The sequence below is a fragment of the Patiria miniata genome, unplaced genomic scaffold (assembly GCF_015706575.1).
Source record: "Patiria miniata isolate m_02_andy unplaced genomic scaffold, ASM1570657v1 HiC_scaffold_4, whole genome shotgun sequence".
Lineage (NCBI taxonomy): Eukaryota > Metazoa > Echinodermata > Asteroidea > Valvatida > Asterinidae > Patiria > Patiria miniata.
This window is the reverse complement of record NW_024037071.1, coordinates 478,725-550,813: the sequence shown is the minus strand read 5'-3', so window position 1 is coordinate 550,813 and position 72,089 is coordinate 478,725. Positions and strand designations below refer to the sequence as shown.

General features: G+C 42.1%; 2 protein-coding genes across 2 annotated transcripts; both read left to right on the top strand.

The window, feature by feature from the left end:
* Positions 1–44,030: 44,030 nt before the first annotated feature.
* On the top strand, positions 44,031–52,687 carry LOC119739882 (cubilin-like). The gene is made up of 11 exons (XM_038215004.1): positions 44,031–44,558; positions 45,323–45,550; positions 46,328–46,440; positions 46,926–47,020; positions 47,534–47,686; positions 47,979–48,076; positions 49,069–49,187; positions 49,769–49,911; positions 50,578–50,681; positions 51,326–51,441; positions 52,050–52,687. The coding sequence occupies exons 1-11, from the start codon at positions 44,112–44,114 to the stop codon at positions 52,171–52,173; spliced, it is 1,740 nt and encodes a 579-aa protein (XP_038070932.1). The 5' UTR covers positions 44,031–44,111; the 3' UTR covers positions 52,174–52,687.
* Positions 52,688–58,623: 5,936 nt separating this feature from the next.
* On the top strand, positions 58,624–71,784 carry LOC119739888. Its single transcript, XM_038215010.1, has 12 exons — positions 58,624–58,758; positions 59,399–59,689; positions 59,834–60,565; positions 60,701–60,878; positions 61,424–61,680; positions 62,248–62,376; positions 62,886–62,956; positions 64,900–65,058; positions 65,775–65,923; positions 66,197–66,696; positions 67,280–67,889; positions 68,460–71,784. The coding sequence occupies exons 1-12, from the start codon at positions 58,632–58,634 to the stop codon at positions 69,877–69,879; spliced, it is 4,623 nt and encodes a 1,540-aa protein (XP_038070938.1). The 5' UTR covers positions 58,624–58,631; the 3' UTR covers positions 69,880–71,784.
* The last annotated feature ends 305 nt before the right edge of the window (positions 71,785–72,089 follow it).

Here is a 72,089-nt window from a genome sequence, read left to right as displayed (position 1 = left end):
GACTAATCAACTATAAAAACCCATGGGTAAAATAAACATCGTAAAAAAAGTCATTATATTATGAGTTTATGTCTGACACCAGGTAACAGTCGTGAAGTACCTATTGTTCGAAGCGTTTGGACACACATGGTGTGGCGAAAACCATAACTTTATTCTCGAAAAAAATTGTCCATGTCAATGGTGAGACGTTTATTGGAAATACATGCTGAATCAGACTAATTTAGCTGGCTTCTTTGCTGTTGATGATTTCCAATTCAATGAATAAATTAAGGAAAGCTTTTCGAAAGAACTCTCTAGGTTTTGCCCCCCAAATAATAAACTATAAATAAATAAATACACAAATAAATAAATAAATACATGAATAAATAAATAAATAAATAAATAAAGAATAAAAAAAATTGTAAATAAATAAATAAAACACAAATAAAAAATATATAAAGTAAATGCATGTAAACATCTATTCAGTGTTCATCACACAAATTTAATGCTGGGCATGTATTTTGTATAAACCACTGCATTTAATTAGTTAATCTAATGCCAATAACTGCATTCAACCGTTAATAATAAGAGGTTAGAAATGTCCTTCATCCACTACGTCGTCAAATCGGATTAAGTGAATTTTTCTTCGTTGGGGCAATTTAAAACAACCCAGGCTATCTGTTTGGCTAAGTGAATTCCATGGACATAAAAGAGAAATGGATATTGTCTGATTTCAAAAGACTGCATGTTTGTTTAATAATGAGCTCTGATGAAAAGCAACCGTCTGCCTTTTGTAACATGAATGTTTGTAAATATACCAGGAACAGCTGAAGCATTTTAATTAATGGGCTGCGACCCTATAAATCATGCATGCAGTTAACAAATGCACAACCAATAAGAAACTACTTTCATAAGTTTGCGCACAGTTTAAAAGAATTCTGAAAAGAATACATGTGCTTCGAAATTTCTGATATAATTAGAACAGAACAATTATCCTTACCGTAAACATATCGAGCATGAGGATATGAAGGTGGGCGGAATGAGAGACGTAGTTTCGGATAGGATATATATGTATATAGCTAGATATGTGCAGGTGGCAGTTATCCAAAGGTAAATTTACGAAGAGAGATTAATTCACGCGAAGGTTAAAAAAAAAACATATATAAACTGAAGTATTTTCTCTTTTTCATTTCCTGGTCACCTCAAGCCGCATCATTGAACGGTTTATGTACAGATGGAGGCAATCGTGACTTTTATTTAAAGGAGCTTTAGAATGGTAAAAACCAAGAAGTCGAAATATTACGGATTTTTTTTTGAGCAGAGCCATAGAGGATTAATTTAGTTGCTCGATCACGCACGCTGAAAACAGCAGCTGTAGGTGAGAAATTAATGTTCTTCTTGCATGTTAGGTTAGAATTGTTCTCGAATTTTAACCAACCTGGTCAGTTTCCCTTTGTGGTTTAGCTAATTCTTCAATATTTTGTGTAAAAATAATTCACATACAGCTCGAATGATTGCAATATCATTTGTTATAAACTCAAAGGTATGTTATGAAAGGCGTGAACAACAGGAAATTCTTTGTTTCTCGAGTACGTTTGCCTTTAAAACATTACGTGTGGATTACCAAACGAAAACTGGTTTCTTTTGCGTTTTGAAAATATCGACATGCGAATTAATTTGTCTTAAGCCTGTCTGTATGGCGCGCGTGATCGTCGGCCAATGAATTACGCAGCTGTGCGTGTAATAATCGCCAGTTTTCGGCGCCAATTCCTCCGAATGACCACAAGGCATGGATAGCTATATACGTGTATCGATACTAATGCAATGCTTCGTCTTAAAGAAACCACTGCTAATGCCCTGCCGAACACAAGCTCCTTAAGACAAACCTCGCCTCGCGTGTCTGTTTTTTTTTTTTGCCGCGATCTCCCTCCTCATTTCTCTCGATTATCTGTTCATTAAATCATGTAAAGCGCATCGGCCCTCCAGCCCCAATTCACATCTCCGAGAGAACATGCCGCGTCTTCGTTTTTGTGTGCGTCCCCCAGCTGTGATTTTGTGGGGATGGGCGGGCAAAAGTGCAGGTTTGAAGTGGAAATATTGATGTTCCCCTTGAAAAAAATACTGCGCGATAGGAAGAACTTGAACTCTATAGGCGTAATTTAAAGCCGGCAAGTCTAACTCGCCGTGGGAGAATTGTCCTATGAATGGGTTGGCTGAATCCATATAATTAACAACTCCCGTGCAAGTCTTTTGAGCTTGGCTGCTTCCCGATAATTTTTAATATCCGCAATTTGGAAGAAGAATTGGACGTTTATTTTGGACATAGTTGTGTGTTTGTTTTGGTGTGTTTTTTCTTGGAGAAGAATATCAGGTTTCTTAATTCAGATTCTTTATAATAGCAATACACTTGGTATTCAATAATCTAACTTATATTGTGGACTCAAAAGTAAGGTTACAAGCATTTTTTATATTTCGTTTTCATTTCGAAAACAACTTTTTTTCATTTTCATTTCGAAAAACACTATTTGCTGTTCATGGCAAAATGAGGTCATTTCAAAACCTTATACATGCATTTTCTTTTCATGGAAAAATGAATAAAAGGTACAACAAAAGGAAAGGAAAAGGCTAAAGAGGTCCGAAAACCTATAAAAAAAAAAAAAAAAAAAAAAGGAGTTGTATGTGGTTTGTTTTTACAGAGGATGAATATGAATTTAATTTGTGTGCCACAAACGCACCGATTTCGAGAACCTTTATCAGTAATGTTAAATTTGATTAATTTTCTCGTGATTCGACAATATAATATGTCGCATTCGCTCGGCTTAACACTTTACTTTATTCACGAGTCAGCCATATTAAAGGTAAACTTCTCGTTTTGTAAATTGCGAGTTAAAATGCAAGCAGAGAATTAAAACTTCATTACAAATTAATAGTAGTCTGCTCTGATAAATAATTTAAAATTTGTGATTAAACATGCTCTTATGTTCTAAGCCACATTGGAAAAAAAATCTGAGCCCTGCAGGCACGAGATTGTTATCAAAATGCACATAAAATATGACCGCATCTGTACATTATATTGCCCGACTAGACGTAATTGGCCTACATCATAACTTGTGCTCGCCAAGATTGTGTTAAAATCGTCAGTATGCAGTTTTGAGGCGAGATTTAGCCCGACGCCGATTTGATTTTTTCCCTCGTGTTATTAGTGGCGCGTGCCCGCAGCAAATTTGCCTGTGTGAGAGGATCATTTGAATGCATTAACCGGATTAATTTGGATAGAAAGTCAGATTTGGTTTCGTGTGCACGATGCTGGCGTGGAGATCGTCAATCACAGTCACAAATAAACAGACCTGCGCGAGCCATCAGTCAAGCGGAAAGGCCGCATTAAGGAAATGTCTCCTTGGCTTTCTCTGTACTCAAAACAAAACAACAAAAAGTTGTGATTGCATTTTACCATTTTAAACTAGGCAGCAGATGTACACTCAAAATGTTTGTTTTCAGACCAGATCAGTATTTATTCCAGACCACCAGACCTATATACCAATGAAGTGCGCGATGTCATGCGAAATGTCGTGCGAGATAATTTGGTATTAAATCCGATTATCATTATCTGATCTTATAATTAATAGGTTCTTGTTCGTTTTTGCATTTGAGTATTTATGTGTTTCGAATCAACCAGATCGTTGCCCTTCTTTGCAGTTTCCAAGACAAAGACTATGTTAGCTGTGACGTCACGCTGACAGGCAAGCGACAGGCAAAACAATCTCCTGGCATCCTTTTCAAGAGATACACGCAGAGAAGCATTTTATAGGTCCATCATTTTAAATTGGAAACTTTTAAAGTAAATATTTTGTTTCATCATGTGTACATTAATCGTTGAAAGATACTATGTTTTTAGATAAGATGAGATTTTACACCAATTTTAAATGGGATAAGGACATGTTGTTTGTGATTGATGTAAGTTTGATGTATTTATATTTTGTACACTAATTTACTAAGTGTCTTTAATGAGCTGTCCAACCATATGTAATTGCCTTTTTAAGGATTAATAAAGTATTTTGAATTGAATTGAATTGAATTGAAAAAGAACATTTTCGACTTCATCGATTTGTACCATACGTACCATACGTCACATGGTACGCTGAGGCCTTTCTTTTAATGGAAACTACAACATTCCTCACTTAATCAAAGAAAAAATAACATTCTCCGAAATAGATTCTGGACAACTCAACAGACTAACGTGAAGACTGCAATTTCAAATTCGTTTCTGAACTCAAAAGATACAGGTGCCCATTATTATTCCTGTCTACTGTCGTCACATAAAGGAACAAGCAACAGTCATCACTGTTTAACATTAATATGGACGCTCACGCATACCGCACACAGGTACCAAGTCGTAATTAAAGGGAAGGGTTTCTCACAAACATGCTCCGTGTGCATGTATATTCAAGCGTCGGGCACACTGCGGAATCCAGGAAACGAAGCAAGAGTGAGCAAATACGAACATTTTACACAAATGTCGCTGTTATTGGCTTTTTCTTGAATGTGCCTGCAACCCCCCTCCCCCACCACTCTCTCCGCCAGAGTTACGGTTCGGGAGGGAACGCTGTGAATACATTCTCCCATACCCACGCCATCATCAAATTTTTAGAAAATGAAGAACTCTGAAGTTAACAAAATTTTCATAATATCGTTTCCAATCATGCAAAACCTGTAAGATATTAATCATCCACCAATCGTGTAAAGTAAATATATGCCTCACTGCGGGAAAGGACATAAAACGTGCGGGTACAATCCAATATGTTTATATCTATGCATACATGTAAACGTATGTACATGTAGCGTAGGTCCGCTTAAATGATAAGATTTAGGACGCCAAGGCATTGAAGGCAAACAGTATAAAACGGGAGTCAAAATGTACTTAAACTTGTCATTTTACAAAGATTTTACAATATTTCTAGCTTTTGACATAAATCTCCCAATTCTTAATTCAAATTCCAATTGCCAAGTTCTATAAGTCTTATAGATACAGTTCCGAGTAGTCTAAGCTCCACCTGCTATAATTAAAGTTCCTATAATAAAGTTCTGCTATGAAGGTGTTTTAAGTACTCTAATGGTTAAAGTAAGTGTTCCCATAAAGTTTCAAATAACCAAATTTCGTAAAGTAAAGCTAAGTGAAGCTCTTATAAAGATTCAAATACTCAAGATATTAAGTACTCTAATAGTTAAAGGTCAAGTTCCCCTAACGCCAAGTCAAGGTACGACTGTGTGGACTCCGCCTTCCAGATTAAACCTGATAAAGTACAGTATTTGAGGCAAAGATCGAACGCAATTGTAAAACATACAACAGTCGACACATAAACCGAACATAAAACAGTTGCCGAGCAATACATGAGATTTGCACCTATATACATGAGATTTGCACGTGAAACTTTTCGGAATAAGATGGTACAAATTCACCTCAAAATCACTCCCTTTGGTGACGTACTACAAACTAAAACTTCGACCAGTTGTGGCAGGGATAGTGACACAATGAATTGAGAATGTACAACAATTACAAATCTGGTCTTACAAAGTGAAATGGTTGGTTTTAGAGCTCAAATCGATCTATACGTTACTCGCACTTTGGTGTGCAGACTGAAAAGGGCGATTTCGCGCGTACCCCGCCGCACTGTACTGACTAGACTGCAGCCGTTTGTAATACATTCATAAAAGAAGTTGGGCAGTGTTCCAATATACGGTGCCTCCTAAAAGACGCTTCCCTACATACATATTTGGGGGTTTGAACAGGCGTCAACCAACCTCCCCCTCTTTAAGATATTGCCCGGCCCCTCCCACAATCTTGACATCATATCCTCGTTTCAGGCTAAGGGATAGCATAGCATACCGGGATGGCATTGCTCGAATGACATGGTATGCTATTGGACCAATAACCTATATATTTCCATTAAGAACAACCGAAATCATAAAATAAAAAAATGGGTGAGGCTATAATACGTAACACTTTTCATGAAATGTCAGTTTTTAAGTGGCAACACGAGAGCAAAATATTGGGGTTTATATTTCTTTAAGAGGAGCCCCTCAAGCACCCGTCTCATGCTTGGAAAACTCCTTTTTATTTTTGACGTTTATAAGCATCCTCGTCGGACGCTGGCTAATTAAGAAATGAACCAATATAATCATGTGCACGCACTGAATTGTGTCAGCGGAACAACCTATACATAGCCCACAAAATGAATTTCGAATCAAACATATTTTGTGCTTTGCTTAGTACATATTATTATTATTTATTTATTGAAATGCAACCAAAGATTCATCAAAAGGCACTGCAGCTGGCAAGCCTGAAGAAAAATGTGGAGAGGAGACAATGAGAAGAAATTACAGTTTTAGAGATGGGAGGAAAACCCAAAAGCATATTCTGGGGAACATCCACGGAATCAGGTACGGGACTGAAAACCCAATCCCTATGTGGACCAGCTCGGACAGGAATCGAACCCGGGACACATCGGTGGAGGGCGAGGACAGTAAACCACTACGCCAACCTGACACCCATATCCATAGCTCTTAATTGCTCTCTTATTCTAAGAAAAGCATTCCGAAACTGGCCTAGCCGTTGCTGATACAGGGGGCGCTGTTGAAGTGATGTCATCCCATCAATGATGATGCAGTTTAAACCATCTGCCCCCAAAAAACATATTGACCCCGGAATTCAACTTAATGGCAATTTTATTGCACAGTGAAAAAGAGGGTTTTTATAGTCGTCCATAACTATTATCCTCCTACTCTTGTGGGGTCATGAGGACAATAAAGAAAGCACCACTGTTTGACAGGCGCAATTTAACATAAAAAAACGTCGGCGTTGTTTAACTGACGAGACGCGCACTCTTGTTTTACTACACTCTCGAGGACAATGCTTTGTGTTTCCCTTTGACTCTGTAATATAACACTCTCCCATAGACTAAGCACACAAACTTAATAAAGAGGACCGTTTCCAACAAAAGACCTGACTCCCGAGGACTGAAATGATCTGTCGTTCTCCTTTTGTGTGTCGGTCCTCGGGGGTAATGTAGAACACGTACAAGAAAAACATATACTCTAACTGGAAGAGTGTGTTGCGGCTAATTAAATAGGTGAAACATACCTGACATGATGGAAATACAATCAATTTATCTGATATTGTCGGTGATCGTGCATTTTATGAATCCTAACAAGCTCCACATTCTAGTCCTGACAAACAATGCACGGTGCAAACATAAAAAGGCAAGCTGTGTCGGCAAGGCAACGAATGGGAATAAATTTACTCTTTTTAATCAAACTTGGCATGTGTTAATGTACCAAATACACGCATAAGGCCAGATCGAAAAGCATATATCACTGTAAATCAATACGCAGAGTTATTTTCAAGGACGCGCTGCTTTTATTTGACAGCACATTAATAATCATTTCTTAATGTAGGCTTAATCTAATATGGCCCCCCAAAAAGTCTCCGGTTTCTGGTATGGAGCTTGCCCAAAAAGTGGTGCAGTCCGCGGTTGTTTTTTTTTTTACCTGTTTTTTTTGCTTCAAATGTCGGCTGATGACTGCAAATGGTGCCCGACTAAACTTAGTGCAACTATATGGGAGTCCAGAGAGGCCACATAAAGCTTATTCTCGATCATAACCCCATCTAAAAACACGTTAAAATTGTGCAGCAGCAGGATTCCAGTCAAACTAGTGAGTTTGGCGGTTTTGAGACATCATCTTTTATTGAAAAACGTTTTCATTTTGCCGACGCGCATGGCTACGTCGACGCAGGCGTATACCAGAAACCGGAGACTTTTTTTTTTGGCCTAAGTGCCGAGTGTTTTTTTTTAATCTAACGTCATTTTGCCAATGTCGTACGTGATATGGCGTAAAATCTGTCTGCGAGATTATTGTGCGTTGACACAATAAGTGAGACCTTATTCATGAGGAAGCCATTTTCGATCGTGTTCCCTGGATCTATTTTACAATTTGTAAACTGTTGAATGGGACGGTGCCAGACTTTTTTATGATTGGAGTGCGTGCCAAGCCTCACTTTCGGGGTTTTTTTTTAAATGTGGCTTAAAATATTAGAGTGTGTTTAATCACAAATTTTCAAATTATTCATCAGAGCAGACTTGTATTAATTTGCAATGAACTTTTATTTCATTGCTTTCATTTCTACTCGCAAGTTTTAAAAATGAACAGTTGACCTGGCTTTCAATTCAAAATGACCATTCGTGAGTAAAGTCTATTTTCGAGCTTCAACTCAAACATTACGCGCATTCATAGACTTCTTACACACACAGAATCTTGACACACAAACTATGTCGTCGCGGAGACATTCCACAAATACCATGCACATACAACATAAATCAACTAACCTTCCATTGTTTAGACGGCATATTTGAACAAACATGAAATATGTACAAGAGGACACGTTACACTGTAAACAATACCTAGTTAAATTTGACTGGAAAAATTCAAACTTGCAACCAGCTGTTACTCCCGAGTAGTTTGTGCCTTTTTCTCACAATCACTCGGGACAACACTATAAGTATATGGCCTACAGTATTTATAAAAAAAAAATACGTCGGTGAAGATCAAAACCCAATATTGAATTCACCTGATTACAGCTAGGGTGCAAGTTGGGCTGTTTTCTAGTTACATCTGCGGATGATCTGCCTGGAGTGTTTTCAGAGGGTATGCCCTTATAGAGCTTCCAAAAATGTATTGGTTGTGATGCGCTGTCACAATCGTATCTTTCCTTAAGCCTTATTGGCTTAAATGTGCGTGGGTAAATATTTAAATTAGTTGACCCCGTGTCACTGTCTCTTTAGAGGATGTGTTCGGACTACCTATCCATTTCGTTTCCATTAAAGATTCAGCCTCTCAGTGAGCAGATATTGAGGTATCATTCTACAGCAGGACACGAACAAAACAACACCTCACCTAGATGAACAATGTATACACTTAAAGTTTCGGGATCAGTTCTTGAACAGCACATACCTAACAACATTTTATTCACTTCCCGAGGTGTGAAATGGAAACACCATGCCTTCGAAAAAGTAGGTGCCGAAAGCATTTTGCCGTCATGGCACATGCTGTGATACAAGAAGTAGTTTGGGGAGCCATCTTCGCCTTGTTTATGATGATGTACACAGTGTTTATTATTCATCTCCAGACTCGGGAGCCAAAACTTGACGTTCTCATTTATTGGGACAAAAACTCGGGATTCATTAAGATAATGATCCCACACGACAAGCTGTACAGGGATTACAGATAAATCTGCACAACCACCATCAAAGGTTACCATCTATGGCCCGAATATGGAACCGTCTTGTTGCCCAAGCAGGTCAGCTTCAGTAGGGAGGTGAATCGCTATCTGCATGCGCGACAAGCGTCAGCAGTCTCTATAGTCAATAATGTTTGTTGCTGCTGAGGTCATTATTGCCTTGCACAAAAAATGAGCCAATGCAAGGCTTAAGCAAGTCTATTTCACAAATGAAAGTGAATCAGTCAGTCAGTCAGTCAGTCAGTGAGAAAGGTTTATTTTTACGTTTATTCCAGTAGAACGTCAATGTTGAAAAACGGCCTTGTCCACCGGGGCATTGACTTTTGGAACAGGCTGAGTGATTCAGTTAAATCATCGTTAACTTTATCTACATTCACCAAAAAAATGAAAACTCAATTGCTTAACTCTTATAATGTCTGATGAATAATTATTTTTACTCCTGTTTGTTTTGTTATGTTCCTGTTTTGTCCCTGCGTTTTTGTCCCCATTCGTAACTTATATGGTAATAGTAGGTATTTGTCCAAAGGTTGGGGTACAAAAGCTATGCTTCACCCTATACCTAACGTTGTTCCAGTATGTATGTTGTTGATTTATGATAAATGTTGGTTTGAATTCAATTTATATCCAGTTATAATAATGGAATTATAACATTAATTTTGTGTATTAATGAACAACGTTGAATAAATGTCTAGCAAATTGAAAATTGAAAAAGGTTCCTCTCAGTCCTACAAAAGTGAAATCTGTCGTGCTGTAGGGCCTATGAGAGCCACCACGCGGAGTCTCGCAATCTGACATGCATATGCACGCCCCAAAGAATTGAGCCGAAATAATCTCGCTATTGCAACTCCATCATTGGATCAGAAATTGATGAAAGAGGGAAAGAGGGAGAGGGGGATGCCTGTCCAGTCACGTCAACTGTTAATAGTTGGCGGGGAGGCAAATTGAATTGGGCAGTCTCTCCAGTGGCGGGAAAGCCGTCGTAGAGCGCCGGAGTCACGCGGGCGACCTCTCGGTATTTTCACTCGTGTTGACCACTCGTGAAATCAGGCTTATACACACAACCTAATACAGCTGCCACGCGTTTGTATTCTATTTGCACTGCCTCGGGTGATCCATTCTCGTTATGGTTAAACAAAACTGCCGAAGATTCAACCCTTTGAACCCTTATTTTGTACGTTTTATTTAATGTAAAACTGTGGAAACTTTTGCGGGGTTGTGCTTGCTGCCAAGACAAAGCACATCTGCACGTGATCAAAGATGTACATCGTCCGGAATTCGTCGAAATGTTTATGTTTGAGGTGGTTTACTTATCTATTTCAAAGGTCTGATTGAAAGAAAAATAACCTAATGTCGCACCATTCCTGAGAAAAGACGAGGAAACCCCGGTATTTCTGACGCGGAGGACATTTTGTGGCATACGCATACGTATTTCCAGCCGTAAATAAGTCTCCTTCTTTGACGAGGAATTTGCCGCCAGCTTCTGTGTCCATACGTCAGACGATTCAATGTACGGTGCACGTCGTGTGTGTACACATAATATACAGCACACGTAAGTACACATGTTGTTTCCTGCACGTCCGCAGCATGCGATGCACGGGGTGGAACGTATGCGAATAGAATCACGACTAGCACCCGGACACGAAAAAAAAGACCATGCGAGTGGCAGGCTCGTTGGCTCCGTGCGCCGTCATCAGGGGAGTAATTCCCGGGGTGGGGTGGGGTGGGGGTATATACCCCACACTTTTTGACCGCGGGGATGGGCTATTGAATCATCCCCCACTTTTTTGTGATGCGAAAAAAATGAGGATTTTGTGGTATTTTCCCAACGTCCCAGCAACTAAAATGTATTCAATCGCACTGGAAAGTGGAGAAACAAGTAGCTTTTAAAAATGTAAGCGTGAGTATACATAATTGACCTATCGCCGTTTGTGAGTTAGCCACGCCCCTTAGACAGCCCTATGGAGTTTTGTACACTTAGTTTTGTTTGTCTCAGATTTTACGCGTTCCGCGTCCATTCGAATATCATACAATTGAACAATATTTCACAAGCTGCGTTGACGCGATTCTACCGCGATTCTACCGCGATAGGTCAATTGATAAAGAGCGTCCCAGTATAATGTGGTGTCCAGCCCCCCCCCCCCGCCCCTTTTCGAATGTCCACGGCCGGGCAATTCGGGCGTTTCATGTGCCGCCATGAGTTTGCCACGGAGAGTTCATTTTTCCCAGTGCATTGTGGGAGATGGTCGACAAATTCGCAGCGCGGGACATTTGAATTTTTTTTTCCGGTCAGTAGTTTCGTAAGCGTATGATTCGAGTATAAATTTGCCTTTTTCTTTTCCTTGTATCAATATGGTGTTTTTAGTAAGGCGGCAGAACGCTCATACCCGAATTTATAACCACTTAGCTAATGTTGTTTAATGACACTCATTCAAATGGGCCTTGTTTTGTCGACCGTAATTTGAAAAACTGACTCTCCATGGCAAACTCTTGGTGGCGCACTGCATTGTGAATGGCCCGAATTTTATGATCTTGGTCATCCCCCATCCCCCCCCCCCCCCTCCACTCGCCAGCACAGATTTACGCCACTGGCCGTCATTGCAAGATGAATTTTCCCAAGCTAGCTAAAGGAGGTGAATTAGAATCAGACAAAGAAAATTCCCTCGTAAAAATTTGCAAACGGGTCAGTAGTTTGATATGAATATATTGAGGTAGAGGAAACTTGCTAGAATTTCTCTCAATCATAGCGACATGTCAGTGCCGGCCGAAAGACGCGCGACGTGAAACAATAATTGATGAGACAGAATAAGGACGAGCTTGGTAAGGTTAATTGCTCGTAGTGACTCTGAATAGTCAACTGCTCGGTACATAAGAATGATTGTAGAAAAGAGTTACATAACAGCATTCATGTGTATAGCGCGATGCTGATGCAGCTTTCGTGCAGCTATGAAACGCAAAGTAACTCTCCCACTGCGGCAATAACGATTATGTTTTAAATGCAAAGAGAAAAGCACCTACTGAAACAGCCCAGTTGTTAAGCTGTCTGACTGCGGACCAAGGGTTAGGGGTTCGAACCCGCTTGGTGCCATCTTTTGGTTTTCGATGCCCGCGGTTCTGTCATTTAAGAGTATTAATTTCCCGTCATCATTTACCAACAGCAGTTAGCTCGGTCGGTCGGTAAGCTGACTCACAAGTTGGGACTGTCTGCGAAGTCCAGGTTGGCGTCTGCGTATAGGTACGGGGTTCTTTTGCTGACTCGGCAGCAAGGCTTAGGGTGCCACCTCGTTTCCTCCCTTTATGGTGCCTGACTTTCAAGTTACATGGATGGACAGGGAAGGAGGTGTGGTGGGCCGGGTACCGAGTCCCAGAAGAGTTCTATATGGAAGTCGGTAAGGGGCTCATTGAGTTAGGGTCATAAGTCCGACTCCTGAAGACTTGGTCATCGCCACATAACTTTTTGTTTTATTTTCTTTCTTTTCTATCGCCGGTAGGACAATTGCAAGAACGATTAATTTGTTATATTGAGAGCTTATACTGTAATCGTTCGAAATCGTTTAAAATTACTCGAAAATACAAAATTAAATCCAGCTATAATGTTTTTATTTCACTGTCGCAAACTGCATGTACATGCTCAGTACCTTTGCGCATAAGTTGTTCAGGCCTGTTCCCTGATCCCAGACTGCAGGGGGGGGGTCTTTAAATCCTATAGTGGATTTTTTTTATATTTTTATATTTTTTTATATGCACAGCTGTAGCTGTCAACCCTCTTATATGAAGCGACTTTGCGCGGCAGCTTGTGCCGACATGACAGAATGTACAATCTTTTGACATGGGTTTCAGAACCGGATTTTAGCTTGGCGAAGTTTTGAGCAGCGGTGTTTATTATTTACATTCTCCACTTTGTTCTTATCCCTCTTCCGTTCTCCTTCCTTTTCTATTCTTCGGAATACTGGTGCCTAGGGCCTACGAAACACTTAATCCGGGCCTGCAGAAACCGTTGAGGTATTTGAATGCAACTGTGGATCTGCATTGATCATACGAAAGAGAGAAAAGAGAGTTTGTTTGAGGAGCGATCTCAACAATAAATCGGTCATATTATGTGAGTAGATATCTGAGGTGTTTCATTCAAGCAACAAAGTCAAATCCCAAGCTTTAAAATGGTATAAAAATAATGACGGTACGTGTTTCTACGCCGACGCTAAAGCCTCGCAAAAATAAAGTTGCGGGTACTTTGGGATGCACTGTACATGGACGGTACGGGTATTCACAAAGCTGCATTCAAAAGGAGGCCGGGTCTGCATTATGTTTTATTGTGTGTGTGTTTTTTTTATAAACAAACAAAAAATGTTCTCTGCAGACAGGTCGTCTCGATGAGCGGGTTAAACCAACCTTCACCTCTTGCCAACATCTCGGCAAGAGAGGTTTGTCCGATCCCCGACCCATACAGAACGGGTTTATCTTTAATGTGACCCAACCTCTTCACGTATATAGTTACCCTTGCAAATGGTTTTCTCGTCCACGGGTAATTCGTATTACTCAAGATCCGGTCCCCGCGTACGGCACTTTGACCACGGACCACCGCACGCCCAGTGCTCTCCTGGCGTGTTTTGTTAGCGGGACAAGAGGTTCCTTCCGCCTGGAGTGGGGCGAGATCCAACGTTGATGGACTACGGAAGCAATGTTTACAGTCAAACAGAGCGAGCAGTCGTCCCCGCTCGCCGCCTTACTTCAAAGTGACGTGGAGTGGTGTGCTGGCTCGCTCCACCTGTCAGACGCTCATGAAATATGCGCGGCGTGTGGAGTAGTTCACTTTCAAGTCACGGACTCTTTCTCTGTCCTTTTTTTTGGTTTGATTCCTCATTGACGGAGTTGTCCTGCGTCTGGCCTTTTTTGGCACCATTTCAGAATTCTGATTCCGTCTGAACCGACCGCCGGACGTATACAGAACGAGTGCGTACATAAATTGATTTGAAAGTGCCTCATAGTCTTGAGGATGCTATATCCTTATGGACGAGGAGTTTCAGACCAAGTAAAACGACTCGGGACGTTACCTGTCTGTGGCTCTGCACGTTTGCATGCAGTAACCCAGAATTAAGGGTATCTATCCAATTTGATGGTCAGAATGTTCAAATTGATGCTACACACCATATCGACATCGCTGGCGATAAAATTACACTTAATCCAATTAAGTCACATTCCAAATAAAACAATCATGTTTTTCATCTTCATTATCGTTTACGTGTTCGATATGTTTTACGTGTTTGTTATATTAAAATGATATTATTTTAAACTGGCATGTTTACCAGTAAAAACACACTAGCGTACTGTAGGGTGGTTCCCGCCGACATTGCGGGAGGAACGGTTTCAAAATGCTAAATCAAACAAGCTCCAACTCTATTTTTCTTTCAAAGGTGCAAAGGGCAAAAGCTCTTTACATCATACATTTCATTGTAAGTAGTTGGCTTCCTTTAAGACTTTTCGCCGATGCTACAATTACTTTCCCCTAGTATAAACATTAATAGCCTCAAAATATACAAAATTCACCTTATGAGTACATAAATACACATACATGTAGTAACATGCATAGACCCTATCTATTTTTTTTCTTCAAAACGTTCCTCCATTGTAGTGAACATCGTTTGCATGCTCGTCGCCGTGAGCTGCTTTTGACTCGGTAAAGTCCCATCAAAAACGCTTAGTACCCGCCCTAGATATTAAGTCAACGGGTTCCTCGGACAAAAATCATGAAATGTGCACCGGTCGTGTATACGACGCTCATTATCGCACACCGCCTGGAAATCAGACTCCAAATGATGGCGTGTTAGCGTCATCCGCTTGATGTCTCCCCGACGTTGACAGTCAAGAATCCGAGACGCCCGGCCCTGATTGAAATCGATTGCAGAGTAAACACTTCCTTTCTCCTTTCCTTTTACATAATAGTACGGTACATCCAACCCCATCGTCCGTCGTAATGAAAGGTGCGGTAAATAGACCGAGATGACGCGAACAGAATCCCCATAACACTTCCGCGTGCACTGTCCGGCTTAAACTAGGTGTGTACGGTATATTGATTTGGTAAAAACGTCTCAACGGTTGAAGCTGTCAGTTCTGCTATTAAAGATATGGGGCGTTTGGAAGCGTTGGGCGGTGCTGTCGTGGCGTCCCTACAGCGTTAATTACCCTTTTAAGCGGACCGGACGTCCGGCCGACGACAGTGATTGGAGACAATTATGCCATGATGCGTTTATTGAATTTTTTTGACAACGACTTTATTTTCGAGGCAATTTCCGCTAACAAAAAACTGTGTCACACTTAAGTCGATACCATAAATCCAAAAACATTTCGTTGTAAAACCTATTAGTTAGACTGCTGACAATGTAACCAGCTTTTTCCGTTTCCCGTTCCTTATTATTTTCCCAACAGGTTGGCGTCGGGATCCATCGATTATCGAAGACAAAACCGCACGATAACTGTAGACTCGGGAGAGTAAAAGTATTAGTATACCTTTGTAACCATGGAGGACTGTGCATTGATTTTAGAATGTATTTCACTGTGAATCAAACGATCGGATACTTTTCATATTTCATTCTTGACAACTTTAGCGTCCATCAACAACTCTTTTTTCCCCTGAAAGACATAATAGAATCGTTTGAAGGGCGCTCACGTTATCTGTTGACCGTTTAAATATTGACTTTCCCTCGGCTGGTCAATTTAGCCACTTCACGCTTGGCATGTCCGAAGTTGGACTGGCAAACTAGAAAGCTGGCGCAAAGAGCCCCAAGAAACCCAATTGAGCACGAACCGGGAGGAGCACTTTCAAGAACCTCAACCGGCCTTACTTATCCCGTGGCAAAAACGACGTGACGCACCAAAATCGCTCCCTACGGTCACCACATTAATTGCTGACAGGAAGGCACGCCGCCATATTTGCCCCATAACAAGTGTGTGTGATACAACGGTCACCCGTGAAGTGCTGGGAATGAAGAAGCCCCAATTTTACGGTCCTTAAAAGTGTCACTTGTAGAGGGCGGACTTAGCTTTTTTCCAGCAGGTTTGAAGTGCGTGCTTGCACGGTCAACTAGTCGCGGTCAATTCATTGGCGGCTTTGGAAAAGTGACCAAATCAGGGAACGTGTCACTGTGACCGTAAACAGGACTTATCCACACACAAAAATCTGGGCTGTTGCTCCCCGCAAGGTGAATTGATTCCGCAGAGAATATTTCTGTCGAATGTGTGCATGAATGGGCACTCTGCCATCGGTTACCGCTCGATAGTCTGAAGGTTTGTCAGTCCAAAAGTTCGTTAGCCCGAAGGTTCAATATTCCGAAGATTCGTTATGAACTTTGGGACAATCGCACCAAATGTTCGGATTAATGAACTTTATTTCATTTTCGGACTAATGAAACCCCGGGTATAGGTATATAGGTATAGTGTGTTCTGACTATCGAACCTTCGGATTAATGAACCTTCGGAGTATCGAACCTTCGTAAGTATCGCACCTTCAGACTATCGAGCGGACCCCTCTGATACATGACGCAATGGCAGACTTACCAAACTTGCCAGTTTGGGTTGTTGGCTACTTATTTTCAGGCTCACCTACCAAGTATACCAGTGCTGATCTTAAGTGGCCACCCAACCTTTTTATTGGGGGCGGGGGTATTCAGTTTCCCAAAAAGGTGTTATTTTCGTGAAATAAAAAGGGTAAATTGATACCCCGAATGCAGGGAAATGTTCATTGAGTCACATTCAAAATTAGGGGAAAAGTTGCCGGCTCGTCAGATGTTCTCGCGGCATACATAGGACATGTTGGCATGTATGCAATGGTAATGAAAGTGTTATGGCTGAATTACATGTGCTGAAGGGTGCGAACCAGTAAATATAGGTCCGAAATTGCCTACGCCCGCCAAAATCACGATTTGCATGCGATTTCCCTTAAATTCTCCGATATTAGAGCATTTTGAGGGCCGTGAACTTGAGGATTTGTAAGAAGAAAAAAAAGAAGGATGGAAGCCTTGCAGAATAGTGTGAAATGTGGATGAAATTAGGCCCTGAAATGAAATTTTGCAACGGAGCGCAGGCGTCCATTTTCAAAATGGCGATGGGCTTCAGGACTGCTTTTAGGGGTGATCATCTTTAGTAGGAATTTTCTCCCAAAAGTAATTGAACAACCCCTCAAAATTGAACGGAAAATGAAAGATGATGAAATAAGTTTTACTTTGATGTGCGCGTAATTATCACTGAGGTCTATGGCAGTCTATAATATTTACTGGTCTGTAACCTTTGATCGATGGGTAAAGTCTGCATAGATACCTTGTGTCTTTACTTCAAGCAGTCCTAAAAAATAAAAAATTTAAAAAATGAAATGGTATGGTTGGCCTGGAAACACATACACATTTCAATTAAAATGACGAAAGTCATGAAGCGCAGAAACCAAACGTCCTGTCGGGAAGATTGGTAGAGTGAAATAGAGCACCGTGTTACGAAGTATACAATGTACAAGGCGCCGCGGTGATTGAAGACACGCAGCCGATGAAATTTCGTTATTTATCCCGGGTTGAAAGCCCCGAAATTGCGGCCGCCCCGCTATCGATATTGTGTAATAACGAGTTGGGTGACACGGCGTGTCATTTCCTGACACCAACCTTGATAATGGCCAGCCGGCAAAGCCTGATCCTCGCCTTGACATCCGACACTTGCCGGCAAGTGCGGATATCTATTGAGCGGATTTCCCTATCGATGTAATCTACGAGCGCTGGCCTAGAATGGAAAGCTTGATTCGGGGACGCAATATAGTGTCGGAAGTATAACTTTCCAATCCAGCAAGTCTTTTCATCGAGGGTGCTTAGGTCGAAGCGAGATGGCCGGCCGCTGGTATACGCGCGCCGTAATAAGGCCTCGACACATTACACCATCATCACTCACGTTACGCTCCCTACTGAAGGAGCGAGATATCAGCCACGTCTATTGACATCTTCAAGAAAAGGCTCGAGGCCAGAAATGAGGCCAGCGGAGTACAATAAAAACACGCCTCGCTGTCCGCTGCCATTTGTTGGTTGACATTTTAAGGCAATATCAGTGACGCGCGAGGCGATACAGCAGGCAACATCACACTGATCAGGTACGGTAAGAAAACACATTGACCTAAATTGGCTTCGCTACAACCGCGGTTTCTTGACACATCATAATAGCGGTGTTGTGCCGCGGATTTCTAAGGAAAGTTACAGCGTAGAGTTGAAAAGGAGCTGGGGAAGTTGACTTATTGAACTGAAAGCAAAGAAACTCATGAGCCAAAGGGAACATTTAGAGGTACTGAGCTGTACAGAACATAAATAGGGTTGAGGTTAACACTTAGATACATGTGTATTCAGAAATTATGAATCTTGTCAGTTTGATAGCCTTCGGAAAAGCAGTCCAACCAATACAATTATTGCACCTAGGACGACATTGACAATACTGACCGATGCTTCTTTTAATAAACCATCTTCGACAGATTAATAAAACATACACGGATCAATCGATATTACTTCTTCTCAGTAGCCACATTTCTTGAAAGGACAGTGTTTTTTGCGAGAGCTCTACCTTTTGTGTCACTTTATCCGTTTCCATCTTCCGGTGTTTGGCTGGATTCGCAGTCGACCCAACGGCATTTAATAAAAAAAAGACTCGCCGGACGACATACAGCAAAATGTGTAAACAGGGCTCTTGTTTACATACTAACCTGTTATTTTCAACATAATCGTTAGCTTCCAGGTAAATGTTAATACAAGGCATCATCTACTGCGGCTCATGGCATGTGCCAAGGCTGTTAAGCCCCTGTGACAAGCTCCTACAGCTCATCTAGCGCCGATCTAGCGGGTACAGCGCTGCGCAAACGAGTATCCGATGACTGATTCTCAAGATCCAGCGAGAAGATGAGTTCGTCTGGCTGACAGGGACAAGTGCATCGACCCTCAGCCTCTTAACAGCATTGAGGAACCTCTACGGGGCACTCACAGGCCCCCTCTGACACAGATCTCTTGGTAAGATCGAGAGGGATAACGGCCCGTTGATGCACTGAGAAGCTCTCCGATAACTGTGTTACTAGGTTAGTTTAGAGCCGGCGTGGGCTTGATCTGCAAAAGTTCGATACTGCTTCCGATACAGCTGTACACAGAGCTACGCTTTGTCTGAAACTGAAGGCAAGACGAAACTCGATACTTCGCACACGTTGCCAATGAATGGTAACGTCCTTCGAGAGGGGAGTTGGATTCCGTTTCCACTCGGAATGAATGCATTTGTCCCAACGCCAAAGGGAAATAACATTGTGTGAAATGCCAGATTTTAAAAATACTGTAGAATATCTCCGCGACTTCGTTTTGACAAAATTGCTCAGGAAATTGTAAACATGATGTCGATGTTTGAAACTGTTAAGATTTTTTAAACATAATTGTTTGGTAATTGCCATTAGGCCTATCAATCCAACTGATTTCTTTCGTGTTAAGCTTGTTAAGCTTGTTAATTGTTCTGTATGTTTCAAAACATGCATTCATTTCGATAAATTACTGGAACGTCAGCAAGTCACACTTGTTATGCACCCTTCTTAATAAGATTTTGGGCAATTAATTTGCTTCAAATGAAAAAAAAAATTCACAAAAACCAAATGATCGTATATACCTTTAATCTACGCGTATAGGTAATTTAGAGAGCAATAGTGCGACTTGACAAGCGTATCATCAAGCTGTAACGTCCACAACCTTGAATAGTCATGCGTTTAAAATATCTCATTTCGGTGTACACAGAAAAAGATTTACATTTATTTTTCGACTAACATTAACATAGGTACGAAAGCCCTGTAGTGCCATCAAGTATATACTTCGCCAAGTTCGTTTTTATGAGTTATATATTTCGCCAAGTTCGTTTTTATGAGTTATATATTTGGCCAAGTTCGTTTTTATGAGTTATATATTTGGCAAGGTTCGTTTTTATGAGTTATATATTTCGCAAGGTTCGTTTTTATGAGTTATATATTTGGCCAAGTTCGTTTTTATGAGTTATATATTTCGCCAAGTTCGTTTTTATGAGTTATATATTTCGCCAAGTTCGTTTTTATGAGTTATATATTTCGCAAGGTTCGTTTTTATGAGTTATATATTTGGCCAAGTTCGTTTTTATGAGTTATATATTTGGCCAAGTTCGTTTTTATGAGTTATATATTTGGCCAAGTTCGTTTTTATGAGTTATATATTTGGCCAAGTTCGTTTTTATGAGTTATATATTTGGCCAAGTTCGTTTTTATGAGTTATATATTTGGCCAAGTTCGTTTTTATGAGTTATATATTTGGCCAAGTTCGTTTTTATGAGTTATATATTTCGCAAGGTTCGTTTTTATGAGTTATATATTTCGCCAAGTTCGTTTTTATGAGTTATATATTTCGCAAGGTTCGTTTTTATGAGTTATATATTTCGCCAAGTTCATTTTTATGAGTTATATATTGGCCAAGTTCGTTTTTATGAGTTATATATTTCGCCAAGTTCGTTTTTATGAGTTATATATTTGGCCAAGTTCGTTTTTATGAGTTAAATATTTCGCAAGGTTCGTTTTTATGAGTTATATATTTCGCCAAGTTCGTTTTTATGAGTTATATATTTCGCAAGGTTCGTTTTTATGAGTTATATATTTCGCCAAGTTCATTTTTATGAGTTATATATTTCGCCAAGTTCATTTTTATGAGTTATATATTGGCCAAGTTCGTTTCTATGAGATATATTTTACGGAATTACGGAGTTTTATGAAGTTACGGAGCCCCTAAAGGGACATCCAAAATTATTTTTTTATCTCGTGCGCACGACATAATATCTCGTGCGCACGAGATAATTATCACTGGCGCACGACATATATCACGTGCGCACGACATAATATCTCGTGCGCACGAGATAATTATCACGTGCGCACGACATATATCTCGTGCGCACGACATATATCTCATGCGCACGACATATATCTCGTGCGCACGAGATAATTATAAGCATTAACGGAGCTTGCGCATGTCGTGCGCACGAGATATATGTCGTGCGCACGTGATAATTATCTCGTGCGCACGAGATATATGTCGTGCGCACGAGATATTATGTCGTGCGCACGTCATATATGTCGTGCGCCTGTGATAATTATCTCGTGCGCACGAGATATTATGTCGTGCGCACGAGATAAGAAAATAATTTTGGATGTCCCTTTAAGGGCTCCGTAACTTCATAAAACTCCGTAACTCCGTAAAATATATCTCATAAAAACGAACTTCGACAAAATGTATCTCATAAAAACGAACTTCGAGAAAATGTAACTCATAAAAACGAACTGCGAGAAAATGTAACTCATAAAAACGAACTTCGAGAAAATGTATCTCATAAAAACGAACTTCGACAAAATGTATCTCATAAAAACGAACTTGGCCAAATATATAACTCATAAAAACGAACTTGACCAAATATATAACTCATAAAAACGAACTTGGCCAAATATATAACTCATAAAAACGAACTTGGCGAAATATATACTTGATGGCACTACAGGGCTTTCGTACATAGGCCTACACAGTATACGGAAATACTTAGAGCGCACGTATAACGTGCTGAAAATTGTTTTTAAAAACTAATCGGTTTTGTGCCCTCGGATTCCCTAACGCAGGAATGTGAATCACGCCGCGTGATAAGGTCCTAGACGAAGGTTAATTAACACCTATGGAATTGTCCTTCCTCTGAATGACAAATGTCTTGATTAGTGGTTCAATTATAAGATATGCCAAGGAAAAGTTTATAGAAATGGTGAACTATGAGCTTTCATATCATAGACGTACGGGAAATCACTCATATACCTAAAAAAAAAAAAAATAATAAATAAATAATAGGATAATAATACTTTTAAGAAAAGAACCTCAACTTATTCTCAACGCTGAGGTCGAATTTTAGTATTCGATTTTACCCCACACCGACGTATAATTTAAAGTCACCGTGGCTTTAGGTACCAGAAACCGCAGTCTTGTCTAATAAACACGTGTAAGTTGAATCAAACGATTGCCTGCGTAAAGTTTGTGCAATAATTTGCACGGCTTGCGCTTTCAAGCTCAACGCTATTGGTCCAGGCAGAAAAGTGTATGGACCCAGAGTGGGAAGACTTGAAGGCGTTGTGTGGGCTATCTCTGTATTAAAAAGCAGTCCAAATCGTTCCATTGCACGCCCTTTAAGTCGAAATAGCTCAACAATTAAGTTTGATCAACACCCCAAACCATTGCCCACATCTGATACAGTTTGGCCTCGCGGGGACACAACATCCTCTAAATTCAATTCTGACTTTATTCTATCAGGGTCTTATTTGACGTTATACGGAGGGACATGCATGGTAACGAGCTTCGAAGTAACCGGTTAGCGGACGAAGAATTTTAATTGGAATTTCTTGCCGCTAGCTCGCCCAAGCATAGCTCGGGCGACAAATGTTGCCTCGATCTGCTGCATTTCGGTGGTTAGCACGTGCTCGATGCACTTGGGATCTTGTTAAGCTGAAGTTCCCGCGTTGGTTTGTGGGTCGTCGCACGTGCCGCTCATGTGTGACCGCGCATCAAAGCGACTAGAAACGGTTCAAACTATGGCGGGCAAATGACCTAATTCATCGCCGAAGGGAAATCATTTTTTTCAACATTATTGGTTGTTTTGGCAAGGTTGGGCATGAAAATACGTTGATTGATAGCACAATGCAGCAATTCGCAAAGAAATCAGGAGGAAGATTAGTAATCTGCGCGTCGTAACCTTTTCTTTCCAAATGCGAACGTTTGAACGTGCTTCATAAAGTCACAAAAGCATTTAACTAGCTAGGTCCCACATTTAACATGGTACATACACAGACAAGTTTAGATTCCTACTCTTAGACCAGCCCGAACAAATTGTAATGTTGGGTGTCTTCTAGTCAGTGCAATGATCTCGTAAAACCCTTGGGCCAATGTTAATATACGGTATAGGATTGTTCACATCAAAGTTACTTAAATGTCACCGGTTGACTGCAGTAGACCAAGGTGTTCTAATGATCAGAAAGCGTGCATTGGGTTTTCAGTCCCTACCTGATTTCCTAGGTTTTCTTCGGAAGATTATTCTGGCGTTTATCTCCCACCTCTAAAACTGTTATATATCTTCTCTCTTCAGGTTTCTTTAGGCTTGCGGGCTACTGTACTCAGGAGCTTTTGAGGCATCATTGGTTTCATGACCACAAATATATAATGATAAGAAGAAGAAGTATAACAAAATGTTTCAATTCGATTTTAATGTAATACTGATATTTATGCTGCACACAATCATGCTCGAAGGAAAACCTCGTAACAAAAGCTATACATTAAACAACTTAAGACATGAAAGGTATCAAGATTTCATGTGTTTGACAGCAATATGTGGATGAACCGGTGTTATTTATACAGCAGTGTAAACATTAATCTATACATGTACATTTTGCCACTTGACGCAGCAGCAAATTTATAGAAAATTAAAATTTGTCCAACACCTCCTTTATCATTTAATGTTGTCCTAACTGATGTATTAATAAGTGTCAGGCGTAAAGAACTTTTACGGGATTCCCAGATAAGCTGTGTCATCAATTAAAACCGACACGAGGTAAATAGATTTTTAATGAAAATGCCTTGGTTGCGGGACATATCATTAATCATAATTTCATATCGTGGGCTTCGACTGATTATGATCTTAGACTGTATGGACACCGTCATATCGAGATGTATTGCACTTGAAAAGTACAGTAGTGTAATACAAAAAAAAACATTATACACAAATGTTCAATTCATCATCACGATGCACTTTAAGTGCGTCACTATTATGTTCGTTATGTCCTGGGCACGCGCAATGAATACTTGGGCAAAGCACTATTGAACGGTGTGGAGTCTGTGACTACTAGCTATAAAACCTCATCAATAAACCTACAAATACAAAACATCATCGTTTTTGAGAGAAAAAGTACTCGGAATCAGTTTCTTCACTTTATGGTCGGATTGGTGTATCATAGGCACATGTGCTTAACTATAGGCGTGATACTGTTGAATGTGGGAATTATGTGCCTGTCCGGTTTTATATAACAAGTACGTTTAAAATCGGCTACGGGCCTGGACGCTCATGTTTTGTGAAAACACCCCTCTGGCCATGTCTTTATGGTATGTAACTCGCGTTGTGCTAACGTCCTTTTATGGAGATTGGTACGGCGCGTACTGCGCAATGTCGCGCAGAACGCAGCGGTGCAGGAATAAGGTGTTTAAAACCAGCCGCGTGTTTTATCAGCGGTTTGAAACCACCCGCGCGACGGGCTCTCGACCTCTCTGAAATATCAAGACTTCCTTTTAAAAATCCTTGAGTATCTCGCAAGTTTAATCGGTTTGCATCTATGAAAAACATGGACTGCTCAGAAAAGTGTAGAGTACCAAATACAAAGAGCATATTGCAATTAAAAATTTCGTCATAATGAACACTTCATTCTTTCTCTGTGTTTAACGATCGCTTCATTTTTTTGCATAACTCATGTATCAAAAAGACGGGAGGACGTTTAAAAGACGTTTATACCACATTCATAGCTCAGTTTTTAGTCTCAAATACCCTTTCAATGCTTTTGATATCATTACATTCATAACCTTATATTTGAGCAAGACTCTGATAGACCATGGAGCTATTAATAGCTCCATGGATAGACTTACAACACCTTTTTTGTTGTTGTAAAATCCCTACATGATACGATTTGCTCATCCTAAATGGTGACGTTTTGTTGAACGACAAGAACGTAAAACTGAATGAGGCCTTGGTATCCAACTTTACGTTTTGACCTCTGCATTTGAATTCTTGATATATGGTAATTCTCTTGAAATCAAGAATTTATGGTCACTGGAAAAATTTGCAGGGAATAGTTACGGATTGTCCACACGTACTTGTTGACAATACATTTAGTCGATTCTCTAAAAAATATCTTCCGAAATAGGGCACTCGTTACTCTCTTTCTAAAAATAAGTAAATATATTCAATCAATTTCCCGTAATTCCTCAATCAGCCGAATCATGTACGCTTGATCTTGCGGATACACGCTGCAGCTGAGGGCGGCCGACCTAGATTTGGCCACTGAATCCGAAGCACCTGCATGCGAGTCCAAGAGTGTCTCCCTTCCGCTCAACCCGTATCCCCTAATCTACAGCTTTCCGCCGCGCCCGCCCGGGCATCTTAACTCTCAGCTTTGCAAAATCCTCCCCATCTGGTCACGGGAGCAAGTGGCAATTTTCCCGGCTCCTCATCCGCGTAATGGCGTTAACTTGTGATCCGTTTATTTATGGCGACTCGCTGGTTGCATATACAGGTATATATACATTCCGGGTATATATACAGTTCGCATGACCAGACGGTTTAAACACGCGAAAGGTGAAGACAGGATTCGCAAAAGGATGATTAAGAAGAAGAAGAAAATAAAGGAAAACCGATTGCACACGCCAACGAGCAGGAAAATGAGGCGATGTAAACATGTCCGGTTTTTCCCCCGAGGTGAGGAAGACTGTCAGCGCTTTGCTTTTTACAGCTCTGGGACGTAGTTAATCAGGATAATTGCTAATGGTGAAAACAACTTGCACATCCGGAGCGTAGTACCAGCGTCTGTAGGGATTTCTGTCTCGGTGGATTCAAAACATTTTTTTTTGAGGGAACAACAGACGTCTTAGTATATCTTAATTCTATTAAAATTCGAGTTTGAAATAAGATTTTTTTATGCATGGGGAAGATTAATTTACTGCACCATTACCTATTAAAGTGACTACCACATACATTCGTAAAATGTGTCACATTGCCCAACACAACTCTACATTAGGTAAGATTTTCCGATATAAAAACAATTTTAGCTCTAGACCAAACACTTTAACCATTTTGCGGTTACGTTTTTTACGCCCTTACCACGACCATTTGTGGGGTACCCGTCCTTTGTTCGAGGTACCCCACAAATCAAATCTTTAGAAAAAAGGTCACTCTGCAGAAATAGGGACAAAGGGGAAACAATGGAGGTACCTAGGAAGTCCATCTGGCTGGGATGTCCGTTCTGACCATACCACCCTTGTGGGGTGATGTTCCTTTCAGGACACATCACCCCACTTTTTTCACAATAGAAAAACATCACCCCAGAAGGGAATCTTTAGAAAAAGGGATAATGGGAACACAATGCTATCACCCCACAATTCCGTCTGGCTGGAACGTCCGTACACGTTCTTGGACGCAAATAGTAACAACCTTTTCGTACAGATGTTTTCGTTGAGCATATATGAACAACCGCCCACAGAAATAGCCCGCCCACAGCGTCAGAAGGACTGAAATGAAACGACTTTGGAAAAACGAATTCCAATCAAATACGATAAGTTTCCGTTTAAAGGGCAGGAGTATTTAATTTCGTTTTCGAAATCAGATAAAAGAATAATTCTGTTCCGATATGTAGCGTCTGTACAAAAAAAAAGAATATCGGTTTTAAAGCACACTTATCTTTCATGTATACAGGTGCACGTGCAAGGATTGTGCTGGGCCCGGTTTTTTTTAATCAGTTGCATTTTGGCGAGTTGGTTCCAAGTGTATTTTGCGCGGTTTAACAACCATAAGCCAACCGGGGAACCCGGCTCACATTAATAACGGTCGGTAATTTCACTCACGACACCGGCTCTTGAAGACCCGATATCGATCAGTGAGTGGCGCGTCCGGGTCGCGTCCCAGCTGCGATTTTCTAGATTCTTGCACTCGCGTCGAGTGGCGGTGAACTCCGCGAGGTGAACTTCTGCCAGGAGAGTGAACCTTCCTGGCATTAAGTGTGTTACACTGTGTCTAATTGTGTTACATTGTGTTTGGTTGTGTCCCACTGTGTAACATTGTATTTTACATTGTGTTAAATTGCGTAATCAATGAGTTGTAACTTTGTGCTACATTGTGTTACACTGTGTCTTCAATATTTTTTTTTTCATCTTGAACGAATAGGAGGTGTTTTCTCAGGTGAAAGCAAAGACATATCTTCGGCAAGTCTTCAAGACTTTGTATTCTCAGAAAATCACTTATGGTTTCTGTATGGCAAAAGTATGCTCTGCGGAAAGTCTATTCACAAGAGTGCACCATACGCCGATTTAACTTCAACTACTATTAATACATCGTTTTATGTGAAGGATCTAGCCTACCTTTTATTTCCCAATGGACCTGGAGTGTTTTCACTGTAGTTTTTTCCAGTCATGCTGACGCTTTGCTGTCGATGGCTGGGGAAAAAAACGTTTAGCAGAGAGACGTCGGACGTTGAACTTACCCCGCAATTAAGCCGAAAATCATCCTCGTCACTGTTTAATATCCTGACCCTGGCACCAATCATGTAACACTAGGTCATCCCGAGCCTGAAAAAGAGTGTAATGTAGACATCTTTTGTCGAGATGAATATGAAACAAAACGCAATGCGAAATCCTCCATCGTTCCTCCCATTCGCTTGAGATCCGACATGAGCTCGATGAGTGACATTTCAGAGAGGAGTTTCCCTTTCAGAGCAGACCAATTTCTCGAACTTCCCAGCAGTAATTATGTTCTTCAATTTCACTTTCTGATGAGAAGTATCGTGAGTGCCAGCCAAATTGAAAATTACGTTTTTGTGATAACATGTTTAAATATGAATACTAAAAAAAGCAGCTTTATAAATGTGTAATCTTCCTCATACGTATGACCACACTTGTATTTGTCACCAAACATTGAGTCCGAGTCATCTCTCCCGAGTCCGAGTCCCGAATCACGCTACTCGATTCTGAGTCCGCAGGGTCGAGTCCGAGTCATAAAAACAACAATGGTTAACATAACCAATCATTGGTTGAAATAACCAACAACTGGTTAATATGTGTCCAATCCAACCAATCGATTGGTTGGACAGTGGACATATATTCTCCAATTGTTGGTTATTTCAACCAATGATTGGTTATGTTAACCAATCTGTTTTTAGACTGATAATTGTGACTTGAGTCCGAGTCCGAGTCACAGAAATTTGGACTCGAGTCGGACTCGAGTCGGACTCGAGTCCGCGTCCGAGTCATGAGTCATACAGCTCATGACTTAATGTTTGGGTTGCAAATATCTACAAAAACAATATCATTACAGTCATAATACTGCCACCACAACTTCCTCTATAGACCTATATAACTATCAAATAAGACGCCGACTTTCGCTAAACAAGATGCTAAAAGTGGCATTTTGAAATAAAATCTACTGGGGCTGTAGTATTTTTTAGATGTAGCATTATTTTGTTCATGTTCCATTGCTATAGTTAGAGCGCTGTATCGTTGTCTAACGCTACAAAAGCCCACGCCGTACTAATGATGTTTTGGGATAATGCATCGACATTCACGATGCAAGTTCAAGATCTTTTCAAAGTTCAGTCTACTCTGTGAGAAATCACGTGGCGATGGTGAAGCATGGACGCCATATTAAAGTGGAGAAATGAAAGGAAGCGCTAAAAGCATTTTACACAGACGTATTAACGCCAAAAGTGCGATACAAGAAAGCTTGAAGAGGCCTTGCATTTGTGCCATTCTACTGATCAAACACCTCTCTTTTGATCCTACTTGGAATGCACAGTGCTCAAGACGAAACAAAAATATCCAGTAAAACATGTTCAAATATTTGTTTTTTACTTCGAGCAAAAAGGTTTTTGGAAAACTACTGGGCACTGCGTCGCAGCCGAAACTCTGAAGACAAAAGTGAGGCAACATCTTATAAACGAACCTTTGAGGTTATTGCCCCTTAAAAGGAGGCACATTTAAATCGAGTTTAGCTCAACAAATTAGGTATGCATTGACGCCATCGGTGATCGTTTACTGCCAGTACTTTTTCTTTCAAACAAACTGTAAGGTTTCACTCTTCCAATTTATCATGTCAGCTGACGTATCAGGTGAACTTTCAAAATATGTGGGTGACGACGTTACACTAATTCTTTTTCCCCAAAGCACCACTCTGAACAATTCAGTGTCTTGATCCTGCTGAACCGTTGTTGGCCATTTACGAGGAAAAGGGTATATAGCACGTGCCGTGAAATGGCTTCCCCCAACGGGTAAACCTAAGCTAAATATTTCAGCACTATGTCCCGTCCTATTATCGATCTATCAAAGTGCATCTGAGAAAACACGCCTTGGGACGCACCACTTCGTGAGGAGGAGTGCACACATTGCCGAACACTCCCACCTCTTTAGGAGCCCGGAGCCATACAATTTAACAACTTCTGCTAAAAAGCTTCCCGCAAGCTGACAACACCATGCCCTCGCTTTAACAACTCCGCATCAGCCCTGGCTATATCCGGTTTTTTCCTTTCATACACGATTCACAGTATATATAGATGGAACGTATCGATGATTCTACGGAGCCCGGGGGCTTCTGGCTGATATGGAACATAATTGCAAATACTTTGTGGAAATTATTGATTTAGGTATCCCCATATAGACTCTTGGAGCCGTATACGTAAATTAAAGCAAACCATCAACCATAGAATATATAAAAGTATCATTCACCCGTAATATTTCAACAGCTCTAACGATACCGGTTTTTATCATTTTCCTATGTTCATTTGTAGTCGTGCCACAAGCAAAAACGATTTTTCTACAAAACACTTCACGAGAACCATGCATGATCAAAATGTTGTTTTTTGTAATCATTTGGTATGAGTTTCACTTTCGTTTCGTATTGTCAGGCCGTCAGTTACATGGGTAAAAAAAATCCACACATTGAGAGTACCCCGTCTCGTAAACCTTTAACATATCCAGAAGCGATATATCAATATTAAAACGCTTCAAAGGGCGTATGACGTCAATTCTAGGCAGCAATATATACAAAAAAAGCATAATGGTCTTCATAAGGTTGTCAACCAAGGACTTATATTTCACATCTCCTTTCACCCTTGTTGTTAGTGAGTTGTCTGCGCCGTTGGATATTGTATTTGGAACGGGGAACAAAGGAAGTTGCATATCTTCTTTCTCTGTCGACTTTTCCCACCGCCTTTTTGTGAAACGACAAGCGCGCAGGTTCGAATTTCATTGAAAATCGAAAATGGCGGCAAACTGCACTGGGGACAAGTGAGGCTGTCGGTTTCAGATAAATGAGTGTTTTCGATTATTATGACGTCCTTAAGCTATGGGATTCAATACGCCAATGTGGTATTGGTTTCAGCATTCAAGAAAGCACAAAACCCGGTTTTGGCGGGACCGGGCCGTGTCTTCAGGTGTTTGCTTTGGTACTGCGGTCGCGTTGAAATCAGAGAAGCACAGCAGACAGCGTGTTTGCATTGAAACAATACGCTGCCATCGCAGAGCCACGCCAGAATGGCAGAGTGTGGTGGCGTGGCTGGTTGGAGACGTGATCACGGTCTAAAAGACGGCACGCGCGGACGTCCCGTGGTGCCAGTCGGCTCTGCAAGTCAATCAATGAGTTCAGCCGCTTATTTTGTAAGGAGGTTTGCTCCCTTCACACTTCGGTTGTGTTGCAAATCCATTCTTTGCCAACAGATGAAACCTTAAAATATCATATCTTATTTTGCGTTTGACCCATGTGCATCATGCTGAATATCTTGAAAGTGGTCCAAGACTGGCCTATTTAAGCAAGCGAGAATTGAAATACCAAAATGTTGTGACAAGAACATTAATCTACATATTTACCCGAAAATGAAGATTAGGTTTCTAATAAAGACATTCTCATTGAAAGGGATCGGAGTTGGAAGAAACATAGTGGTGAAGACCATGCTATATACCGATTAATCGTCGTTCACATCAGTCGTAAACAATGCACGGTACCAACCAACCCTTGCCCAACTTCACAAAAAATAACCAGTCGTGCACTCCGCATCGGAACTGGGCCAAAATTGGACGAGACGGTTCATTAGTGTCCAATGTTCAAGGCAACGTTCAGTGACTTCTCCCATCGGATATCAAATGTCGCGACCAATTTGCATGACGGCTTCACGTAAATTGCGCCCACTGTCTACTGATGCATTCGAATTTTTTTTTTTTAATCTTCGAATGAAGACGAGGCAGTGTGTCATGACTTAGGCCTATCGTCACTCTGGCTCCACATGTCAATGCCAGCTTCCTCCTGAGAAATCAACTAAATGCCACTGACATTAGACCGACTGCATGGTTTGATAGGGTGCATATACATATGTTCCCCAATACCCATGTTTCCCAACCTTAACCCTAACCATCTAACCATAACACTAACCCTAACTCTAAGGATTTTGGGGAACATAGGTATTGGGGAACATCGGGTAGACCCCGTTTGATGGATGGATACAATGAGTAACCAAAGTTACCTCTCGTAAGCGATAATGACAATGGAAACTCAACAGTTTTGAAAAACATTCAAACTGATTTAAACCTGTGCCATTTTCCCCCCCAAATATTTCGTCCATTTTAGTTTCTTATTTTTTGATATTATGCGATGATGCACATATTTTAAAAGTGGTTTGGATTCTGTTTTTCTTGTATATAACTTGATATGCGCGTACATGCGTGTTTCGCCCGGGGGTAAACTGAGAACGAGGCAGTCTCAGACCGCAATAATGGGCTCCCCGGTTGCTTAACGCCAATGCCACAATCCCTGCCATGGGACCAACATAAGTGCTTTCGTAGCTTACAGCACATTCGCTTCAGCTCCTTTACCAAAGTGTTCTCGAACTGTGTCTACTTAAGATGACCCCCATGAGTAATTATTGTGGATTAAAAAATGCTTGGGTTGCAAAAGGGGAATGAACGCGGCATATTTCGTGTTATGTGTAATTCCAGTTCGACCATGGTTTCGAGACGGCGATGGCACAGTGTTGGGTCGACGGCTCTTTCATGATGTAATAGGCCTGAGGACAACAAACTATTTAAGTTTGTTCCCCTCTTTTATAATATAATCAAGATATCGCCTCATAGCTCAGTGCCTTGCAGCTTGCTTTATCGCTTTTGTATTAAAAAAGTAGCAACCCAGGCCCTTCACTAGGTAAGAAACAGTACTGTGCTCTCTAGAGAATTATTCACTTATGATCTTTGCTAGTAGGTCTATTTTATAATCGATGAGAGTAAACGTGCATCGTATCCGCATGCATGATTTTAGAAGACCATCTGATCTGAACTGCGCCGACTCGTCGTACAAACTTTTCAAGAGGGGCGTTGACCGCTCTGCCAGCGAAACCGTGTCACGCACGCTGGTAGCCGGCGGTGGAGTTCGTCCGACTACAAAATCCGATTGCTGCGAGGATGTCCGTCTGTTTACACGAGGCTGCTTCTGGATTAAGCTCCCCACCTCATACCAAAACAGAGACACCTCAATGAAATTAGCGTCAGAAGATTAATCCGTAATGATATAAACCGGGGGACAGCCCCTGGCAACAACACATGGGGAGGGGGAAAAATGTCAATCATTTCAAAGCTGGCGTCCCCGTTGAGTCTTCGCGATGGGACTGCCGCGCATGATTGACGTTGGAATGACGACTTCATCAAGCCCCGAGAGCTTGAGCAGGTGAGGCGATTCCAGTTGTTTGCAGAGACTACTCCGGAAGTTTGGGACGCCGAGGCGTAGATCAAGGCCAATTAAGATAAAGATTGTTCTCAAAACAAATGTTTATTTGCTGGTACAAATGGCATGAAAATGCGATTGGAGTCAATCACATTAAACATGCCTGGAATGATGTCGTGTGGAATTTGGACCGCAGGAAACACAGACATGTAGACTGTATTGCGCATGTCGCTGTAAACGTAGACATTTTAAGTCGACGGAAAAGGAAGCTTAAAGGTATATTTCATACAAAATATGACCCAAAATACATGCAAACACAAAAAAAGCCCTGCGACAACCCATTTAGTTAGAAGTATCAAGTTTCAAGTTTATTTTATACTTTAAAAAGGTAAAAGATCCAATACTAGTAAACATAACGGAACTTTAGTACGGGGCTCAGGCAATAAGCCGAAGCTTTTACTGATTGTGAAAGGGAGTGTGGCCATAGAGGGTATATGTTTAAGACTTATCATCGGAGGGGTCACATGTTTGATTAGGCTGACTGTATGTTCTCAGGCAAGACATTTGCCCCTACTTCCCCTAGGCCTACTTCCCCTTCCTCACCGGAGTATGATAATGGGTACCAGTATTAACTGGGATAACTTGAGATGGAATGGCATCTCATCTAGCAAAAATAGGAGTATTCTCAGTCGTTTCATGCCAGGGAAACCTAAGAGAAACACCGGCCTGATAAGCCATTTCACTGAACAAGGTTTAACATATCCGTATTCAATGTTCAATGTACCTACTCAACATGGGTCCCGGTTACCGCTCGATAGTACGAAGTTCGATAGTCCGAAGGTTCGTTTATCCGAAGGTTTGTTAGCCCGAAGGTTGGTTAGTCCGAAGGTTCAATAGACCGTTCACTAGTCCGAAAATAGAGTAATGTTAAATTATCCGAAGGTCAATAGTCCGAAGAGACGACGACGTTCGGCAGACTGAATCGACAATTAGGTTCAACAGTCTGAATTGACAGCATCGAACATCATTGTCAAATTGGACTATTAAACCTTGTTTGCTGTTGGATTAATCAATGAACCTTCGGACTATTGAACCTAACTGATTTCATTAAATTCTAATTTCAGACCCTCGAACCTTCGGACGATCGCATGAAATGCTCGGATTAACGAACCTTATTTTTTTTTTCGGACACAATTCATGAAACCCCGGGTAAGGGAAATTGCTGTGTTCGGACTATCAAACCTTCGGATCAATAAACCTTCGGACCCCTGCCTGCCAGGCACTTACACATGCAATCCCGTGATCCCATCCAATATCGGGGCCTGGGGAACTGAACCACCAAAATCCTGAGAGTCGGCCAAATCTTATAATGATGAGTTAAATTTCCTTGACTGCACCGGTCATCTCATTTCCAAAACACTTCGTTTATTCATTCATCAAATTGCATTTCTCGATTAACCGTATAATAATGGTTCGGGGTATTCGTTAATGAGACAAAATGGATTCGATGATTGTTTCTGAGGGTCTCTCTCTAATGCCACGTGGTTATTAATTGATCAATCCGTGCACTGACCTGCAATTCTCCGTTTACTTCCGTGATTGAGAAAGGTACAGTTAACTGTTAATGGATATTAAGTAACTTTAGCTGTTTACGTCGGTATACGTGGCACACGTCTTTATTACTGATGTAGGAAAGGACTGAAGACGGACGCTTTTAATTAGCAAATGCATCAGCAGTCGCCACTGCGGAATTGCTTCCTGGGCATCGAACTGGTAAGTGAGAAGCACTATTAACCTCTTCCGAAATGTTTTAACGCAATATGAATCAATTACCAATTAAGTCTTCACTTTGTCTGATATCTCAAAGTAGGGTGCATAGCAACTAAGCCAAGTGGCTAAAGAGAATACAGAGAAAACATATGCACTATGTCTGTTAGCCTGTTAGGTCTCGTAACTGCTAGCGAACGTAAAAAGCGCGCCCTCTGGCACAAGCACCCGGCGTCACGGCATTTGAAAGCCCAGGGGCAACATTGTTTATTGTTATTTATGCTACGAACATTATACATTAGATACGAATCATAAAGTAAAGATTTAATAGAAAACCACCTTCGTTGATTGTTTTCTTGCGAACGATACCATTTTAGGTACATTACATAATGCACAGACTGTTTGGTACCAGTCCACTACACTTTGATCAAGGCCTTCATTAAAAGGTATGGGTTCGTTTCTGGGTAATTACCAATACTCTGCTATACTGACTCTCCTGTCTGACTCTGTTGGAGAACCCCAATTATACTTACCATTGAAAATAAACAGTCAATCTTAAACTTCAGGAGTGTGTTTCGATTTTCAATCCGCGTTGCGAGGCGCCAATCTGATGAGCACTCAACAGTTACGGAGAGAAAAGTGAGTGAGACGAAATCATTGGTCAGAAGTCGACCTACGTAATCCCGTTATCCGATGTCATCCGTGCATGCTTATAGACATTCTTGCCTATATGCATCACAAAACACTATGTTGGAGTATCGAAATGATATACAATGCCTGATATGTAAAGGGATACTGCTGAAGTCCGAGCATTTTCATTATCGTTTGACGATCAACTGTCCTACCTATACATCCACTATTGCAAGCATCCAATAACACTTCTTTTAAAATAATATATATTCCACAGCTTATTTGGAACAAATATTCAGCTTAGAATGTTGTATGAATCGTCTAGACAATCTCCTTAATTAGTGGCTACCAATGATTTTAACACTCCCATCGCATTACCAAACACGATTGTGATCGCAATTTCACTTTTAGGAAGACATCTTTTAGTTAGAGCCTACTTGGCGCCCAACGACCAAAATTAGCCACATTGCTTACACGAGCTGACTTTACAATATGTTCCACGCGGTAGAACGCACTCTGTTTTCTTAGAAAAAATTCAATTTGGCAGAGAAGGGTCGGGGAGAATCGAGTGTCTCATGAATCCGAAATGGGTAGTTCATACGCCCAAGTGATTCCGCTGCACACTGCTGATCGTGAGCAGGAAATAGATGACTTGAATTTTGGAGCGTAATGCAGCGACATTGCCCGGCCGTGCATTGGGTAATATTAACGGGCCCGCCACAAACTCGCTGGAACACTAGCGCCATAACAACTTGCAAATTGCATCTTGGATTTCCAAGTGTAGGTGCGTGCCACTTAAAATCAACCAGTGCATGGCGATGTCATGCAACTGGGTCGAGTATCGTAGCGCCTGATGCGAGTGATTTGGCGCTCTGGAAAATACTACACAACTCCTCGCATGCGTTCACAAGAAAGAAAAAAAAACTGTGATCGAGGATGATTTTATCACAAGATACATTTTATTAAACCTTTTTGATATTCGCAATGCATCTTGGGTATAAATGACAAACAAATCAGGTAATTTGTGCACAAACCAATAGGGCTGTGATCCAGTTATGCCTACAACTGTCATTTGATTCCTCCTCAGTGTATGTCAAGAATAATAAATGATCATCTTTTCACACACAGTTGCATTTGTGATTATTATTTGAAATATTATTATTTTCAAGTGTGGCTGGAATACATGTTTCGATACATTGATTTTCGAAATCCATATACATTTCGATTTTCGAAATCCATATACAAGCCAGCGGCGCGCTGGAGGCACGCAGTACTTAGATGCGTTTCGTCTGCACCGTAGAGACTGTATCACTTGCTCAGGAGAGGATCTTCTTCAAAATAATTTGTGATTATATTGTTGAAAAAAAAAGGTGATTTTTCGTAAGTTTGGTTGAGTCCCGAGTCACGCAGGTCGAGTCCGAGTCCGCAGGGTCGAGTCCGAGTCCGAGTCATCAGTCATCGCGCGAGTCACAGAAATGGGACTCGAGTCAGACTCGAGTCCGGGTCCAAGGCACGAGTCATACAAGTCTGTGGAAATTTACTACAGCACTGCGTTATACACACCTGGTTTTAACAGGGGAACACTAGGGAACTAATAATAACATACTCACGATAAACTCTGCAAAGAAGAGGTGGGGTTGGTGTTCCGATTTCGTAAATTAATGTGGTCACGCATAAGACTGATAACCGAACTGGGCTCCCCTGGCAGCGACAGAAAGCTTCGACCATAAGGTAGGGAAGAGAAATACAGATGAGACACCACCACGCCCAGTTTTGAAGTCGACTATATACCTTGTTAGCCACATACCAATTGAATATTATTGAGCTGCCCTGGAATGACCATGTACAAGGAATTTCGAGTGGAACAATAAAGATCAATGCACTTTCACGGTATCTTAGTATTAACAGTTACATAACTAAGCATGATGGGACAAGGAACTTTGTCGAGTACACTGCGTGAGCAGATAACAAAGGCTACTTATTGGCATCTGGTTAATCACAATTCATCAATCCGTTTTTGAAATGACGGCTACGCTTTTGTCTTGCCATAATGAGCGATACAATTTTGCGCTGTGTAATGCTGCAATTTTAGACAAAATTGCAGCATTTACACGGCGCCAAATTGTGCCTTACCGGAGCAAGAAAGTGTTCATTGGGCGGGTAACTGATAAATTGGAATTGTACGGCCTAAACAAGACCGTAGTAGGTTGTGCCTCATGGTTTGTCGAAAGTGGGCGTTTTTAGTTGGGTTGAACCGACTCCGGCATCACTGTAGCCTACGCCACTGATAACATGATTTCTGTGTTTGGTGTATTAGTAGTAATTATATTAAATCACGTTCCCCACATCTAATGTTATTAAAGACGCACACGTCAGGTGATTCCAAAACAACTAATAATGTGTTGATGTTTGTTCACTGTCTCCAGTCTCTGGGAATCAACTCTCTGGGTATGTATCCCAATAGGGAAGGTCATCAAAATATATAAAAATATCAAATTACGCTCCGCACGGCAAGCGCATTTTGTACAGTATTCCACAAGGACGCTCGCGGATGGCGAAAACAAAATATATTTTTTACAATATAGTGACAACACGATTTTGATGCATTTTCGATTTTTTTTTCCTCCCGAATAAAAGCGTCAAGTACGCCTACATCTTGCCGTGAAAAAGCGTGGACACAAACACGCAAGTATTGCAAATAATAGAACCTATACATCTGTCTCAAGTACTATACTACTGGTTATTACAACGTTTCCGGAGGTGACAGTTAAGTTAGACAAGTGATTTTTGTTTCTCTCTACAAAACAAATTGAGTGAGCTGGGCAAGAGTCGGACCCGTCAAAGTCCCATATCCCCTCAAGCAACTTCACGTTTTTCACATAATTACTCTCACAGCTGTTTTGTTGTTGTGAAGATGTGGGACACCGTTTTCTTGAATTCAATAAATATGGGCATAAAAAGAGTCACACGAGGCTACTTGGAAACTAACTTAAAATACGCAGTCTTGAATTATTCAAACAACACGTGCGTCTTAAATTATTAAGCACACGTGGTAGGCATACCTGCGCGTAAGCATGGGCTTACCTTGATAGGTATCCTCATGCCGTCTGAACAGTCACAAACAGTCAACAAAATCAATCATCTTCCCCTGCCAATTTACATAGGCTAGTCCCAACAGTCAGAACACACTTCAACCATGCACTGTGATTAGTCAAATTAACAGACAAAAGCAGGCAAGTGGCTTATGCATCTACAGTCAAAGCATAGCTGTATCAATTTTTTTTTTATTTTTTTTTCTTTCTGGTAATGAAACCAAGGATTCCTCAAAAGTGCCCTAAGCACTGTAGCTCGAAAGCCTGAAGAAGCCTGCAGAGAGAAGACAATGAGAAGCAATTACAGTTTTAGAGGTGGGAGGAAAAGCCCAGAGGAATATTCTGAGGAAAACCCACGGAATCAGGTAGGGACTGAAAACCCAATCCACATATTGGCCCGGGCGGGTAACAGTCACAACCGGTCAATCCTGCTTTATGTAGTTGGGAGCTTTTAACAGTTAAAACAGTCACTTGATTGATTTGGACTGAAAGGACAACTGTGGACAGAATGTATGTTTGCACATGAGGGTTGTCGATTACCAAATTGGTCAGTCGGACAGGATGAAATTTGTGATCCAACAAGTTTCCGCCAAGCTTTCTAGCTCTCTATGAAGAAGAGACTTCAGGGCAGGGGCGTGTATAAAAACCCTGACGCTAGATCAGCCTTGTGGCGCCCTCTATTGATGAACGTGTAGCCCCACCTTTCCCGTGCACATAATCCCGGCCATAGGCATGTTGGGGTGACGTAAGCATGACGCATCAATCGAACGCTTTGCCGGCGCGAGATCCAGCTCCAGGGAACGGATAAGTGGCTTCTGTCTGAATGAGGAGATTACGGTATTCGCTAGGAATGCCCGAAGTGACATTCAAAATTGAGGATAAGATTCAGCATGGCACGTTTCATAGTGTACCTCTTAATCATATTAAATGTTACTGCGCACCAACATTAAAATACAGGAATATTTTCTGAGACCTCAAAATAGCTATTGCATCTTTCTCGGTAATAACTATCTTTCTTGGTATATTAAGTATCGATCTCAATTCGTTTTACACAAGTATGAATTATTAAATCTTCAACTTTCAAGGAACCACTCCAGACTTTTTTAGGTTATCAGTCTAAAGTGGAATTTTATTCTACTTACAGCAGTGAGGTTCGAATGCTGATTCGTTGACACAAAAGAGCTGCATCATTGCTTTAACTGAGTCAGACTTAATTCTACAGTCATGTAATGCAATCCGGGAGGTATATTAGGTCGTGTACATTGTTCGTGCGGATATCACTCATCCGCTGAATGGCATCTGACACGAAGACGGCTTTCAAGCGCACGATATCCAATATTTACTCTTTTGGGAGGGGATTTCAGTTACCATTCGTGAATTGAACTCGCATGAACAATTTCAGTTTTGTACTCGCACTTTTATGTTTGCCGGAGCTTGGCTGTACACACTGAACGCACATGCTTTGTGGGTTGGGTTTCAAACTCGACCAGACATACTTCGTGGCTTCTAGAATGCTCCACACAATTTGTGATACAAATTCAACAAACAAATTGGAAACATAATCCAGCATCCGCTTTGTGTCACAAGAATACAATGACACACACAACAACGCACCCAGCCTTACCTTGCACACCTACTGTGGACATTCCTTTGTGTTCGTGTAGTTAAGAAAAACCCGGAGAAAAAAAACTCGCTTACTCGCACTGTGAACTCTTTCAACCCAATTTTTTTATCACGATTTGTTTGAGTGTTCCTCTTCATTTTGCGACGGATAAACCTAACCCCAAAATGCCTCTAAACCTGTTTCCCCGAGAAAGGGAACCTAAAGTGTGGACGTATGCAAGTCCACATAGGCTTCCTGCATCCTGTGGACCTGTTTTGTTCACAGGTCCACAAAGAGTATGTAAGGTTTGAGCACAATTCGTATGTGGGGCTGGACGATGATTCAGAAGACTTCTGTATCAATTTTCTGTCTGTGAGTGGCTACTCATTTTGCTCCGGGGTCCATGTCTATTTGATGGCTAGATAATCGCCCAGACGCCACCACACCACGGAATATTACCGGGATCAATCGCCCTCCCACACGCGCAAAGAAAGACAAGCTTGGCAAGTCCAAGCCCATTCCAGTTGCGATTGCTTCAAGTCTTTTCCCCGCCACTTGCCATACCCTCACTGAGTGTGTGCTCGGATCGCGATGTCGGAGACCAGACTACAATTCAGTTTTCTCTCCAACAGTTTGAAATTGTCACAGTCAGAATGAACGACTGTCGATTTATTTAGTAACAATTGGTAAGTAGGGTTGAAATTGGGAAGGATAATATTTTGGTCAAGTGAGCATCGTGTATCGCGTAAAGCCTTTCTTTATTTGGCAAACATCCATGCGATTGTGAAGACCTTTATCATGCTGCCACCATTGTTCCCTGTATCCAATAACAGTACTGAACGATAATGGTTTTTGTTACGTTGATTTGAATGGGGACAAATCACGATGGCCGCAACATGATAATGGTCTATTGTCTGGGTTTTTTAGGGTTTGTTGAGGTACCATATCATTTGTTAATTGTTTATCAGCTGGTAAAAACATAAGAGTGCAGTATATTTGGTATTCAGTTTTATGTGAGCAGAAATATACTTACTTTTCAACAAGCACTCGGCCACAAGCAAATGGTAAGACTAAGAAACCTGATGACAGATGAAACACCACAACTTGAAGTTCTTTTAACGCAACAACGGATCTGTAAAAAATACAGATGACGTACTACTGTGAATGCACTGAACGTATATCTAAACCCCAAGTGCAAGGAAAAGATCGATAGTCCTTCTTTTGAGAGAGTACTACGAGTTGGCCGCAAGAAACTTAATCTTGGGGAAAGTGGGTGTGGATTACAAACTTTATGACGTCAACAACATTCACTCGGTAAATTCCCAAGTGAAACATAGGTGAACATTACGTTGGGTATAGTGCGATAAAACGTTCGCCATCCTTGCCATACCAAACAGGACCTTAATCCATAGTGTGCGATTTGATGTTCTGAATGTAAAATGTTACAGTCTATGATAGTAGACTATACCTGCTATTAAAGTGGCATCGTTCCAAGTTTACAATTCGTGACCGTCTATGCATGACTTTTAATTAGCGGATTATTAGACACCGTGAGTCTGAGGATATATTATACGAGCGAAAGGTATGACTTTTAGTCCTTTCGGGTGCACAGGATTAGCACTTCGTGACTCCATTCATATGTACTTCATTTTGTCGGTTTTTCAGTCTAAATTACCTCAGCTGTCGCCAAACGATTAAACATCCTGTTCATTGTGATTTGTACTATTTCAATTTACATTTTGTTTATTTCAGTGTCCATTTTTAATTCCGAGAGTGTATATAATGATTGCCCGCTTTCTGTGAACAATTGGGAATTGAAAAGGCGACGCACCATATTTTACCTGCGATAAACAAGAATGTTCCAAAGGTGACGGGCTACACCATTCTGTATCGCGTGGAATACCCTATAGGCTTAGCAATCCGTCTGTGTGGGTGACAGAATGTATCAAATATTTATACGCGGACCGCCTGAATTGTTCGGCTGCTTCAGTTGATTGATTGGGTTTATTAGTCAGACCCGTTGGGGGAATGCAGAGGTGAGAAACGCAGCTTCTCAGTCTGGTCAGATCTCGCCCCTTATAGCCGCTACCCTGAGCCCGACGTCAACACATCTCCGATTCTTGTTCAGGTTGTTGATAGAGGCATAATTCTTCAGTCTGTAACATTTACCGGGCAGAAACGGCTCGGTTCAATCGCAATGCGTGATGAGAAATTGATTGAAAACGCATGCATGTGGGACTTCGGAGGTGAGTTTGACGCCAGCAAGCGCGCGCTTGTCATATAATTTAATGTTCTTTCGCTGATTGATTTTCAGCGTGATAAAACAAAAGCACGAACAGTGGACCCAGCATTGACCAAAATGCTGCAATGTTCTTGTATGCTATGCAGTTGCAGAGCTGTCTTTACACGGCTCTGGTAGTCGTGGGGTGTGACGCCCTCTACTGGCGTAGACACCTCTACACGTGAATGGGACTTATTATGTACGGACGATGGAAGTGTTCGACATCAGATCACTAGAGCAATTACTTCCATAAAACTTGAAGATTGAAACTAAAGTGTTTTTCCTCCTCAAATGGGAAATTAATTCTGCTCTCGGTATCACATCGTTGCAGCTAAAAATTGGTAGGCCTCCAAAGAATAATAGAGAGCATTAAACAGCAATATCAGTATTGTTTTTGACAAACAAACAAAACTGTGTCCGTCTGGGGAAAAACTCAAGGCCGGCCTATTATGATCAGCGTGGTCATTGCATAACAGAAATCACCTATTTGTGGAAAACTATCACTCAGGTAAGATGTCTGACGTTGATGAGAGATCCTTGCCGATGGCATTACAAGACGGGAACACCTGAGGGGCATCTTGAGTGAACCTTACCTGCCAGGGAAGTCATTAGCGCCTCCCAAGGCCTCCCTGTTTTTCAATTTAATGACCTATTGACGGCTAGGCCTACCCAAGGACAGTAATTTTCATCGGGAGGCTGTTCAGGAGGCTGTTAGGCTTATAGACCTTAATAACTAGGAAGCCATTTTCGATCGTGTTCCCCTAAATCTATTCTACAAATTGAAAACTGTTGAATGGGATGGCGCCAGATTACTTCATAATTGGAGAGCTTTCCACGACTCGATCACTTTCATTTTTCCAAATGTGGCTTAAAACATTAGGGTATGTTTAATCACAAATTTTAAATTATTCACCAGAGCAGACTGGTATTAGTTTGTAATGAACTTTTATTTCATTGCTTTCATTTCCACTCGCAAGTTCAAAAATTGAAGAGGTTACCTCGCTTTCAGTTTAATATGGCTGATGACTCGGGAATAAAGTGCATTCGCCGGGAACGGCTAGCAACTATTTTGTTTTTGCAATTACTGTAGTCGCTCACTATAATGCCGATACGTCAGTTGTCAACGAAACTGTTCTCAGAATGTATTTGCAAATAAAACCACTAAGGCCTAATGACGTCACGCTTTGTTTACAAGTGCGCTTTCCTATGAGAGCCAGGTGGGACTGGCTCACATAGGAAAGCGCACATGTAAACAAAGCGTGACGTCATTAGGTATGAGATCTATTAACTGGCCAGCGTGTATTTTAGAAAGGCAAACAAATAACAGGCTTGGATTACCACGTGAGGGCGCACTGCAAAATCACGTAGGGGATGTTATTGACTGTGCAGTTGATAAGCTGGGTTTTGCAGAATAGAAACAGACAATTTTGATACCTAGCGACACATTTGGCTTGTGTCTTTTATGAATACCACTGAGACTATCACGCTTCGTTTACATGGGAGCTTGGTGAAGGCGACTATAACAATTAAAGCACCCATGAGAAAGCCCACATGTAAACAAGTCATGACGTCATTACGTACGCATTAACTTGTTGCATGCATTCAGTTCATTGTTACTGAAGTAAAAGATGACTGTTGAATGGAAGAGTCTGGTGGCTACTATACAATCACTCGTTAAAGGTTTCTGATGAGTTGATTACTCAGTAAAAAAAGTTCCAGCTCTTCCGAGAATCAAAATTAAAGCGCATTGAATACACATAAAAGACAAGAACACAAGATTATCATAATACCGTATCAAAGGTTACCCAACGACTCGGTGGTACACCAAAACACTGTAGATTACAGAAGATTAAACTGATTTCTTATCCGTACGAGGTGCGCACAAAAAAAAAGTTGCACCACAGTTCATCGGAGTACTAAGTTAAAGACGAGTCAACGATGAAGCTGCTTCGACTGTTCCTTACAGTTCTTATTATCTGCTCCATGGCGGCGGGAGCAAAGCCTAAAAACCGGGAGCGCCGCTCCCAAAGGCGCCGTCCGGCAAAACACCAGCCGGTGATGATCCCCACGACCACGGAACCCACCACGCTGGCCAAGACGACCGCCGAGATGCAGCCCGATGAGGCCCTATTGAAGCACAAGCCGCAGTTTACCATCAACGGTCCGGTACCGGACGCCCCCAGATCTCCGGAGAACCGGGGCGTGGGGCCAACGTCCCGGCGGCAGCCGGGACCGGAGAATAGCCGGAACCGCGGCGCACCGGTACCGGGCACCAGGAGTTTGGGCTCGAACCGGCTGAGTAGCGAGCAGCAACTCATCCTCCTGGAGGCCCACAATGATTTCCGTGGACAAGTCAGGCCAACCGCAGCAAACATGGTGGCACTTGTAAGTTTTAAAATCTCACGTTTGTCAACGGACCGTTGCAAATAAGGACGGCTTTCTTTGTCATTGTTTTGATAGCCGGCCGGGTCGGCAGATTTTATCACTCAATTTCAACACGAGCCATTCCGACGAAGTTTGCATTTGGGATTTCGATAACAAACATCAAAGGCATCTACTTCTGAGCTCTAACATTTAAATCAAGAGGCGTCAATCACTGACATTTACCATTTCTTGCAACGGTTCACGACATCGTTCTAATTAGAGTGCCATATAATCGCTCAGGTTCCTGAATACCTGATATTTTTAATCAAAGTATGAAAGAAAGTGTTTGTGTGTATAAGTGTGTATAAGACAGAAGAAATTTACACTATTAAAAACAACTGTCGTCCGCCTTGTCATTGTTCCTTTTCTTCCTGTAAATATATCTTTTGAGGTAAAGCGCAAGTTGGTAATTTCTGCGTCGGGTATATCGATATGAAATGAGGAAGGCCATATGTACTTCCTATCTAACTTCTTCTTTTTTTTTGGAGGAGAAAGGATGTATAAAATAGTAGACAGAAACTAGAGGTAGTTAGGCCTAGATAGTTTGTCTTGGTTGAAAAACAATAACCGACTTTGAAATGATAAATGTTTGTATTATTCTCTCTTAAAGGGTCATACTAAAACTGTTCGGAGCAGTAGAGGTTCCTGTATGAAGTTTGACATTTATCTCGTCAGGGACAAACATTAAAAATGTCCCCCCTTTGTATATTTTGCATGTTTAAAAGCAATGGGACGACGAGCTAGCGGACCTGGCCCAGACGTGGGCGGACCAGTGCGTGTTCATGCACGGGGGAACGACCGGCGGTCGATTCGGCTGGGTGGGCCAGAACCTGTGGGCGGGAAGCGGTACCGGCTGGGACCTTTATGGTATGATCGAGAGCTGGTTCAACGAGGAACAGTATTACACGTACTCCAATGGCAACTGCAATGGCGTCTGTGGACACTACACACAGGTAAAAATGATGTTCACTCCTCCTGTCTTGCTTGTTTTGAAAACTTTTACTAAACTTTTTTCCCAAAGGTTTTAAGCTTTATTCACGAGTCGACCACGTTAAACTGAAAGCGAGATAAAATCTTCATTTTTTGGAACCGTTGCGAGTAGAAATGAAAGCAATGACATAAAGTTAATAACAATTTTATACAATTCTGCTCGGATGAATCATTTTGAATAAGTGATTGAACAAACCCTAATATTTCAAGCCACATTTGACAAAACATGGAAAGTGAGGCTTGGAACGCATAAATAGTCTGGCACCATCCCATTCAGCAGTTTACAAGTTATAAAACACATTCGGGGAACACGATCAAAAATGGGTTCCTCGTCAGCGAGGCCTATTGTCCTCTGACTGACTGAATCACTTACTGACTGACTGCCTAAGAATATAGATGATATCAAAAAGAGTATGTAATTAATCATGATGTCCTAAAGTGAGATTTTTTGGGTCCAGTTCAACAAGGTAGGCACAAGTTTGTTTCAAATTGTAATGAGGAAGAATGATTTTGGTTTGTGGTCCCCAATCCCCAGAGAAACCGTAGACGTAGCTGCATGGTCTCAAGAAAAGAGTTTTCAATTTGTTGCAGTGCCTCGGTGTTTTAATTTAACCTCTCTAATTGATTTAATCTTTCTTGGCTATAAATTCATATCATATCAAATAAAGGTTTTGTTTAGAAATAGCTCAGAAAAGTTGTTCCCAATTCTTCGTAATGAATATTTGCTATATTTTCTGCAGGTTGTTTGGGCCCAGTCAAAGTTTGTGGGATGCGCGCTCCGAACCTGCCCGTCCATCCAGGGTCTCAATGGCTGGTCCCCAGCGTCCATATTAGTCTGCAACTACGGCGAAGGGTAACCAATTTGTTTTATTGAATTGCAAAAAACACGGGGTTGTGTCTATATAATTCACACATACAATGTTCTAATAGTGTCAGTCAATAGTGTCAGTACTTTCTCCCCATTACTTTGACGTGATAAAAATAGGCTACATTTTATTTTCAGTGGCGGATCACAGGCGGGGGGGGGGGGGGGGGGGGGGGGGGAGTCTAAAGTCTAAATAGGGGTCAAATAGAAAATCATACACAACAAAGTAGCACATGCCTGATAACCCCTCCCCTTCAAACCTTAACCCCCCTTGAGCCTAAGATGAGTTCGCCCATGCATTTATTTGCAGCGACTGTTTGCTGAAGAAAATTAGACCTACCCATAGAAACACAGCATTGACAAACATAACATTTTCTCAGGAATTGAAACTTAGAATTAACAGGTATTGTCATAATTTTGAGAACAGTTTATTAGATTCTTATGGTTTCATTTAAATTCCTTTGTTCTTCAAGCGGGAACTTCATCGGCAGGAAGCCATACATCAGCGGTTCTCCTTGCAGCCGGTGCCCGGCAGGGTATACATCTTGCATCGACGGAGAATTATGCGGTAAGCAAAAGACTTTTTAGTTGAAAGTACATGTGAATTGACATATCCCTTTCTGATAGCCTAATTTTATTGGGACAATGTAAAGTGTACATGTATGTGCCAAATAGAAATCAAGTGCGCACCAGTCACAACCGGGCTGGTAACATGTAGGCCTACATGCTTGCTTAGCAAACTGCACGGTGTCCCTCATTTAAACATAACTACATGTACATGTATTCCATATACATGTAGTACTCAAAGTGGCTTTCAGCTTAACACGCTACTCGAATGTGGCGAGTAATAACGATATATTAGCATCATTATACGCGGCATAATAGTCATTTTTGTGTCTGAGGGCTATCGAGTTTGGAAAGGCACACCAGCTTCAAATGTCTAATGCTCGCAAATCCAGCTCTGACGTTAAAAATAACTAATGCTAATTATGATCATGGCCGATACTCCTTCGCGACATTTTTGGCCAAATGAAGTCCAAAACAAGCCATATAAAAATAAATTCATTACTCATTGATACAGCATTACCAGAGCAAGTGCCTACCAATGGAGGAAACGATGAGACTGAAACATCGCCCGAAATACCCAACCAACCCGACGTCGGAGCCGGGCCAATCGGGCCTGGAGTTGGAGGTAACCCCGGGAGCGGTACGGACGGTTCCAACCAACCAGCCTGTAAGTGGGTTTTTCGTTAGTGAAGACATTGAAGGGGGGAGGGGGTATATGACGACCATCATTTTTGGGCCTTTTATAAGCCGCAATTTTTTTTTTACCAGGGAAGCGTCTTTGGGATGCACATCTGCGCTAGACATATTGCATTTATGGCTACACCTTGGCAGACAGTGATTATCAATGAATTTTGATCCGTCGAAATTTCACCAAGATCCTTGTGCATGTGAAATAAAGCACGGAATTTTTATCTCTATGAGATTGGGTCAACCATTTTGTTCTGCTGTATTTTCCAAAGCTTGCGGCGGAACTTTGAGGGCCTTTTCTGGAGAAATAACATCGCCCAACTGGCCGACTCCGTATGGAAGTAATAGCCATTGCGAATGGTTGATTCAGGTTAGTCAATCTAATTGAAAATACAATGGTGCTTTTAAGTATATTTGCCATTAAAATGTACACTTGCGGTGTATTTCTCGACAATACAATACCGTCCAAATACGGACAGTGCTACATAACAATGCGATTAATTAATGAGATAGACTTACGTTGCACCAGAGCTAATCGAGTTACCAACGTTTGCTCTTTTTCTTGGTTTGTAAAATATGACTGAGGCTTATACGACAGTGTGCGACGTGATAACGCTATATGTTGCTCACAAAATGCATTGTCAATCATTTCGTCTCCTCCGTTACGCAATAATATGTACAATGTATTACTATTAAGCCTGTAGTTTCCATATCGTCGTTGTCCTTTTGAAATCCTCCAAATATCACGTTCCAGCTCTCAATGGATATACTTTATACAGCCAGTGATTCAGAGCTGCCTCTTCCTTGTTCGCACGGCCCGCTAGCGTACGAAATACATGTATATTCTCTATGGCAAGTGAACTACCCACATTTTTTTTTGCGGCGCCTGCGTTTCTTTCGCAAGTTATATTGTGAAAGGAATGAGCGTAACTGCTCCCGTATGCGAACTTCGATGTACAAGCATTACATTCACCGAGTAGCAGTGAAGTTGTGTGGACTTGCCCACGTCCACACAATGTTTCCCCTATCTGGGAAACAGGTTTAGAGGCATTTCTGGGTTAGTTTTATCGGTGGCAAAATGAAGAGAAACACTAAAGGGAATCATAGGGGGGAAATGGGTTGAAAGAGTTTTCACTCAGTAAAATGAGCTTTTTTAACAGGTTTTTCTTAACTACACGAAAACAAAAGAATGTCCACACTAGATATCACCGTATGAAAGGTACAATTGTGTGTCTGTGTGTCCTCGAAGCATGAGGTAAACAGGTGGAATATACAACCAGCCTCTTTCCGTTCATCAAGGCCTTTAACCTGTATTTGTATCCTCTCTGATCCGAGTCTCCGATCTCGTTGCTCATCTCTCAGGGTAAGAGTGACCAGACGGTGACACTTCAGGTGACATACATGGACATAGAGGCAGAGAGACGTTGCAGCTGGGACTACCTCCAACTCAAGCCCAACGGCCCGTCGGGCCTCAGCACAAAGTGCGTACACTGTGATTGATATCTGAATGCCATAACTGGCGCTTTCACACCTATATATTTGGAACTTGCGAGTAGAAATGAAAACAATGAAATAATAGTTCATTACAAATTAATACTGGTATGCTCTGATGAATTATTCAAAATTGACGATTATAGGCCTACCCTAATGTTTTATGCCATATTAAAACAAAATGAAAGTGAGGCTTGGAACACACTCCAATCATAACATAGTCTGGCACCATCCCATTCAACAGTTTACAATTTGCAAAATAGCTTCAGGTGCACGATTGAAAATGGCTTCCTCGCGAATAAATTCTACTTGGCAGTGATTCGATGGAGTGAGTAGGGCATGTTCATGTCTCATACCAACATCCTCCCCCAAAAAGAGACTAGCTCCGCCCCAAAGGGGAAAACAAAATTAGAATGCGCCCATGAGTATTTCGTTACCGATGTCTTCTCGTCAAGCTATTCTATTACACTGTTAAGGTTAATAGTTTCCAAGCAGGTTTTTAGTTTAAGACATCTTGTGGTTATCTTTCATTTCTATTGGAACTTACTGTTTTAACTGTGCGTGGTACCAGGCACTGTGGTAACGTGAATCCAACGGCGGTGACGTCGCAAGGTAACGAAATGAGAGTGGTCTTCCATAGCGACGACAGCGTCAACAAGGGAGGTTTCACAGCGTCCTATCGGCTGAATGGTGGAGAACAGGAGGAGAATACCGGTAAATGTGATAAAATCATTTTGAAAGGTCATATGGGTTAAAGAAAAACAAAGCTTCGCCAGCGGCTGGTTTCAGAAGATTCTTGTCCCTGACTTGTTTGAAGAGTCTAGTTTAATATTGATCCATGCTAAATGTACTTCAGCAACACCATGTAGGAGCATTAAACCTAATAAACTAATTGTCTTGGATTGGACGTTTTTAAGCGATGTCGACGCAGCGCCTGAAATGAAACGGAGACTAAAGTAAAGTCGTGGTTTCGAAAACCTTCTATGCTTTGATTTTAATTGAATGTAAGTTTGATAAAGTCCACCAATCACCAGCTAGATGAAAATAACAATGCCAGCGCCCATCATTATGATAGGTAGGCTAATCCGGTTAGTAAGTGACTTCGTCATACATGCGCACACGCCACGGATTTTATATAGCGCTCATTGGCTAAAAACGCAACTTCATTTGCACTACGGTACTTCCGGTTCCAATGGTCACAACGATACTGCGTATGCAGTGGGCGTGGTTTAAGTTGAAATGACGTCACACTTACGAACCGAATTGAGACTATTATGCAGAGCGTCTACTCGGATTATTTTGACTTTTGAATACACATTCAGTTTAGTTATCAACGATTGTTCTTATGAAATTGTGCACGTGTCGTTTCATTGTGTATAGTCCCCGTTTGCGGCGGTGAAATCAATGGCAAGAAAGGCAACATCAGGACTCCGAATTATCCCAAGACCTATGGAGAGAATCTGGACTGCCTGTGGACTATACAGGTAAAGGCCTTACTTTCAGGTCGATGTGTGATTGTATTAAAATCCATCACCCTTAATTTTCACGGCCGTCGCCAGACCATTTCAACAGGGCTAGGTTGTGGGGGGGGGGGGGGGGGGGGGGCGGGGGGGTTTGACCACTAAATTGCTAAAATTATCCTGATACGTAAGTAATGAGAATCTTTACCCTGTTTACTCAGCCTTGTTGTGACTTGCTGAACATTTTCTTTAACCGTTGCACTTAATTGTCATGCACATTTTGTTGTTGTTGTTGTTTTACTAATAATAATGTTAGGCTACTAGATCGGGTAATAATTTTTTACGTTATTTCAAAAATAATATAGCCAGAAGAGGAGTGAAGCGACTATTTATAAATCGTTGCTAATTATCCCATTTCCCTCTACGGATTTGTGAAATATGAATAAAAAGGGATAAAAAAGGGGAAAAGAGCGCCCCTAGCGCCAAATGAGGCGTTCTGCTTTTCGAATATTCAACGGCCGGCTATATAGCCGGTTTCCACCCCCCCCCCCAATTTTGGTCCTTGATACGCCCCTGAGACTATCACGTTGTGTTTCAATCGATATTTACATGCAAATAGGCCTTTTATGATACATAATATGTTGGGCAATGTTTATCTTTTTGTTCAGGTGGCCGACAATAAAAGGATTCGACTGACTTTCCAGGTCTTCGAAGTCGAAGAAAATGCCAACTGCGACTTCGACAGAGTAACTATCCGTATTGGCAACGAGCGAGTTCCTATGGTGTAAGTACAATCTTTTCTAGAAGAGGGTTGGCATGGTCGGCGATATTTTTCCAATTTTGTTGTTATAAGTTAATTGTGTGCACTATGTAGGCCTATAAGGCAAATCAAAATCGATCTCTGCCAAGGGACGGATCTAGCTTTCAGGAAACGGGGAGGTACGCCCTTCTAGGGGTCCGTGGGCATGCCCTTCGGAAAAATTTGAAATCCACGACGATTCCTGCATTCTAAAGCAAATCAACAATAAGTTTAGGAGCTTTAGCATTCCATTTATTATTTTTAGCCCCATTTTACTGCTTGTAGTTTCATAACATAGGTCAGCGGGTGAACGGGGGGGGGGGGGGGTTTGAGTGGTCCCCCCCCGCCTTAGATCCGCTACTGTCTGCTATACCGCGCCTGTGGTCCTCATGTTGGTCAGCCATAGGCCTAGGCCTATGTGTGCGGAATGGGTGCAATGTTTTTAGTCTATGCGTACCTCCCAACTTCGTCTATATGGGCTTGATATCGGAAGACGATCACCTTTTCAGCTCGGCTATAGGTATGCAACCTTGGTCCCATGTACTTTCCTTAAAATCCCCTATTCTCTCTCTTTCTTTTTTTTAATTACACAGCTTTTGCGGGAATGAGAAACCGAATGGGAACATCATATCGCTTAGCAACCGCATGGAGATCCGCTTCACAACGGACGGGTCCAACCACCGAAAGGGCTTTTCCGCATCCTGGAGGGCCATCTGATCAAACTCTGACCACATATCGTATAACTGTGACCCAGAATATCTTAGAAATTAATTGGTTAATATCATACACCAGGATCAGAATTGATAACATTTTGGTTAATACAGAGAGAATGTAAGGATAGTTTGATTTCAAAGCCGGTATGAATACATGTGTATACATGTATATACATGTACTGTATTTATGCATATGATGTACATGTATTTAATGGGTTTCTCCTTGCTTATCCCTGTAATATCAACATATTACAATTTCCTACCTGTTACTGTTACCCGATTTTCCCCGTACCGTCGCAAAATGGTATTGAAAAGCTGTTAAGTGAGATGAAAATTCTTGTAAATGTCAAAGTTTTTTTTTCAAGGTGTCTCCCAAAGAACGGTTATTTTATTTAGTGAAAAAAGGCCCGGTATGACAATTGTTAATTGTTAAAAAAATTCCTCCATTCAAAATTATGTCGCATTTCCGCATTAAAATGTTCACATCGAGAAATTTAATAAAAAGTTGTATTTTTTATTCAATGTCTTGTGTAAGTTTGTGTAACTGGTCCATCCACATGACATATCCAAACGTGCTTCCTTTGACGCGCGGCAAATTACAATTATAAGGTTTCGACTTTCGAAAGCCAATGATGTACATGTACATTCCCTTTATTTGTAAACAACATAGTTATTGAGGATCATAAGAAAGACTTCTTTTGACACAACGTATGATCTGACGTTGCGCCGGCATATGCTATCGAATTCACACTAGCACTGTACAAGAGTCGCCCAGGCGCGGATCAGGGTGTTCGGGGGTCACACCCCCCCCCCCCCCCCCACCCCCAGCTCTGTCAAAAAGATTTTGCATAGAAATTGCTTTTAAAAATAATGCAATGGTTAGGGGGTATTTGTACACTTATCTTTTATATAGTATTTATAATCGTTGGATTTGAACAGCGCCCCCGCATGGTGCGAGCCATAATATACATCACATCTTTATTTGTTTGCTTGTAATACTGTATATGGCGTTTCTTACGTCAATTGCAAATTACGCCATTAATAATGGTAGTCATATTGACCGAACGAAACTTAATGTTGATTATAGCCAATTTATTATCAAATATTCATTGATTTATGATATACACCTTTGTCTCGTTTTTAATATCACCGTATAGACCTGCCGAGCAGATGTACATATCAAACTAAACCAAAGTTTAATAAAATAGAGGATTAAAAAAAAAATCGAAAAGTTATGTGCTAGCCAAGCATTCAGGGATCGGTCTGAGCCATAACAATTCCCCAGCCAACCCCTTAGGGCTCTTCCGGGATCTCGGCGTTCCCGACCAATACACACTTCCTTCCCTATCCATCCATATAACCCCGGAGGGCCAGGCACCATGTAAAAGCAAAGAGCTAAGGGAGGAACAGGGCGGCACCCTAAGCCCTGATCCCCCGAGTGGACCACATGCCCTGAACCTGTACGAAGGCGCCTATACCTGGAACTCGCGGACAGTACCAGCAGCAGTGCTTACCGATTAAGCTAAGGTACTGTTGGTATTTTACGACGGGAAATAAAACATCTTATAAAGACTGAGAATGCGTGGTTTATGAAAAGCAAAAAGACACCGACGGGATTTGAACCCGGGTTCCGCGAATCGCGGACGACGAATCTAACCACTAGGCCGTTCGGCTTCCTTAGAATTCTTGTCAAAAACTATTTGTCTTAATAGGCAGAGAAACGTGGAACATTGCTGTGTGCATCTGTTTTGGCTCCATGGACAAAAATAAGTCGACAGCTTTTGACTCAATGGCATTGTTTTGTTAAAAAGAATGTCAGTGCAAAAGAATGTAACCTTGTTAAAAGGGAATGTACAACATTTGCTTTTGCTGCAATTTTCAGGAATAAATGAATGTATGTTATAGCAAATGTGTTCGGCTCCACAAAAAGGGTATTAATTAAGTCGCACAACATCGAGAGGGTGAAAATATTTTGTCAAAATGTGATTTTAATTTTTTGTCATGAATAATATGTTTATTACCTACATTTAAACGCTGGTCGACCGACCAGCGTTGGAAAAACTACAATATTTCTTGAAAATGTCAGCACACGAGGGGCCACAACTTTACAGGATGCTTTAGACTGTCATCACCTGAGTATCTGTCTGAGTATCACCCGTTATCCACGGAGCCAAGTTCCCCCCCCCCCACACCCCCACCCCACCCGGGCCCACCACCTATTGATTTTCGGAGGATTAATGTACAAGTGTCCGGAGAAAAAAAACGGTCTATAGAACCGCGCCTGTAGCTAGTTAACAGTCCTGAAGACGGAGAGAGAACTTTAAGATGGCCTCCATTGGAAATTTTGGATACATGTATTTAGTTTCGCGATTAAAATTTCGCCGCGCCATTGCGGTGCCGGGTGTTGAAGTCTGTGCTGAAGAAAAAAGATTTTAATGTTAATCATTTTACGTACATTGATTGGACCTAAAAGTTTTTTTGCCGAACCTGAAATGTGCCCCCAAACTAGTTTCGCCCACAGACCGACAAATGTTAAAATGTCAGTATAGCTTTTCTCAGGCCAGAGAGATATGTTTTACACCCCACTCAGTTTAATCAATATAAAATTTTCAATGAACCACACAGGAAATTTTGACTATATAAACTGCATGGCACATCATCGTTTCTAAATTAAAGTATTCTAAATTTATAGGGGATGGGCTGACGTCATCCGATGCAAGCATCTATCCCTTTGCACACCAGTTTCCATCGGTTGCTATGTGTTATCATCAGCACCGTGACTCCAGACTCATGAACTAGAACACGTGCGGTCTGATCTGCGGGGAGGCCGGATTGCCGCGCTGTTCGTGCCTGGCGCTTCGTGGGAAATACAATTGTGGCCACTGGGTAAGTACTTTTCAATTTATGATTTACAACTGGTTGATTCCTAGGCTCCCGTATGTGCTGAGCAAGCACATTGCGAGCAGTTTACCAGTCTACACATGTTATTGCGTGCGCGCTCTTCATAATTCAGAAAGTGCACGCAAATCGCGCAAGATCTTCATTCGAAGTTCGTGACTGAAAGTGAAGTAAGTTTGAAACTTTCTTTTTAGTCTGCATTTCGATTCTGTCCTGACCAAACCAGGACTATTGCATATGCCAACGTTGCAAACACCTTCATGATTATTTCCTAAAATCCTAGTCTGAATTTAGCTGGAGTTACCCAGCCCTGAGTTTTATCATTGGGTTGTCTATTACTAGTATTAGTATTAGGGCTGGAGCGAATTTTTCTCGTAACTTGTAGTAGGCCTATAATACTAATAGGCAAAAATTTTTGGAAAATGTTCAATTTTGTCCCCGTTACACACTAATTGCAACTGCAACTCACCCCAAACTTGCCTGGAATAACCATTACACAGGTCCTTGAAGTAAAAAACGATCCACGATGAAGATTCAGCCTACAATTGCAGTGAAAACAGGAGGAATAACCGCTAACTTGACAACCTTGCTGGATTGGCCAGGACCGCAATTGGTTTGTGCACAAAAAAAATTGTGTACAATGAATGGCGGTCGATTAACAGGCACAGAGAGCGATCGCTGTCAACTACTCATTTTTGCCGGCTGCGCTGGCTGTTGGCGCATGACGTCACGCGGAAGCGTAACACCCGATGACTGTTTCATGCACTAATATAAGGTTTACCACTCGCATCACAGCTTTGGTACTGGAACCGCAACCAATAGTGCATGAAACAGTTGAGTTGCAGTTGCAATTAGTGTGTAACGAGGACAAAATTGAACATTTTCCAAAAATTTTTGCCTATACTACAAGTTACGAGAAAAATTCGCTCCAGCCCTAATAGACAACCCAATGATAAAACTCAGGGCTGGGTAACTCCAGCTAGTCTGAATTGTTGTTCGTTTTATGCATTGTGTGCACGCACTTTAAATTTTTATATATTATCATATTCTGTGTTCATTTTCAACTGCAAGACATTTTTAGCAAAAGAAAGTCACATGGCACTGCCAGTGGCCACTGCAAAGTGCAAGGCAGTGTGACCAGTGTGGTAGAATTCGAAGGCACCCCTGTGGACACGGGTGCCTTGACTGCCTAAGTTCTACATGTAAGTTCTAAATTCTAGAAGTACGTGTAGGCCTAGTCCGAGTAACTTGGACCCAACTTATCGCCTTTTTAACATTTGGACATGGTCTGGCGATAGTAAGGTCCAAGCTAATACCGAGACCTAGACAACACAGTCCCAAAAACCAACATTTTCCAACAAAAAACATCAGATTTCACCTTCAAAACGGCCTCCAAATTACTAGATATGTCACCTGAGGTACAAGTAGACATAGATGATTAAGATGGTTGTACTTAAGTTTACTTACGATCCGGAAAAAAGTGAAATTTTCCGTTCAATTCTGAAGACCCCCTCTGCCTAGGTTGTCGTTGTTGTGCTCACGTTCAAAACTGCATGATAATGGCGTCTGACCTCGACCTCATGCAAATGTCGTGACGACACGGCAGATTCCCCTGCGCCGCGCCGACGACTGTTTCCTGATGTAGAGTGCTGTGTAAGTTCGCGGTACGCCTAGGAGTCGCGCTGGCTAGCCAGGCGCATGGCTGGCGCTCTACATCAGGAAACAGTCGTCGGCGCGGCGCAGGGGAATCTGCCGTGTATGCAGTGCATTATGCGCAAGCGCGCTGTCCCGACATTTGCATGAGGTCGAGGTCAGACGCCATTATCATGCAGTTTTGAACGTGAGCACAACGACGACAACCTAGGCAGAGGGGGTCTTCAGAATTGAACGGAAAATTTCACTTTTTTCCGGATCGTAAGTAAACGTAAGTACAACCATCTTAATCATCTATGTCTACTTGTACCTCAGGTGACATATCTAGTAATTTGGAGGCCGTTTTGAAGGCGAAATCTGATGTTTTTTGTTGGAAAATGTTGGTTTTTGGGACTGTGTTGTCTAGGTCTCGGTATTAGCTTGGACCTTACTATCGCCAGATCATGTCCAAATGTTAAAAAAGGCGATAAGTTGGGTCCAAGTTACTCGGACTAGTGTAGGCCTATGGTCATTATCAATACGGAAAGAATCAGAATGTTGCAACCTGACTGACGCCACTTTTTCTTCGTCTCTTGTCCCAGTAACTTGGACTTAACTCGCCTTTTTAACATTCAGACATGGTCTGGCGATTGTAGGGTCCAAGCTAATCCATATATGCCGAGCAACATGTTTCCCGAATTGAAGGTGACATTTCTCTTTTCTTCCCAAAGGTACATGTATGTCATGTATATGAACCTAACCACCACCATTTGTATTTTCGATTCCCACAGAAGCCTTCAGGGGGGCATCAGGCAGTTACTTTGAGGACTGTTTTGGGGGTGAAATCTGAAGATTTTGATGGGGGGTACGAGTGAAAAAGGCAAAATAGGTTATTATATTGGTATCGTCATGTACTCTAAGATCATAGGACCCTACTATCGCCCGACCATCTCCAAATGTTAAAAAAGGCGATTCGTAGAGTCCTAGTTACTCGGACTATATTCAGCCACACTCTCTACATATACCCTGTGGCATGCGTGTACATGTACACCCCCGTTGCTAAGGGAGCAGAAAATCAAATCAAGATCGAAATTATTTTATCACTTTATCAGTATATTCACTCCAAGTATTCTATTTTTATAACTGCTTAATAGCAATAAAACCCGTTGAATTCATTACCTTCGGAGGTCTAGTTATCTTGTAATTTGGGGTTCAATTCGGATGAATTTCGGCTGCCATTGTTCACGAAAGTGTCATGCTGCAACATGTGCAATGACGTCATGGGTTGTGATACTCACGCCATCACTGCGCTTGCGTCAGCTCTTGCCTGTCATCCAACTCTGGTCAAAAGTGCATGCATGCAGGCGCACTTCAGACTAATACTGAATGACAGGCAACAGCCGTACCTATGCACTTTGCCACAATTTTACTTCTTTACTTCTCCTGAAATGGCATTACAAATTGAAAATTACTGTACAAAGTCTTCTGTTGTTTGGAGTTTAGCCTACTCATTTTTTTCTAAATTTCCAGTTGCATCCCTGAGTACGTGACCATTCCAGAAATTTCTGTGTGGTCCAGAAATGTCACACGTTCTTATCGGGCTCCGCTTTCCACATAACATGCAATTCAGTTTCTCTGGTACTTCACACCATGTGCATGTGCGACTGATGTGTACATAAACAGCATGGTTCGTATGCATGCCCTCTAACGTCCGTGTTGAAAGACTTTGCCGTGCATAGTAGCAGTGCCCCAGTTGGTCAGCCCAACTGGAACACTTAAGTTGGGACCGTCCCAATTTAAATTGGAACCGTACATGCCGTAAGTTTGGAGCTCTAGGCTGCTGTACTTAAAAAAGAAACTCTGGCTACCTCTATACTGTATTCATTATAGAAGTTACCGGATGATTGTCTTTTTTTTCCTCCAGGTCTTTGCATGATGCAAGGTGCACCTGGATTTGGGCGTGGGATGACTGTAGATTTCAGGGATGATGTCTCCGTCCCCTCCTCTCAACGTGCAAGTAGCCGATCACTAGTCTCACCTCCACCCAATGAAAAACTAAGTAATATTGTCAATATTTACTCCCTTCTTTTCCATTTTCACTTGTACAATGTACCTAAATGATGTACAAGTATTATCTCGGATTATGGAATCAACACTTTTCGTCTGTCTGTGCCAAACCATGGCAGATTTAAAAATCAGTTGAAATAGGAAACAAAATCTTTAAATTGTATAAAATTGCATGATATTCGTGAAATTAAAATTCAAATATTTGGACTTGATTCTGTTTACGCAAACACAAATATTTTGTGTTTTGGCCTTCAAATTTGATAGATTTTATTTAGAAATTATAATCAGGAGTGCAATTTGAAATGAGGATAGAATAAAAAAAAAAAATTTAAACAGGAAAAATCTGAATCCCATACTATTAAATATTTTCCCATGGACTCAAATTCACAATTTCATAAGAATGACAGGATATTGCAATCAAATTCAGTACATAAAGAAATAGATTTACAGTACTGTTAATTCTTTGACTGTGGAGCTAAATGGAATTAAAAGAATGCGTACTTAATGTTGCATTCATATGCAAGGGCTTGTCTTCTCCAATAAGTACATTGTACCATTTCATGTAGATATGCTGGCTCGGTGTACACAGATTTCAGATTGTTTATGTAAATTCCAATTTTTTTTTTTCACAGGAGCATCTTGGACCTCTCCTGACAGGTCAAACATGAAAGTAACTGCTCATTTGGGGCAAGATTTCACACACAACGAACAGGGTCAGATCAGATCAGATGCAATGGAGGGCCCTGGCTCATTATTCCAGGAGGTTCAACGCCGACATATGCTTCAGGAGTTCCAGAAGCAGTTTAAGCAAAGTGAGGCGGCTGGGCGGCCCCCACTGAACCAGTTTGACTCAAGTCCTAGACACAGACAACCCTCACTGCCTTCAATGGACGGAGAGAAGCAGTGGTTTATAAACTTTGATCATCATCAGCAGCTGCAGCAGCATCAGCAGCAGCAGCATCATCAACTGCAGCAGCAACAGCAGAAGCAGCAGCAGCAGCAGCAACAACAGCAGAAGCAGCATCAGCAGCATCAGCAGCAACATCAGCAGCAGCAACAGCAGCAACAGCAGCAGCAGCAGCAGATGAAACAGCAACAACCATTTGTGCCTTTGCATGTACCTCCTGCAGCTATAGCAGCAACCCCTGAACAGCTGCAGCCAAAGCAACAGCAGTCACATGTGCCTGCTCCCGCAGTGTCACCTCAGCAGCAACGTAGCCCGCAGGTGCAAATTCTTAAGCGCTCGCCGCGGCCCACCCAACCAATCCAGCCACCGTATCAACAAGGGCAGCATCCACTGCAGCAGATGCTGCAACAGCAGCAGCTGTCGCCGCCACCACAGGAACTGCAACAGCAACGGCAAGATCAGACACGGCGGCCTATTCAGCAGCAAGCTTTCCCTTCCGCACTCACTCCTCCTTTCCTCCCACAAAATGTTTCTCCCACTCTGCTAGATCCAATCTCCTTGCTACCTATCGATACATCCAAACCTCCACCCCCAATTGGGGTTCCTCTCCCAGGTCTACCATTCCCCCCCCCTGGGCCTCCGCTTGTCCCCTTTAGCCCTCCTAATGCCACTACTCAGCCCCCTCTACGACAGCCGAGTATCCCTCAACTGCCACCCCAGCCCAGTGTCTATCCTCCTCAAAACACTCGGCCAACGCCGGGATTTAGACACCACCCCGAGAGGTCAAAGGCAACTACCCACATGGGAGGGGATGGCTCCGCATTTACTGCCGTGCCAGACTCTGTGTGGGACAACATTCCATTGGGCGGAGGGTATACGCCACTTGACAGCAGTAAGTACCACAGCTGAGTGCCTCCGGTGCTTTAGGGGAATTTTTGATTTCAATACCAGAATGATTAGACATAATAATAATGATGACTAAATGGTGCCCAATTAGGAAATCTTACATTTGTGTCTGTTGCAACAGGTGTCAAGACAATGTCACAAGCATTCCTTCCCAGAGCAAGTGATCTACTACCTCAGCCAGCAGGCCAGGGAGGTCCTGGTCAGATGGACCAGAACCAGTCCAAGGCATCCATCAAACACAAGAGGGACGGTGTCCAATCACAGCAGAAACCATGGGCCAGGAAAGACAAGGCAAAAGGGTAAAGGACAAACATCCTTTCACTCTCAGCTTTCTTATTTGGAAAAAAAGGAAGGGCTGGATTTACTGATTTACCATAAGTGAACCTATGTGTACAGGGAGGATTTAGTCTCAATCTTCAGACTTCTTGTTGCAATTTGGTTGAACAAGGTGTGATACAAGTATAAGATGCATCTGATCAACCTGACTTGAGTTGAAGTTGAGTGGCAACCAGTTGCCGCTTAAAGACCAGTTGGTCTGATGAAACGTCGGGGAATGTATGTGACATGCTGCCATTCAACCATAACACAAGTCTGGTGTATCAGATTCATCTTCCCTTGTAATTACCATCTTACCTGCATGATTGAGAACATGGACAAGCTTATTGATGTGATCATACAATGTACAATTTCAGAAAGAATCTCTTGTTTTCTTTTACTGTTCTTTCGTCCAACAACAACAAAAAACTTATGAAAAAAATCATTGACTTGTTTTGGTGTGTGTTAGACTTTCATTTTTTTGACTGTATGTTGTGTGTCTGACGATATTATTTATATACCTGAACAGGCGTGGTATGACTAAAAAAGATGGCCAAAGTGCAGGGGTGTCCCCAGCCACCAAGCCAGTTGGGGCACACAGCGCCCCTATGCCCACCAAACAACCCCAGGAAACCACCCAAGCATTGTCTCAGGAACAGGCGAAGAATGAGTACGAGTGGCAGAGCTTTAAGATCGTCCGTAAAGTCAGGAAGGTCCTGGGAGGTCTGAAGGACGAACAGGATGCTGCAGCTGCTGCCGCTGAGATCAACAACATCATGAAGGCGGGTAGGTCATCCAAGTGGCTACCCTACGGTTTTAAACTTCATAACCAGTATTGTAGTCGAGTCAGTCTCACCTCCGTACAAGTCAAACACTAGACAGTCGCAACCTGTTCAAATGAACTGTGACGAAGGCATTGTTTTGGGGTTATTAGTCATCCCCTGTTTTGAACGGACTTGTGAGTGCGCTTCAGATATGCTTGGGACATGGCTTTTGATTGACTGGTAGGTCATAAGAGTGGCTACCCTTTGTTTTAATCTTAGATGCTTTTAACTACTGTTGTAGTCGAGTCCATCACAAATCCTCACCAAGTCCATCACAATTCAATCAAATCTAGACCACGGTCAATTCACAAGCTATTCAAAGTGACGAAGGCATTCCTTTATCTTTGTTTACCCCCGTCTTTGTGACGGGACTTGTGTTAGTCCCGACTGCAATATTTCTCGTAACCCATGAATATGTAGAATCTTTAAGAAATTATTTTGATTGTAATATTTTTAACCAAGTCACTGTTCTAAGTTTGAACGATTGCACTGTGGTGACTGTCTTTACCCTTGTTTTTTTTTCTTTCAGAGTCTGGCCGTCTGGCCTGCTTCCCCTGGCCCAAGGAGCAGTTTGTTGCCCTGGATGAGATCCTGGGATGGGCGATGGAACGGCCCGAGATAGTGGAGATTGTCTGCAAGCTGATACAAGAGCTTCATGGTAGGATTGTACTGATTGCGAAGAATACGCTCCTGGTTTGACAAAGAGCCTAGCCATGAAAGCGAGTGGATTATTAGTAGCAATCCGTTTACGTGTAGCAATCAGTGTGTATGGACTCAGTTCGTGAACAATAGATGGCATGTTTTTACCACTAGTGTGTTCCAGTTTGAGGCACACACACTGTGCGCGTACTGATTCCTGTCCTCCCTGGCCGAAGTTTGTTTTATAATGTAGTGTCTTCGCATGCGCATAAGGGCGTCAGCAGCAATGCATTTCAATGTCCCTCCGAGTGCTCTCCCTCAACTCTCCCTTCGTAATCGCTGGCTCTTGTCCATACAAGAGCCTGCATTGCTTAGCCAACTCCAAATTAGCAGCATTAAGCATTCAGCTCAATACTTCGGAGGGTGCGGATATGGTCTATGGAATGTTTCATCGGGGGCCTGATAAACACATTATTATTAAATTGTTAATAAATGTGTGTTTTTTTTTCTACCTATCATTGCTTGTAGGTCAGCACCCAGAGAACTTTGCGGAAGATCTGACAAATACCATCATGAAGAGGCACACTCAGTATATAAAGGTGAGAGCCAGCTCACTGATTATACTTGGCCGTTAAACACACTGCGGGGGCTAAAGGAAGAAGAATTGCTTTTTTTTCAGCATAGCTGTGGTCATATGCTCTTTGTTTGAATATGTTTAGCACTGTAGGACAGGAAACGGAGTGTCTTTAGCCTGTTAGTGGGAGTGTCTCTCACCCTTGTCCAGATCTTGATGCATCGGATGTTGAAAATCAGAGCAGCTGTTTGGAAGCAGTATACCCGCCTCTTCAGACGTTTTGCAATGCCACGTTTCAGAGAATTTTTGATCAGTTAACAGAGTTTGACTGTTCCTTTCTTTTGTCAACGAGAACCTTACATCCTGGTGGCAATTGCTGCAAAACTTCTTCAGACTTCTTCCCGCGTGTGACATGTTCTTGCAGTGGATGGTTTTGTATCGAAGAAGAACCCTTCATTGGATTCTCGGGACTCCGTCTTGAATTCTGAGGACCCCTTCCAGCTTGGAGCAGATGCTAGTGGAGAAGCATGGTGTACCTCTGTTGAATGGCTGGAACTCTTGAGAACCTTGTTGTGGCTGGACTATTAAAGAAAGTGTTGATTCTCATCAATAACAAACATTTCATCCGGAATATACATGTACATGTCGATCCTTTTGGAGAAGGTGCTCACGCAAGCTTTTGGAGACAGTGGATGACCGTGTGGTAGAGATAAGGTGAGATCCACACGATATGAAAGACATTTGGCAAGATTTAGGATCAGCAGGATTGTGCTATTATACTTGTCAGCAACAACTTTTGTAAAATTGTTCTCCTCCCAACTTCTCCTGGAAGCAGTAGAAATTAAAGAATTTGAGTTAGTGTCCAGATAGTTGGCTATGGCCTAGGCTAATGTTGGCTCTGAGCCGGTTGCAAATTGCTTGCTGGGTTTGCATGTGGCTTATTAAGGACATATTAAAATATTGCCCTGCAAGGTGTGTCCCCTTGAACCTTGAACTTTGGCATCATCATAACTGTATGAAGATCATCTCTTCAAAGCAGATCTTCAGCTCATCGATGTGGTCAGCTGTGGAAGTTCTGAGCAGCCTTTGATCTTGATTGGTCATTAAGTTCCCAATTTGTTTTTCAAGAAAGAGCCATTCGTAGAAGTATGTACATGTAGATGTATGTGGAAGTCTTGCTCTGTCACCGTAGGAGGATACGCATCCTCACTTGTCCTGATCAGTGAAGATTAACAATCTCCTTCGGGTCCCCAGTTTACAGTGTTGTGACTGATGGCTCCCTGATGAACTTTTTTACCAGACCTCGTCATTGCGTCCACACTGCATCTTGAACTAAATTTAGATGCTGCTTATTCCGCTAGGATGGTCTTGGATGTTCTTTGTGGTCTCGAGAGAGAAAGCGGAAGAGGTGGTTGAGAGCTGATTTGTTAGAGTGTTGTCTTTGAATGGATGAAGAAAGTTAAAAAGGGAGAACAGTGCTATATAAATACGAAAAGTGGAACGTATGACATTCAGCAGCTGTGAGATTCACTGTTGGCAAAGTGGTTTATACGTCTGGATCAACGGTGTTTTGTATCTTCAGGGATTGGAAGCTTTTTTGCTAGTGCTGTTTGTGGAAGAAAACCAAGAACAATGTCTGCATCACCTATTAAACGATGTCACACACTCCTTTGCTGTAACTGCATCCATTATGGAAGATTCTGCCGTGGGGTCCTTTCAAGTCGCTGGTAGCTACGGTTGCAGCGGTGTCGCGTTGTTGTTGGAAGCTTCAGGTTTTAGTTGCTCTAGCTGATGGAACATCTGAACACTGGCACTTTGAAACATATGCTTGTCAAAATGTCCACATTGATGCAGTGGAGTTACTGTAACTTGAGGGTCTAAAATCCTCCCAAGTCAGCCCCTGTATGTGCACGGCCAAGAATCAAAATCATGATATGGTCTTTTTTTCTCTTTTTTTTCTTGTTGAAGGTCTCCACGGCAACCAATAAAGAGAAGTTGTATGCCACATTCAGTGGCCTGGTGGCAAACATGTTTGTCCTGTCCCGCAGTGTCGCGAGTGACTTCAGGGAGATCGTGGACAAGTTGCTGGACATGACCGTGAATAAGTGGATCATGTGTGATGTGCAGGTAAGAAGAGTTATTTTTCTTTGTGGGTGGGCGAGGGGGAGGGGGGTGTTAGGGGGTCTGGTGGGAGGTGGAAATGGGGGGGGGGGTCAAAACCTTCCCTTAATTCATCTCTGGTTCGGCTGCATCACTTAGCTTAAATATGTTAAACAACGTCATTGCGCAGAGTGTTTATATGTCCACAATGATTTTGAATGTCCTTTCCAATGGTCAGCCACCCACACCCCAACCCCCCTACTTGTGCACTTGTCTGTTGAGCATGGACCTACACTGAGCAGATGTCCCACATATCTGGGGCCTCAAAATAGAGATGAAAGTGAGGTTTCAAAAAATGCCATACAAAAACTGATTTGTAAAATCGAGAGATAGTGTTTTTATCGTCATTTTTAAAGCTTCAACATACCTTTTAAAATGTATCTTACTTTAATATCCCAAACCATCCAACTATTTCCCCCCATATACTATATGTTTTGTCCACAGACAACGGGGGCAGTTGGAAAATGAAAATGTAGTGGGTTTTTTTTTGGGGGGGGGGGGGGGGGAGAGAGGAGAGGAGAGGGTGGTGTTCAATTCCACTAAAGAAATTGTCCTGCAAGGAAATTTCAATTGGGAGTACACGTAGTTAATTGCTATATTCGTAAATGGGGTGCAGTGATACCTACTATGGCACCTACAAGGTTGTATTGATATCCAAACGTGGAATTGCGATTTTTGAACAGGGTACAGCAGAGGATCCCTCAATGCTTTCTGAGGTCTACGCATGTTGTCTGAGGGCTTTGTTCATCATCATCGGTCCCCAGCTGGACGAACAGAAAGACCAGAAGTACAACAAGCTGCTGAGGGACCAGGTGCTTGGGAACCAGCCAAGGTAGGTTAAAGGCTGCGATACCGACCCGTCTGAAATTTGTGTTAATATATTTGCCGATCAGCAGAACCATGAGGAGATGTGAATTTGATGCAAGTGATGCCATTTTCACGAGTACTTCACTAGTATCGAGGGAAATATGCATCATGAGCAAAGAAAGACCTACTGATTAAAAAAGTAAAGAAAAAAAAAAAAAGAACAGTTTTTATTGATTTCAATATTCCTTTTCTTACAAGCCATTCAGAAGAAATCTGCTGTTTCCTTTTTTTGGCACAGATATGTTAAGGAGGCCATGCTGGACCTTCTCCTGTTAAGAGCAGTCGGCTGGAAGTGGTCGCTAGAGTTCAAGACGGAGTCCACGTTAGATTCCAAGAGACAGACTGCCGATGATCGGGACAGCAGACCAGAAACAGATGAGAGTCAGAACAGAGTGGATGGAGAAAAAGTGCCTGAAAACAGTCCCCAAGACAGCCAGACCAATATTGTAGACAATCAAGAAGGCTCAAACTTAGTCAGAGGTGGGGGAGATGCCTCCTCAACAGCACCTGCGACAGACGCTAATGTGACTGCAGCCAAAGAAACCCCAAGTCAACCTGTGACCTCAGATGTGTCGAGATTGGACGAGGGCAAGATGCAGTCCCCATCTCTTGCCAGTGATGTCTCTGTCCATGTCCCACCAAAGAATGGCTCCTGTCTGGCACAGAATGCAAGTGACCGTCCGGATGCCAGTGCTGGTGATTCACAAGCAGAGCAGGCCTCCTTCAATGTGGATGGTGGTGGGTATTTTCTTTGTGTAAAATTTGAAAAGCTATACTCTTGTTATTTGAAATTACTCCTTAACTTTGTAGAATTGAACTTTAATGTCATCCATTATTTTGATTCACTTCACATCGACATACCATTTATGTGAGCATTTCAGTCATTTGGTTTTCGATGTAGATTGTGCCGAGGGTCAAAATTTCAGGGCCAGTAGAATTTGCACTAAATGTTGTCTAACATACTGGTATATTTAGCAGAGAATTACTGTACATGAAATTCTTGCTCTTCTCTGGTACTTAGTGGTCTTGTGGAAGGCTGGAAGGGAGTGGGTTCCTTTGTCTCTAGAGCAGTGGGCTCCATGAGATGCCAAAAACAGCATAGGAATTGGTCATGGAAAGCCATAATTTTGTCCCGGAAAAGCCGCATGCTTGGCTCATAACCTTGCAAGTAGGGAGTACAAGCACGTGAGAAAAGAATTTACTGTTGATGTTTTTGCATAATGGAGGATGGAGGATCCAGGAAGGGCTCCTATCAAAAGTGCTTAAAGAGTTTGGGGTAGTACTTTAAAGTTTTGGATTTTTTTCATTTTCCTCCTTGCAGGCTCGACGGCCAGATTTAAGCTGCCAGATAGAGAAACTGCCGAGCGGGGAGCTTTTGTTCTCAATCAAACCCCATTCCAAGTGCCTTACATTCCATCGTCGCCGGTCAGCAACAGTTTCATGGCCTCCCGACAGACCACACCACATCAGTTCGTTCCTGGAGTGTCAACTGCTAGTCTCAACAGTTGGTCCCCCGTTTACCTAAACCATCCTCGAGAAACAAAGGCTTCAAATGAAGAAGGCTCCCCGAGCAAACCCAAACTCGGCCTGTCGTTACAAACAAATGCTTCAAAACGGCCGGAAACCACACAGGACTCTCTGCTTCGGACCGTCAACACAGCAGCCATTGGCCCAGTTGGCAATTTCTCTACTGTACCGTCTCCGTCCAGACTCATGGCCACCACGGTCGGTCCAGCTATCCAGTTGTCAAGCCAAGTTGGCATCACAGGCCTGGCTGCTGCAGAATCTGCTAAACAGTCCAGCACCCCTGATACCGTGCCACAGACAGGAGGTCCTACGTCCAAGCAGCTCTCTGCCAACAACAGTAACTGTTTGGGAAAATGCTATCATTCAGATGGCCAGGAAAATGATGCAGAGGATCATGATACTAGGTGAGACCCAACAGACTTCTTTTGTGGTGCATTGCTGCCATCTTAAATCCGTAACATGCAACCAAGAGGCTCAAGAATGAAGCTTGTTGCTAAAGTGTGCCTGATGTCTAGATATGTTTTGATGTCCCCTTGGGATTCATGTCAGTGGACAAAAAAATGTGGACGATATCAAACACTTGGCTCATTAAAATGCCAAGTAAACAGAACGATTGCTGTGAAGTTAAACGGATTGACATTTGTTAATTTTAACTTCTTCATTTGTCAAGCAGAACAATCTAAGCACCGACAAACCCCTTACAGAAGGTGGAGTGAACATACCGGTACATGTATGTTGTTGATTTTCGCCAAAAGGGAACATAAAATTTCATTAAAAAATGCTTGAACAAAGTGTGGCTTTCACATCATCATGGCATGTTTCTTCATTTCTTCTTCCACCGGTACTTTCCAGTAAATATAACAAGGAGCCCATGGCAAACACATGGTAACTCATGACCATGTAAACTGTTCAGATGGCCGACTCACACATTTCATACCATTTTTATAGACGGCAGTCTCATTTCATTTTCCCAGACTGCAGTCAATTAAAGAGCAGGGCCTGACAGAAGCAGCTGATTTTCTGACCAGGGCAGAAAAAGGAGCCATTTCTGAGGCCACAGATGAACATCAGCAACCTGATCAAGGACAGACAGGCACTGGACATAGAGGGTTGCCACGGCAGAAAGAGAACTTCTGGGAAGAGGAGTCTGACAGCACAAGCGATTTGGAACAGCTACCTTCAGCATCGTCAGGAGATTATGGACCACCCAAAGTCTTCTTGCCGCAGCAGGAGCTGTCGCATCAACTAGAGGGAGCTAGACATGGCGGCGGCCAGGTCCAGCTAGATACCCAAAGGGGACAGAGTCAAGGGCCTTTCTATGGGCGGTCTGAGAAGGGGTCACCTAGCCTCTTAGCTGTGGCTGCTGGGTCTCCGAGATGCGGTTCTAATGTCTTGGGGAGAGGCATGATGAGGATGGAGCAAGGCGGTGGGAGGGCTTCCCCAGCCACAGGCTTATTGACTTCCCCGTTGGCTTTCATTCAGGCAACTACTGGACCCACGAGGAGTGCAGCCAGAAAAGATGGAGATACACAAATGATGGAAGCTACTGTTGAGCAGACAAACAATTCTGCAGAAGCCAAGAAGAGTCAGGCAGTTGGGTCACTGAACCAGAAGCTTGTGTCATCTGTGATCAATAATGACCCCAACTCGACACTTGGCCAGACCAAAGACATGGAAGCCCGTCAAGGAAATGAAGTAGGACATGACACAAAAGCACCACAGACTCTGTCAGGTGATGACAATGCTCCATCATTGGTGACTGTCAAGGGCTTGTCTCCCAGACCCAAGGGAAGCAATATCCAAGACACCTTTCAACCCACTCTTGATGTCGCCACAGATTACTTTGGTGTTAAAGGTTCACAAAATGGGCAGCGTATTCAAGATATCTTTAGGCAGACGGCATTTAGGGCACCAGAGTTTGTTCCAGAGGAAATGGATAAAGCTTTGGATGAAAAAGGAAGCCCAACTCCTGAGGGCAATCCAGGAAATGATGACCTGGGTAAGGAAGGTTGCGGAGCTCCCAACAAAGGAGTGATGGCAGCGACAGGGCCAGGAGTTACTACTCAACGTTCACTTGTGGAACGTAAGGAAGAGCAGCCCTTGGGGACAGCAAGCCGCTCCACTGAGCCTACCAAGCAGTCGATGGCGTGCCCTCTGTGTGGAAGCAACAAACACCGAACTCGCCAGTGTGACGTGTTCAAGATGTACGCCCCACGGGCCAAGACCTCCAACATGTCCAACGGGGAACCCGAGCCAGAGCCAGAGATCCGCGAGGTACAGAAACCAAAGACAGAGTCCAAATTCGGGCAGACTATCTTCTGCAGCAAGTGCGGACAGAAGGGTCACTTGACGTACGATTGTCCAGTCAGGGGCAACTTTAATATTTTCAAGTAATTCCAGTCTCCACAATGAATCATGCAAGAGAGTTATGGACTCTGTGCACAAGTAACCCCCTCAACAGTTATGAGAAAATAGTTGGAGGGGGGGGAGAGCACTGGGAGGGACTTTCCAATTGCATTGCCAGTCGCACCTGGCACTCACAAGAAGACATTGTGGGATTGTGCAGATTCAGAACATTAGTCGAGCGTACTTTGAGTCATACACACAACAGTGTGTCCCTCCCACTGGGGCTCTCCAAAGTGGTCACAAAGTGCCCTCTATTGTTCCTGCACAGAGTCCAATGCTGTGCAAAACAGCGACAGAATGATAAGAGAGAGAGAAAACAATCTGACCCAGGTGGTCTTGTTCTTTAATGTTTTTTTTGGTCAGAAGACTCAAACTGTTTATTAAGTACAATTTTTATTGGTCCAAAAAAACCCAAAAATAATTGTATCACGTATAAGTCACCTGAAACTTCAACCAAATCCAGAACATTGTCATGTCAAGATCTTCACTAAGAGAAGCTGACTAGGCGCATTATAGTAATTTTAAAGTTGAAGAAAGAAATTGACTGGAGCGGGGTTTGAACCTATGACCTCTGGATTGCCGTTCTGGTGCTCTACCAACTGAGCTATCCAGCCCTATGTTGGCGGTTCCCCATTTTGTCAATGTCTTTGTGCAAGGGGAGGTAGTCGAAAGCCATAAACCTGTACCGTGTGTGCCATGTAGCCAGGGATCACGCCAAAAAGTTGTGATGCCAGCACCATTAGCAATGCTTCAAACCTGAGAATACATACAGGGATCACATAATGCATATTGCAGACTTGATAAGGAGAGGTTCATGTACATGTATGTAGGACAAAATTAACTGTTTGGTAAAACTTTGCCACAGTGAATGCAGTCCAGGCATCACAGTATGCTTGACTGGGACTGCCTAAAACAGTTAAGGGCCTGAGAATCCCCACACCAATTGGCCAATAAATAACACATGCTTGTGGCATTGGCAACAGAATGAGATCGCCAACAGCAAAGATGGCAGCCACTCGTATGACCGTCGGTCTTTGCTGGGTCAGTTGCCATGCATGGAGCATGATCTGCCGTTTCACATCTTATGCAATACATGTACTTCAACGGCAATTCGGCAAACAACTAGCCATTGCGAGTTTTAAATGAAAATAGAAGAACAATACGATCCATGTACAAGTAGATTGTTTGCACTGCAGCTATCATTGAAGTTTGTGTTTTGTTCAGTAGGGAGGATATTCATTATGATTTGGTGGGCCTAACACCTCTGTCCAAAGGAGGACCGTTTTGAAAGGCAAAATGACAGTGGTACAGAAACAAACGCAACAGAACAAAACTCGACGATGGCTGCTGAATTCAATCGATCTATACCGTTATAATATTAAACTGGATCCAGCTGAAATGTCTTGCAGTTAAAAGCAGAAGTTAATGTCCACCAAAGTTGCTCACTGACTTGCCTGTTAGTTTTGTGTCATTGACAAAGGACAACAAATACAAAGAAGTTATTTATTTTTTTTATAAGAGTTTCTTTATTAATTTATTCTCGGTTTTTATTACATGTAGTGCTTGAGATTAAATTAAAATCACGGCACAAGATGTTTATCATTAATTGTTACCCCTCTTAAAAAATGAAAGAAAAGAAATAGTATTCAGGATTTGGAAAAGCTGTTGGGTTACTGTAATGCTGCAAAGATTAGAGGTACACACATTCATTTGGGATTTTAAGTACATCAAGATGATAATTGTTGATACATGCGATAATCTGAATGGAAGTTATCATGGGCCCGATTTTGTATCCTGTGATTTTGCACCCAATTGATCTAAAGAAGGTTGGGAAAGTGTTGACCTACGTGTATATAATAATAACGGGTACGTAAATGGCTTTTTACATCATTATTACCCTTGATCACTGGGTCAATGAAACATTCCAAATACATGCAATCTCAGCTCCCTGGGGAGTATACAGCTCGATGCAGCCTGTTGGGCGCAAGGAAGCTAATTCAATCACAATAACCAGCTCTGCCCTCACAGGTACCCAATTTACTCCTGGGTGGAGAGAAGCAATGAGTGACAAAGTGCCTTGCCCAAGGGCACATGCACCACAACCCCAGGCTGGACTTGAACCCACAACCATGAGCTCAACCCTCTGAGATCACGAGGCCACAGCAGTTGTACATGCCAAATGGAATCTTGCCAATGAA

Bases quoted from the DNA above. Each gene is read 5' to 3' on its own strand.
- LOC119739882 (XM_038215004.1), top strand. From the start codon at position 44,112: ATGAAGCTGCTTCGACTGTTCCTTACAGTTCTTATTATCTGCTCCATG. The intron at 47,687-47,978 runs GTAAGTGGGTTT...TATTTTCCAAAG, and splicing joins CGGTTCCAACCAACCAGCCT to CTTGCGGCGGAACTTTGAGG. The intron at 50,682-51,325 runs GTAAAGGCCTTA...CTTTTTGTTCAG, and splicing joins ACTGCCTGTGGACTATACAG to GTGGCCGACAATAAAAGGAT.
- LOC119739888 (XM_038215010.1), top strand. From the start codon at position 58,632: ATGATGCAAGGTGCACCTGGATTTGGGCGTGGGATGACTGTAGATTTC. The intron at 60,879-61,423 runs GTAAAGGACAAA...ATACCTGAACAG, and splicing joins AGGAAAGACAAGGCAAAAGG to GCGTGGTATGACTAAAAAAG. The intron at 65,924-66,196 runs GTAGGTTAAAGG...TTTTTGGCACAG, and splicing joins GTGCTTGGGAACCAGCCAAG to ATATGTTAAGGAGGCCATGC.